Source organism: Urtica dioica, chromosome 7, assembly GCF_054948205.1.
Source record: "Urtica dioica subsp. dioica isolate 48M chromosome 7, U.dioica_male_clone48M_v1_H2, whole genome shotgun sequence".
NCBI classification, from domain to species: Eukaryota; Viridiplantae; Streptophyta; class Magnoliopsida; order Rosales; family Urticaceae; genus Urtica; species Urtica dioica.
Genome location: NC_142762.1, coordinates 18,474,472 through 18,545,684, shown reverse-complemented (window position 1 = coordinate 18,545,684; position 71,213 = coordinate 18,474,472). Strand labels below are relative to the sequence as shown.

Genomic DNA, 71,213 nt, shown 5'->3' with positions numbered 1-71,213 from the left:
GTCTCCTCGAGTTGAGCTTCGCTCCTCGAGTCAAGTCATTCTCCTCGAGTCGAGCTTCGCTCCTCAAGTCGAGTCATCCTCCTCGAGTCGAGCTTCGCTTCTCGAGTCGAGTCATTTTCCTCGAGTTGAGCTTCGCTCCTCAAATCGAGTCATCCTCCTCGAGTCGAGCTTCGCTTCCCGAGTCGAGTCATTTTCCTCGAGTTGAGCTTCGCTCCTCAAATCGAGTCAGTCTCCTCGAGTCGAGCTTCGCTCCTTGAGTCGAGTCATCCTCCTCGAGTCGAGCTTCGCTTCTCGAGTCGAGTTAGTCTCCTCGAGCTGAACTTCGCTCCTCGAGTCGAGTCTCCTCGAGTAGAGCTTTGCTCCTCGAGACGAGTCACTCTCCTCGAGTTGAGCTTCGCTTCTCGAGTCGAGTCATTTTCCTCGAGTTGAGCTTCGCTCCTCAAATCGAGTTATTCTCCTCGAAGTCGAGCTTCGCTCCTTGAGTCGAGTCATTCTCCTCGAGTCAAGCCTCGCTCCTCGAGTTGAGTCACGCTCCTTGAGTCGAGTCTCGCTCCTTGAGTCGAGTCATTCTCCTCGAGTCAAGCCTCGCTCCTCGAGTTGAGTCACGCTCCTTGAGTCGAGTCTTGCTCCTTGAGTCAAATCATTCTCCTTGAGTCGAGCACTGCTCCTCGAGTCAAGACATCCTCCTCAAGTCGAGTCACACCCTCCTCGAATCGAGCCATCCTCCTCGAGTCGAGTCGCTCTCCTCGAGTCATCCCTCTCGAGTCGAGCATCACTCATCAAGTCATTCTCCCCGAGTTGAGTCTTGCTCCTCAAATCGAGTTATACTCCTCGAGTCGAGCATCGCTCCTCGAGTGGAGTCATATTCCTTAATGACCAGCCAGTCTCCTTGAGTCGAGTCTAGCCCCTCGAGTTGAGACTTGAGTCGGCTCCCCGAGTCGAGCCTAGCCCCTCGAGTTGAGACTTGAGTCGGCTCCCCGAGTTGAGCTTCGCTCCTTGAGTTGAGACTTGATTCAGTCTCCTCAAGTCGAGCTTCGCTCCTCGAGTCGAGCCTTGAGTCAGTATCCTCGAATCGAGCTCCGCTCCTCGAATCGAGCCTTGAGTCAGTCTCCTCGAGTCGAGTCCCACTCCTCGAACAAACACCTGGAGCGACCTGAAGAACAGGTCAGCCAAAATAGAGACCCGCGCTCGCGCCTGGGGAATAAGGGCCGATCTTCCGAACGCAGACGAAGAAGCGTCACCAAGGCGAGAATGGCGGATGCCCCGTGAGGCCGACTTATGCTTGATGCGTGGTCGAACTTTTAGCGTTTATCCCCGAGCAGTCGAAGCCCTCCGGTGCGGCAGAGCCTTCCGCCAGGTGCCACTCCGTCTTCTCGAAGCATCAGCTCGCATCATCAACCTCCGTTTTCGAGACCTCGGAATGAGCACGCCTTTGCAAAATGCAAAAGTGCAGTTGCCTTCCAAGCTGGCCGAGACGGAAGCCATGATCTTCCCCTAATAGGTCACGATTACACAATCGTCACCCTGCTAGTCACCATCGAGTCCCATGGACTCCGGATTGATGATATTATCAAACAAAACGCCATCGAAGGTTAACTCGGGCGTAACATTGCCAAAAGATCAATAAGCCGCGATGCGCCGGCACACCTCTACACAAATGCACGCCCCACTTGTGCATGCATATCCCATTTGCTCCGGGGCTAGAGCGACGAACGCAAGCGCGTTCGCCTCGCCCACGTTGAGCTACGTCTCCTATCCGCTTGGATCCTCCTCCACGTGTCGATCACACACTCGTGTCGAGAGAGACGGAAAAGCGAGAGAGAGCACTAGCAATTGTGAGAGTATTCTTTATAATCACAAAGGCTTCGCAACAGTGAAGCTCTGGAAAGTCTATTTTCCTCAAACACCCGGCGGAAACAACTAAAAGTTCACCGCCCGGGGCCTCCCGAGCAATGAACTTGGGGGGCTAATGTTGTCGGTCGTTTTCGGAAAACCCGAGACGCCAAGAAGACACGCCATTCAAAGGGCCGATGGTCAGGCCGGAGGTCCTAAAGAGCGGCGAGCCTTCTCTCACGAGTCGACTGACAAGTCCTCGTGCCAAATCCTCATGCCCCTCGAGTCGAGCCCCGAGTCGTTCCTCGAGTCGAGCCTTGGGTTGTTCCTCGAGTCGAGCCTCGAGTCGGTCTCCTCGAGTCGAGCTTCACTCCTCGAGTCGAGCCTCGAGTCGCTCCTCGAATCGAGTCACTCTCGCCAAGTAGAAACCTTCATATTTCATGTGGCAAGAATGGTATTCGAAGGCCCGCAAGAGCCTGACGAGACGGGCCATGCGCCGCGCGCGCAGCCGCGCCGGCCAACCAAGCACAGCAGCCCGCGCGCCGCGCCAGGCAGACCGCGCGCCGCGCGATGACACGCCCGCACCGTGCATCCCGCGCCGCACATCCAGCGCCGCGCCTGGTGACCCGCGCGCCGCGCGTTGTGCGCCGCACTTTGTGCGCCGCGCGCGCCGTGCGCCTCCACTTGATGGCGCGCGCGTTCCTAGTCCCACATGGACGAAAAAGGAGCCTCCTAAGGCCCCCAAACACCTATAAATACCCTCTCTCATTGAGGGGAGATCCCATTCATTCTCATGGAACTTGAGACTTCTCTCTGCTTCTCTGGATGCCATCCTTGGCCTGAAGCAGATTCTCCACGATTTCTCGTTCTCAGAGATTCTGAAGCGCTTTCCGGGGACTCCCGAGTGCCGCCTCTCTTGATCGAACGATTAATCTTGAGCCCACGAGCGCTCTAACGGTTTTCGACTGAAAATCGCCTACGCGTCTAGCACCCTAGACACGTCCACCATTTCTGACAAGAAATCGCCTACGCGTCCGGCATTTCCAACTAGGAATCACCTACGCGTCCGGAATCTCCGCCACAACAAGACACTCTTGACTTAGAGTCTTCCACGTCTCCAAAAGAGAGAAAACACACATTCTCTCTCGCATACGCGATCTCCGAAGTTCTGAGACGTCGCCGAGGACTTCTCCGTGCCTCGTCTCCTTCGTTGAGCACGCCTCTCCACCAAGGCTCCGCGCCTCATACTGCGTCCTACACGCTTGAACTACGTTCTGACCTGATCCCACACACGGGTACGTAGGCAGCCGACAACCAAGGCACGGTCACTCCTCCTCCTCACCCCCTACCTCTCCCGAGAGGCGGGTTGATCGGAGAAAACCCTAGCTCGAGACTATCGGGTTCCCACTCTTGGCCCGGGTGCGATCACTTGGTCCGGCCTTGGATCGAACCGCCCGAAGTTTTAAATAGTTGTTCATTTTCGTGCGACAACAAAAGGTTAGTAAACTTCTAGCTCATATTGGTTTTTAATTACATGTACTTGCACTTGTCTAGGTTAGTAAAAACTGTTTTACTTGTAAAAGAAAATTTTTAAAATTCCGCCGCTTACCGAAGCGTTAATTATTTTCTCAAACCCTAGATCGATTCCAACAAATGGTATCAGAGCTATGGTCAAAGATTAGCATGTACATGTTTTTTAAAATTATGAGCTTGAAAATCGTTTTCGAAAGTTTACTAATTTTGTGACAAGTTAGAGTTGTAATCTTAGTTTTTTTTTAATTTATTGCTCATGCCTTTAAATTAAAAACCATGTTGTTTTTCTATGATTTTGGGATGTTTTTAAAACACATTAGAATCAGTTCTAAAAGTTTTTAATTTTTTATATTGAAAAACGTGTTTTAAAGGTTTGAGAAATTTCGAGTAAAATTTTGTGACTAGTTTTGATATCTTGCTAGTTTCTTATTTTTACTTGAATCGTTTTATGCATGTTGTTATTTCTTTTATTCTATGTTATTACCCTGCTAATAAAACACAAATAAAAGCTTTAAACAACATCTTAAAACGTTCCGTTACACTTGATTCTTTTTCGCACCTAAGTAGGACCAAGCTTTAATTTATTTCTTTTCCTTTGAGCTGGAGTAAACCCGCATTAAAAGTGGCATAACTCTCTTCTCAGAAATCTAAATTTAATGATTCTTGAATCAAATTAAAGCTATGTCTGTCCTCTGTCCAATGCCACCGGTTTCGGCTGAAAAGGACATCGGAGCCGCCAGATATGGCAATTTTACTCCGTGGTGCGCGGCTGTCTGAAACTCCAGTTTTTTAGAAATCCGGATTTTCAAACCCCACTACCATGAGTTATAGAACTCCAATGAGAAAATTTTCTTGAGCAAAAATGTTTTTCATATGATTATAAACATGATGTGTAAGATTAAAAGTTTTGATTTTTGAAAGATTAATTGAAATTGAATTTTTACAAAACTAGTTTGAATTTTGAAAAACCGTTTTCACTTTCAAACTTGAAAAATATTTTGTCATCCAAATCAAATAAATTTTCAAAATGTTTTCAAAACTATATCTATATCACATATGTTCAAAATCTATATGCTCTTGAAAATTTAAGTGGGAGGTCTCCTTGTAGACAAGCCGAAAAATAAAAAGATGTGTAATCTCAAACTTTCAAGTGTTCGAGTGAGTTGAAGTTCACACTTCCGTCACGCACTTTCCCGAAATAGAAAATAGGAAAAGATCGAGTATGTACCTTGTGCCTTTATGCACTAATACTGCTCTGAACATGTCGATCTAGGATTCTCTTCTAGTTGTCCGCTCTGTCGCTCTCTAACTAGGAAATTTGTTTCCGAACTTATAAGAGTCGATGAACCAACTCCAAAAACTAAGTGGGAGGGTTATACTTGTTGTTTGTAACCCACGATCCCCACCACTAATGAAAAGTGCAAGTGTCGCCGGACTAAGAGTCACCCTCGTGGCCCTCTCTTAAATGAGAGTACTCAAGGGCGCTTTGCTCTGATCATTGCTCATTGAGCTACGTCCGAGAGTGAGACGATGATGGCAAGGCCTCCCCTCGGTGGATTGTTTTTCAAAGTCGATCTCTTGGACTAAGTGGTTGGTTACACACTTAGACTCAATCCCTAGTAATCCTCCCTCGAGGCCCTGCGAAAGGATGTGAGTGATCAAACCAATTTACAAGGTGGCTAGTCAATGTTGATGTATTGACATCTTGGCTAAGCATTAATGATGTGTCATTTATTTATAAATGGAGATTTTTTGCGGCCTTCCCTCGAAGGAGTAAATTATCGTTTGGTTTATAACACCTTTGGATTTTATAAAGTCTTAAACAAACTTAAATCCTAAACCAAAGACTAATCATAAACTTGTTTCAACTTTTATAGGCAATATGTCTCCCAACTCTCTCTCTTTCATTCTTTCCTCGAACAAACTCGAAAACGAAAACTACATAGACTCGAAACGTAACCTCGACATAATACCTACCGTTAACAAGCACAAATGGGTACTCACCACCCCGTGTCCTCCTCTGACGAATGATGATTCAACTCAAGAGGACAATGACGCCTTAGCGGCCTGGCTTCGATCCGATGAGATTGTGAGGTGCTATATCTTGGCATCTATGAACAATATGCTGAAAGAGCAACATCGTGACTTCGAGACTGCCGCTGACATGCTCTACAATCTCCTTGAGATGTTTGGAGGGCAAAGGCGTCAAACAAGGCTACAAGCAGTCCGACAGTTTATGAACTGTCATATGCAGGCTAGGACTCCTGTTGGAGACTTCATGATACTGATCATTAGTTTTCTGAATAAAATGGAAATCCTAGGATCTGAGATTGATGGGAAGAATATCATAGATATGATCTTAGAAACTCTCCCCGCATCTCTTGATACCGCCAAGATGAACTACTCCATAAACAAGCTAGAGTACACTGTTACCAAGCTTATGAAGGAGTTTCACACTGCTGAAGGTCTCACTAAGAGAAAGAGGAATCAAGGAGAGGCACATGCTACTGAGCAAAGAGCCTCCGCCTCTGGAACTAAGAAGAGACCTCACAAGGCCGATAAAAAGAACTGTCCTGCCAATCTCAAAGCAAAGGAACATAGTATTGTACTAGTTACCGAAGCATGCTTAGTAGCTGATAATGTATCAACGTGGATTCTTGACTCCGCTGCTACTAACCATATTTGTTGTTCCTTGAATGGTTTCAAGAAAACCAAAAGCTTAGAGGAAGGCGAGTTCTGTTTCAAATGGGGTGATTGGAGCCTGGTGTCTGCAAAGGCTGTGGGATCCGTGACGCTGTCTTTTGAAGACCGCACTTTAAACTTGAATAATGTTTATTTTGTTCCTACCTTTGGGAATAACTTAATATCCGTTGCTCGTCTTCGTGAGCAAGATTATTGTTTAAAGTTCATTAAGAGTGGAATTCGTATTTCGTTTCCTGATAATTCTTTTGTCACTGATGCATGTATGAAGAATGCTCTTTTCTACATCTATCCCACTCAACCTTCTCTTTTAGACACCGAAATAGATAATGATCTAATTAGGGAGCCAAAGAGGATCAAACTTTCTGAATCCTGCGATCTAACAAAATCAACACACCTATGGCACTTAAGACTTGGTCATATCAGTCTAGAAAGGATTAAGAGACTTGTGAGGGATGGTCCACTCCAAGCCTCTGCAATAGGTTCACTACCTACTTGTGAATCCTGCATAGAAGGAAAAATGACTAAGCGACCTTTCTCTGATAAGGGTCGAAGAGCCACTGAGTTGCTGGAACTAGTACATTCTGATGTATGTGGTCCGCTCAACCAACAGGCACGTGGAGGATACGAATACTTCGTTACCTTCACCGATGATTACTCATGATATGGGTTTGTCTATTTGCTCAAACACAAATCCGAGACCTTTAACGTATTTAAGGTCTTTAGGGCTTTAGTGGAAAAGCAAACTGGCAAAGTGATCAAAACCCTTCGATCTGATCGAGGTGGTGAGTATATGTCTGGAGAGTTCGATGACTTTCTTAAAGAAGAAGGTATCGCTTCTCAGCTTACCGCACCTGGCACGCCTCAACAAAACAGAGTGTCAGAGAGAAGAAACCGAACTCTTATGGAGATGGTTAGATCAATGATGAGTTACTCATCACTCCCTATTTCCTTTTGGGGATATGCCCTTGAAACAACCGCCTAAATTCTGAACCAAGTTCCGTCCAAAACGGTTCCTGGTACTCCTTATGAAAGATGGACTGGCCGTAAAGTAAGTTTGGGCCACATCCGAATTTGGGGTTGCCCTGCACACGTGCTGAGGCAAAAGACTAGCAAGTTGGCTAGTAGGTCAAAATTGTGCCTGTTTGTGGGATATCCAAAGGAAACCAAAGGTTTTACTTTCTATAGTCCCGAGGACGATAAGACTTTCATTAGCACGAATGCTCGTTTCCTTGAGGAGGACTTTATGAAGGATGCGAAACCTAGAAGCAAAATTGTGCTTGAAGAAAAGTTGGGTGAGGAAGCTTCTACCTCATCTGTAAGAAATGTTCTTACCCCAATTGAAACACAACCTAACTCATCAGAATCTCGTCAAGTAGTACTTCGACGTAGTGGTAGGCTACTCAAAAGCCTGACAGGTACATGTCTTATGGAGACTCTCTTGTAGCCGTCTCTAACATGGATGATCCTGTTTCCTATAGCCAAGCGATGGCTTGTTCTGAATCAAACATTTGGCTTGACGCCATGAAAGTTGAAATGCACTCGATGTATGTCAACAAAGTCTGGAAACTTGTAGACCTTCCTGAAGGGATTAAACCCGTAGGGTGTAAGTGGATATACAAGAAGAAAAGGGGTCCTGATGGGAACGTCGAGACGTTCAAAGCACGACTTGTGGCGAAGGGTTATACCCAACAAGAAGGGATTGACTATGAAGAAACCTTCTCGCCAGTCGCGATGCTTAAATCCATCCGCATACTCCTATCCATAGCTGCAGCTCTCGACTATGAGATCTGGCAAATGGATGTCAAGACAGCCTTTCTGAATGGCAATCTTGAAGAGCGCATTTACATGGCTCAACCAGACGGTTTCGTGGATAAAGGTCAAGAGACCAAGGTTTGTGAGTTGCTTAAATCCATTTATGGACTAAAGCAAGCATCTAAGGCTCCCAAACACCTATAAATACCCTCTCTCATTGAGGGGAAAATCCATCCCAAAATATCCAATAATTCTCTTCATCTCCTATCGACGCGCTCGATTTCTCTGCTTCTCTGGATGCCATATTTGGCCTGAAGCAGACTCTCTTCTCCCTCCCTCGTTCTCAAAGGTTCCGAAGCAATCACGGGGACTTCCCGGACGTCGCTCCCTTTGACCGAACGTTCTCCGGTGCTCAAGCACGCCCCTAGGGTTCTCAACTAGAGCTACCCTTGCGCGTCTAAAACGCTAGACGCGTACGCGATCTCCGAAGTTCTGAGACGCTGCCGAGGACTCCTCGCGCCCCGTTTCCTTCGTCGAGCACGCCTCTTCGCCAAGGCTCCACGCCTCACACTGCGTCACACACGCTTGAACTACGTTCTGAACTGATCCCACGCACAGGTACGTAGGCAGCCGACAACCAAGGCACGGTCACTCATCCTCCTCACCCTCTACCTCTCCCGAGAGGCGGGTTGATCGGAGAGAACCCTAGCTCGAGACTATCGAGTTCCCACTCTTGGCCCGGGTGCGATCACTTGGTCCGGCCTTGGATCGAACCGCCCGAGGTTTTAAATAGTTGTTCATTTTCGTGCGACAACATTTTGGCGCTAGAAGGAGGGGACTTCCCGACCTATTCAGCCCGAAATCCCTTCTATTCATCTTCTTTTTTTCTTCTGCGAACTCAACCTTCTCGAACTTGAGAGACGATGAGTAGCCAACCACCCGTACGTTCTGAGGGCGCAAACAACCCCGAAAACGTCGCTAAGACCAAGAAATACTTCTTGCGCTCCCGAGCGCATGGTGACGAAGAGTCGCTCCACGAAGAGAGCTCGACCCGCTCACCATCTCCATCTCCTGATAGCAGGGACAACCGCATCGTGGAGTTAGAGGAGAGTATCCGCCGACTGAAGGCGAAGAACGCAAGGTACCACAGCCGACTGGCTGCCAAGCAACCTATGCGTGACACGACGATCCCCAACGGGGATCCTGAGAACCTCAACGAGGAAAGCCGCGACCCTGATTATGAGGATACTGGTGACTCGGAGGATGTCGAGACTTCTCTCAAGAAGGACGGGGGACTCCCCGCCGTGTTTGAAGCCGGTCCGTCGAATCCCTTACCCCGAACAGGCGATGCGCCGGTAGCTTCTCAAGAGGGGAATTCCCGACGTTCATGTTGTCAATGGTGCCCACAAGAAGAGTAGTAGTGTCTATTTATGTACATTTGATGTCATATAGTCTTACAAAGACTCTTGCTTGTAATTGCTTATTCATTAATAAAAAGATGAAACGTTCATTCATTCTTTCTTTGTTTGAAGCTTTATGATAAAACCTTAGTCTTTTAGTCCATAAACAAACTTAACAACTTACGAAGAGACAAATGTAGATTTGCATGAACAAACTCTTCGTAGTTTGCTTAAAACGATATATTCGCAATCTTAGGGTCAAAGGACTATTGACCTCAGTATGATTGTTAGAAGAATCTATGATGTCTGGTTATGAGGCATTGAGAGTTGGAGACTCTATAGTTCTTCTAGGTATCTTCCGAAGGTACTGAATTGACCAGTGCACTTCTAGAGACAATATAAGAACAAACCATTTAACCTCTTATGTCTCGAAGTCACTATGTATGAATTGCATCATGCTTACCTTAATCCTGAAATGAGACATGCCATTTCACACCTTAGTATTCTCATTTGAGAAAGTCAGAGTTCGGACTCACTATGTCATTCCGAACAGGGCCTATTGGTGAAATACTAAGTTGTGAGTATGTCATGAGTAACTTTGTGAAGTTCTCATAGATATGGAATTCATGTACAAGATTGCTGAAATGCAATGTATGTCACCTCATGCTTTGTTCCTTGGAGTGTGAATAAATGAACTGGCCAGTGTCCAAATTGAGTCCTGACTCTTTTGGATGAAACAATGTGACTTGTTAGCTCCTCGTCAATACATTGTTTCTAACTTATTCACAAGCGACAAAGGAGTTGAGGAAATAACAGCTAGAAGGGTAAAATGGTAATTTAGTAAATCCCGACTAGCTGATGACATTCATGAAGGGTAGCATAGATAATATTCAGTGGATCCGCTCATTATAATTAGGTGAATTCTTGAGTAGAAAATAAATTCATTTGAACCGAGAGACTTTCAGTGTCAACTCTTTAGTGGAGTCAGTTGGCATTAAGCTAAACTTGGAAAAGGTTTGTGAACTTTTGAGTCCAAGTGTTTAGCTCAAGCTTTGTTCATTTGGGTCCATGAGGTCACTGTCACGAATCACATCGAGTAGGAATAGTTAAACTGAAAGCTAAGTCAAAACAAGAACGAGACAGTTTTACTAAAATTGTCAAAAGGGTATTTTTGTCTTTTTGGACATAGGACGAAAAGAATGTCAATAATTTTTTTTTTTGACATTGTCATATGATGACAAATGAAATAAATATTACTCAGCCATATTAGTGTAATTGGGCCTTGAGGATTAATTTCATTTCATAGAATTTTACTTGAAAATTCTTAATGGGCTTTTCTTATGTTGTCATGAACAAATGAAGAAACATCTAGAAGCTCCTTCTAGAAGCTCAAATTTCGTCCAACCCAAGGAAAATAAGGCTGAATTTCGTTCATGCCATAGTGGGAATGAGAGTTTATTTTGTGCATTGATGTATGAAGATACTTGCCAAAAGAAAAAGGGGAAACAAATTTCCTTAAGAAGGAAAGTGCATTTTCGGCCAACTAAGAGGAAATCAAATGAGGAAACAAATCCTAAGCCTTCATGAGGCATGTTGGACGTGCAAGGCAATAGGAAAAGAGGAAACTAACTTTTGAAGGTAATCCTCCTCCTATAAATAGGAGCCTCATTCCTCACATTTCATTCATCCAAGTTTAAGAGATTTGAGAGACTCTCTCTCTAGAACTTTGGCCGAAATCCTCTCTCTCTCTCTCTAGTTTATTTTCGATTTTTTCTTGTCTTGGCACCTAGGTCCTCACTCGACCTAGTGTTTAGCTCTGCGACTTCGAGACTCATTCTTAAGTCGTAGTGTTTAAAAGTGCCCACTCACTGATTCCTTCTTTTCGAGTGATTTAGTGATAAAAACTTTCGTGGTTGCTCGAGGTGCCGAGGAAAGAAAGAGAGACGTGCTGCGAGGGGAGACAAGCGTTGCAAACTTTCCACAAGCTTCTTCAAAGTTCAAGCTTCAAGAAAGGTTAGTAAACTTCTAGCTCATATTGGTTTTTAATTACATGTACTTGCACTTGTCTAGGTTAGTAAAAACTGTTTTACTTGTAAAAGAAAATTTTTAAAATTCCGCCGCTTACCGAAGCGTTAATTATTTTCTCAAACCCTAGATCGATTCCAACAGTTCGGCCCTCGACCGACTAGGTCCGAGGGAGAATGTTGCGGAAAGTCAGGGCGCGCGGAGAGCGCACCGCCGCAAGCAGAGCCGGCGCCTCCGTACGGCCAGCCCTGATCTTAGGGACCACCTCACTGCTCAACGCATTGGGCGTGGCAATGATCTGAGAGAGCGACTAAGCTCTAGACCCAACATCCCACTGGCAGCCCCAAGTAACGGGAACCGCCGCGCAGGACAGGGGTCTAACGAGAGGCTGCAGGTGACTCCTCCCGATCAAGGGGTTACTCCAATGACCGGTCTCGATGTGGTCACTATGATCCACAACCTTCGAAATGAGGTACGAGATCTCCGAGAATACGGAATAGGTGGAAGTGCCTACGGAGTCGTTGAGGAGAACTCATCGCCTTTCACTACTCAGATATTGGCTGAGGTTTGTACGGGGAATTTCAAGCTCCCGAACCTCGCTCCCTATGATGGGAAAGCAGATCCTGCTTACCACATCCAGCACTATGAAACCTGGATGACGATGCAGGGTGTTTCTCCTGGTGCCATGTGCCAAGCCTTTAGTTTGACCCTCGCCGGACCCGGCTTTGAGTGGTTCAAAAACTTAAGGCCAGGAAGCATCCACTCGTTCAAAGACCTGAAGGACATGTTCCTAGCACGGTTTGCTACGTCTATGGTCCAAAAAAAGACCAAGATGTACCTGTGGTCAATCAGGCAAGAGAGTGGCGAGTCTCTTAGACGATACCTCGCCTGATTCACCGAAGAGTCAAACAAGGTCGACCGCTTTGACGACAGTGACGCAATTGCCGCCATCATAGAAGGCTTGCGCACAAGTGACTTTCTCAAGTCTGTCGTCGGCCGTGTCCCTTCCACCATGGCCGAGTTAATGACTCGAGCTAAGACCTTCATGGGAGTCGAAGACTACCTCGACGGCCGCAAGAGCACTAATCAAAGCTCTCGCCGCCGAGAAGAACCTAGCCGCGAGCAGAACGAACCTCGTAAAAGGCGAAACAAGGGGAACCAGGTTCCTAGCAACCAACCCCCTGTACCTCAGAAACCGCGACTTGCGGAAAACTTCAAAGGGTACTCGTCATTCACGCCGCTGAACACGGCGCCGGAAAGGATCTTGGCTCTGGCACGTGACAAGTTCACGCCCCCGGCTCCAATGAAGAAGGATCCCGCGACTCGCGATCGATCCAGGTATTGTGAGTTCCATCGGGAATACGGTCATTTAACCTCGGAATGCTACAACCTCAAAAGGCAAATCGAGGCTTTGATCCAACGGGGCGAGCTGAAGGAGTTCGTGTTGCGCATGATTGGCGCTGCGGGCCCCACCGCGAACAGACAGCAGTCTGGTCAAGGAGGAGGAGCAGCCGCTTCTGCCAACCAAACCACGGCTACTGCCAATGCCAACCCGCAACTGCACGTGGTAACCACCATACTGGGAGGTCCACAAGATGGGGATTCGGCCCGACAACGGAAGAAATTCCTTAGGGCCGTGTCTCAGGAAGACGCTGCTATGCACGTAAACTTCACATATGAAGAACCTCCGTCCGTGCCTCACGAGACGATGTATTTCACCAATAAAGAGGCCAAGCGAGTTGTGCATCCGCACAATGATGCGATCGTGCTCAAAGCCCAAGTGGCCAATAACTTGGTGAAAAGGGTTCTCATCGATAACGGCAGCGCTGCCGACATAATTTTCAAGTCCACCCTAGAGCGCATGAAGCTCGGGGGGCTGCGCCCGACTCCGACCCAAACGCCATTGTTTGGGTTCACTGGGGAAAAGGTTATGACCGAGGGCATCATCGACCTGCCGGTCACCTTTGGGACCCCTGGAGGAATCGAAGCCGTTCACATGGTCCCATTCCTAGTGGTCGATCAAGAGTCGCCCTACAACTTAATCATCGGGCGACCCACGTTGAACCGGCTAAGGGCGATTACTTCCACGTATCACCTACTGGTGAAATTCCCCACCGAAGGGGGAATTGGCATCATGGCTGGAGACCAATCCCAAGCCAGAATATGCTACGTGCAAGGAGTTGATGGCAAGTCCGCGGGAAAAGCGGTCAACACAATCTTCCAACTGGAAGACGATTACCCATGCAACCTAAGGGATGCAAGGAAGTTCGGAGAACTTGACCCCCGTGATGAAATCGAAAGACTTAAAGTGGAAACCTCCGATGATCTTGTGCCAATCGTCCTGGACGAGTCGAAGCCTGATCAAGTTGTAAAAATCGGCACCCGACTTCCACTCGCCATCAAAACCCAGCTTACCGCCTTCCTTAGGGAGTTCAAGGATGTTTTTGCATGGACTCATGCGGACATGCCCGGAATCGATCCCGAGGTAATAGTGCACCGACTGAACGACGACCCAAAGGTCGCCGAAAAAGTGCAGGCTAGACGAACGTTCAACCCAGAACGATACCTGGCCATAAATGAAGAGGTCGAGAAACTCCTCACCGCAAACTTCATTCGAGAGGCTAAGTACCCCAAGTGGGTCGCCAACGTGGTAATGGTAAAAAAGCCCAACGGGAAGTGGCGAATTTGTATCGACTACAAAGATCTTAACAAAGCCTGCCCTAAGGATTGCTTTCCACTCCCGCGCATCGAACAACTGGTGGACGCCACGGCCGGCCATGAACTCCTAAGCTTCATGGACGCCTATTCAGGCTACAACCAAATTTGAATGCACGAGCCCGATCAAATTAAGACGACCTTTGTCACTGATCGAGGTCTCTACTGTTACAAGGTCATGCCTTTCGGCCTTAAGAACGCGGGAGCAACATACCAACGCTTGGTAAATCGGATCTTCGCCGATCAAATCGGCAAGACGATGGAAGTGTACGTGGACGACATGCTCGTTAAAAGCCTGCTGGCAACTAATCACGTACGCGACCTTAGGGAGATGTTCACAATCCTCCGCCGATATAAAATGAAGCTCAACCCCAACAAATGCGTATTCGGGGTTGAATCCGGAAAGTTCCTCGGTTATATCGTCAGCCGACGAGGCATAGAAGCGAACCCGGAAAAAATCAAGGCACTCCTTGAAATGAAGTCGCCAAGACGAGTCAAAGAAGTGCAAAGCCTGACCGGTCGGATTGCCGCTCTAACACGCTTCGTGTCTAAAGCCACCGAAAAGTGTCAACCGTTCTTCAAAGCTCTGAAGAAGACGGACGGCTTTGAGTGGACGAACGAATGCGAAAGTGCCTTCCAAGAAATGAAGGCTTACTTTGGGTCCCCACCATTCCTCTCTAAACCGAAAGAGGGCGAGACGCTGTACGTGTATCTCGCCGTCTCTGAAAGAGCTGTAAGTGCCGTCTTTGTCCGCGAAGAAAACAAGGTCCAATGGCCAATCTACTACGTAAGCAAAGCCTTACTCGACGTGGAAACGCGCTACACCGAGATTGAGAAACTTTCTCTAGCTCTCGTAACGGCAGCTAAGAAGCTACGACCGTACTTCCAAGCTCACCCAATTGCGGTGCGAACTGAGCATCCAATCGGTAAAGCTCTTCAAAAGGGAATGTCGACTCGCATGGCGATCTGGTCCCAAGAATTGAGCGAGTACGGGATTGAGTTCCACCCAAGAACGGCTATAAAGGGGCAGGCCTTAGCCGACTTCGTGGCAGAATTCTCCTACGCTCCCGATATGGGAAGAGCGGAAGCTGACTTGAACGATAACGAGCTAACTCGGAAGAGGAAGGTAGACCCAACGGGTCCCATCTGGGAGTTATACGTAGACGGAGCATCTAATGCTCGGGGGGCTGGCGCCGGAATAATCCTGATTAACCCCGATGGGGAAAAGCTGCGATATGCCCTTCACTACGGCTTCCAAGCCTCCAACAATGAAGCTGAATACGAAGCGCTCATTGTAGGGATAGAGCTAGCACAGAAGCTCGGCTCCCATAACCTGCGAATACACTGCGACTCGCAGTTGATCGTAAACCAGGTTAAGGGAGATTACATCGCCAAGGAGCCCAACATGGTCGCATACCTGGCTAAGACGAACTCCAAACTCGAGGCCTTCTCTTGGTTCGAGATTCACCAAATCCCGAGAGAACAAAATTCGGAGGCTAACGCGCTTGCTCGCCTCGGATCTGGCATCGACGAAGACGGATTGGGGACCGTGCCCATTGAATCTCTCCCACGACCATCCGTCTCCCGAGACGAAGTCGGGACCATAGAAGTGGCATCTCAGCCCACTTGGATGGACTCAATTGTCGAGTTTTTGCGAAGAGGGGAACTCCCCGAAGACCGCAAGGAAGCCGATAAACTGAGGGCCTTAGCATCCAAATACACGCTCCGTGAGGGCACGCTCTATAAGCGCGGATACTCGACACCGCTGCTCCGATGCCTCGATAGCGTTGAGTCGACCAAGGTCCTCCGCGAAATCCATGAGGGCATCTACGGAAACCACGCCGCTGGAACTTCCCTTGCGCTTAAAGCACTTAAGCAAGGCTATTTCTGGCCTACCATGAAGCGAGATGCTTGCGAATGGGCAAGGCGTTGCGATAAATGCCAGCGCTTCGCGGAAATTCCGCGACAGCCCCCGACCCCGTTAAGCAGCATCGTTGTCCCACGTCCCTTTGCTAAGTGGGGCGTGGACATCATTGGCAAGCTCCCTAGAGCGCCAAGGCAATACGAGTACGCCATTATCGCCATCGACTACTTCACTAAGTGGGTAGAGGCCGAGCCGCTTGCCAGAATAACGGAAGCAAACACGACGAACTTCATCTGGAAGAACATCATATGCAGGCACGGTATCCCCGCCTCGATTGTGACCGACAACGGGGCACAATTTGACAACGCGCGAGTAAGAGATATCTGCGATCAACTGAAGATCAGCAAGACCTTCTCCTCGCCGCGACATCCTCAGGCCAACGGCCAAGTCGAGGAAGTCAACAAGACTATCAAGAGCAACCTGAAAAAGAAGCTCGAAGACAAGAAAGGCGCCTGGGCCGATGAATTACCATTCGTCCTATGGGCGTATAGGACAACCGTGCGAAACGCCACCGGCGAGACGCCATTCTCCCTTGCATATGGGGTCGAGGCCGTGGCTCCGATTGAAACCGAGATACCCACGTTCCGAGTCGACACGTTCGACGAAGCGGACAACAACGAGGCCATGCGCCTTGAGTTGGACCTGATCGACGAAAAGAGGGCGGAAGCATTCAGACGCCTCGCCGCACAGAAGCGCAAGGTCGAAAGATACTACAACTCCAAAATCAAAAGGCGAACCTTTGCCGTCGGAAGCCTCGTCCTCAGACGAGTATTCCAAAACACACAAGTCCAAGGCGCAGGCGTCCTAGGCCCGAACTGGGAAGGCCCTTACAGAGTCCGCAAAGTCATTCACGACGGGACATACTACATCGAGCACACGGACGGAACTCCGATTCGCCACCCGTGGAACGCGGAGCACTTGAGGCAGTACTATCAGTAGCTAGCGTCCCCCGCTTTTTTATCGCTTTTATTTCCCATTTTCAATAAGGCCTACGAGCCAATGTTTTAGGATTTAAATTTCCTCGCAAGTTTTTCGCAAAAGTAATAAAACTCAAGTTTTCCGTTTCAAATTTCGTATTATGCAAGTTTTCTGGTTATCAACAATTAACTTATAACCCAAAAAACTTGGGGGGGCTAGCTATGGTAAGGAAACTCTCAAAAGAACACGCTCCACCAAAAAAAATCGTAAGACGCGTAAAGGCGCAACCCGTAAGACGCCTACATGGCGCAACCTAAGACGCCTACATGGCGCACGTAAGACGCCTACATGGCGCAACCTACGACGCCTACATGGCGCACGTAAGACGCGTAAAGGCGCAGCCCGTAAGACGCCTACATGGCGCAACCTAAGACGCCTACATGGCGCACGTAAGACGCGTAAAAGCGCAGCCCGTAAGACGCCTACATGGCGCAACCTAAGACGCCTACATGGCGCACGTAAGACGCGTAAAGGCGCAGCTCGTAAGACGCCTACATGGCGCAACCTAAGACGCCTACATGGCGCACGTAAGTCGCGTAAAGGCGCAGCCCGTAAGACGCCTACATGGCGCAACCTAAGACACCTACATGGCGCACGTAAGACGCGTAAAGGCGCAGCCCGTAAGACGCCTACATGGCACAACCTAAGACGCCTACATGGCGCACGTAAGTCGCGTAAAGGCGCAGCCCGTAAGACGCCTACATGGTGCAACCTAAGACGCCTACATGGCGCACGTAAGACGCGTAAAGGCGCAGCCCGTAAGACGCCTACATGGCGCAACCTAAGACGCCTACATGGCGCACGTAAGTCGCGTAAAGGCGCAGCCCGTAAGACGCCTACATGGCGCAACCTAAGACGCCTACATCGCGCACGTAAGTCGCGTAAAGGCGCAGCCCGTAAGACGCCTACATGGCGCAACCTAAGACGCCTACATGGCGCACGTAAGTCGCGTAAAGGCGCAGCCCGTAAGACGCCTACATGGCGTAACCTAAGACGCCTACATGGCGCACGTAAGTCGCGTAAAGGCGCAGCCCGTAAGACGCCTACATGGCGCAACCTAAGACGCCTACATGGCGCACGTAAGTCGCGTAAAGGCGCAGCCCGTAAGACGCCTACATGGCGCAACCTAAGACGCCTACATGGCGCACGTAAGTCGCTTACATGGCGCAACCCAAGATGCCTACATGGCGCGATTTGAGACGCCCACGTGGCACAATCCGGCACACGTAAGACACTTACGTAGCATGGCTGACTCGCAGTTGAAAATACTTAAGAACGCAAACCATCCAAGTGACTGGCGTGTTTGAAAAAGTATCCTGCCGAGATAAAAGGATGGACAAAATCATTGACACAAACAAGTGACCATCCATGCATGCCATAGAAGATAAATGTGCGAAAACATTCATAAAAATAAATGAATAACTCCTCATAAAATAAAGGGGCAACTGCCTCAAAACCGAGAAAGCATGCGCTAAGACAAGTGCGCTAAAGGGAAATATCCTAGTAAGCAAGCGCTAAGACAAGTGCGCTGAACGGAAAAACCTAAAAAGCACGCGCTAAAACATTTGCGCAGGAAAAATAAAGAAAGAAAACGGTCACTCGGCGGGATCGTCGCCCACAGGGTCGGCCCCGTCGAGTGGTGGGAAAAGCGAGTCGAAGAAGTCGAAGGTGACCCCCCGAGAAACATTCTCGGCAGCTGTGGCGTCCCGACACTCCACCGCCGCTGTGTGCCTTGCCTCCTCGACTCCGACATCAAAGTCGTCCTGAAGGTCGGACGCAAGCTGCTCCGCCGCGGCTTTCTCCTCGGTGACCCGAACCACCTCCTCCGCCAAGGAGTCGCGCTTACGCTCCGCACGAACACGGGCAGCCTCACTCGATGTAAGCTGGCCCTGAAGAATGCCAACTTCTTCTGTGCGCGATTCCAACTGACGTCGAAGGTCCCGCGCTTCGCTCCGGAAGACCTCCGTCGACCGAGTCGCCACTTCAAGGGCTTGACGTTCCGTCGTTAGCTCCTCAGCCATCTTCGCCACCGCCGCCTGAGCACGGTCCCACTTGCCGCGGGTAACTCCCAATTCCACGCGAGCCTCCTGAAGCTGCTCGCGGAGACTCGCAAACTCCGCCTTTGAGTGAGAACCTCGCTCGGCGTGGGCCAGCTGAGACTTCGCTTGAGCAAGCTCCTCCTGGGCGCGACTCATCCGCCTAATGAGGTCGTGAAGGATCTTCTCGCCCCGGGTCGCTCGAGCAAGCACCTGAGAAGGCAAAAAGACAGTTTAGCAAAAGACAGACTCATCGCAAACGAGGCAAGGGAAACTCACTCTCTGTGCATCGGAAACGCCGTGATGAAAGAACTCTACGTCATTGCTGGCCACAACGCTCTTCCACATCTTCATCGAAGATTGAGCAAGGCCCAGGGAACATTCCCCCCTAACCTCCGCGGCCTCCACGTCGACCATCGAGTTCACGCGCTTAGAGTCCGAAGACGTGTCTGGCAAAGCCGAGGAGGAAGGTCGCTTCAACGAAGTGCGAGGACCGTTCTCCGCCCGATGATCGGTATCGAGCTTCTCCCGTCCATCCCGCGCAGCAATCCGACGACGAACCGCCGCCAACGACTTCGGGTCTCGAGAAGCCTTCGCTAGACGAGCCCGAGCCCTCGCCCTAGCCGAGGAGACTGCAAAAGCGACAAAGTCAAAACCCTGAGCTAAAAACAAAAGCAAGAAGTACGAAACGTCAACATACCTTGAGGATCGCCGCTCGAGAGAGATGATGCGGCACTCGGGGCACCCTCGGTCCGCTGAGGAAACGGCGGGAACCACCCAGTGGAAGCCATCAGCTAAGGAGAACGAAATCGTTCAACGGCTTTCCGAGCCTCCGACATTCCCCGGATCTCCTTCACAAAGTCGAGATCGTCGGCCCCCTCGTTAGCGGGAAACTCGGACAAGGGGCCGAACCGGAGCGGCGCGTCACCAAAAGCCTCCGCCGAGACCCACACCCACGGTCGTCGATTGTACTTCTCTGAATCGATGATCAGCTTAGTATTTCGTCGATCGCGGGCCACAAAGAAATTGGGTTGCCCGGGCGCAGGGAAGACCGCGATGAGATTGCGAAAATCACTCACGGTCATCACCCGCTCGGTCTGGCAATGCCACTCCATATGGCACATCGCCACTATGCGGTAGAATTCCGGGCTCATCTGACATGCGTGCACCCCCAGACGGGCGAGAAGCTGCTGAACGATGGGTTGAAACGGCAGCCGCAGCCCGCAGTTAAGACTCGCAACTGAAACTGCGGCAAAACCACGACGAGGCCGGAAAGAACGGTCGTCTTTTAAGGGACAGAGAAGCGCCACAGATGACGGAATGGCAAAAGCCTCCCGGAGACCGACGAATGTCCGGTAGGTGAGCGTGCTCGAAGCATCGACCCCCGAACAATCGAAGTCCTCGGGAGCAGCAAGGCCCTCCTCGGGATACCACTCCGTCCTAGCGAGCGACCTCGCCGATACCAACGCCTCTGCGTCAGGGGTCCCGGGCTAAGGACCCCCTGACTCCACGGAAGGGCTCCTGCCCTCCGACACAGCCACAGCAGCCACCGGCGGCACCTCGGGACACTCCGATGCGGGGCCTTCGGCCCCCGGACATGTCTCTGACTCACCTCCGGGATCTTCAGACTCGGGACCAAAGTCGTCCACGCAGTCTATCTCGTCGAGAACCGACTCTAGCGGAGTCACCGCATCCGCATCCGTAACATCTCCCGGCACGCCTTGAAAGCCCAAGTCAGGCTGCGGCACGTCGAGGCGGACTTTGCCGCGGACCCCCCCGCCAACTAAGTTGATCACGAGGCGAGGGGCAGGCTCCCCGGACGCGGGACGATCAAACTCCCCACCTGTACCGCGCCCAGTTGGCGCGCACTCTTCGAGAGGCTGAGCAGCGGACACAGTCGCACCCAGCTCGCCTTCCTCCAACCACTGCTCTACTCCGCTTGTATTTTCTTCCACGTGCAGAGGAACTTCCCTTAAACCCGCGAAGAGATCATCCTCTGCGTGTTCAAAACCCTGAAACAAGAGAGAGAAATCAATCTCAGGACTCTCAACTGAGAAAAGGGGAAGGACACTCATAATGCAAGCGTAAAAAAGAAAACAAGCGTAGAGAAAAGAGAAGAAATAAAGTGAGGAATAAAGGGAAGGGGGGGGTCTATTTATAGACTTCTAGGGGGGTAGGAGTCGAAATCCTACTCCCACAAGGGTCAAATTCGGAGTAGAAACTCCAAAAAGTCGGAGTTCTCCCGCGCGAAGCGAACCAGCCCCGCGCACGGGGCGCGCCGCGCGCTAAGCCCGCGCGCCGCGCCGTCCAGGGCGCGCGCCGCGCGGCCCCCTGAAAAAAAAAAAAAAAGAAGAAAAAGAAAAAAGAAGAGGAAAAAATTTTCCTCGGAGCCACAAGGCACGGGAAACATTCTCCTCAAACACCCAACTAGAAGAACAAAAAGTTCATCGCTGGGACGCCACCCGAACGACGAACTTGGGGGGCTAATGTTGTCGGTCGTTTTCGGAAAACCCGAGACGCCAAGAAGGCACGTCGCTCAAAGGGCCGATGGTCAGGCCGGAGGACCTGAAGAGCGGCAAATCTTCAAGCCCTCGCCCAAACTCTTGACTCCTCGAGTCGAGCCTTGAGTCAATCTCCTCGAGTCGAGCTTTGCCCCTAGAGTCGAGCCCTTAATTGTTCCTCGAGTCGAGCCTCAAGTCATTCTCGAGTCACTCCTCGAGTCAAGTCGCTAGTCGCTCTCGTCGAGCCGAGCCTTGCTCCTCGAATCGAGTCGCTCTCGTCAAGTGGAAAGCTTCATATTTCACGTGAGAAGAATGACATTCGAAAGCCCGCAAGAACCCGGCCAAGACGAGCCGTCCATCACGCACACAGCGCGCTACGCAGGCCGGCCGTGCAGCAGACGGCGCGCCGCGCCATACAGGCGCGCGCCGCGCGCTCCATGCGCCGCGCGACCTGCGCCGCGCCTGGTGACCCTCGCGCCGCGCCCGGTGACACGCGCGCCGCGCGTTGTGCGCCGCTCTTTGCGCGCCGCGCGCGCCGTGCGCCTCCACTTGATGGCATGCGCGATCCTAGTCCCACATGGACGAAAAAGGGACCTTCTAAGGCTCCCAAACACCTATAAATACCCTCTCTCATTGAGGGGAAAATCCATCCCAAAATATCCAATAATTCTCTTCATCTCCTATCGACGCGCTCAATTTCTCTGCTTCTCTGGATGCCATATTTGGCCTGAAGCAGACTCTCTTCTCCCTCCCTCGTTCTCAAAGGTTCCGAAGCACTCACGGGGACTTCCCGGATGTCGCTCCCTTTGACCGAACGTTCTCCGGTGCTCAAGCACGCCCCTAGGGTTCTCAACTAGAGCTACCCTTGCGTGTCTAAAACGCTAGACGCGTACGCGATCTCCGAAGTTCTGAGACGCTGCCGAGGACTCCTCGCGCCCCGTTTCCTTCGTCGAGCACGCCTCTTCGCCAAGGCTCCACGCCTCACACTGCGTCACACACGCTTGAACTACGTTCTGACCTGATCCCACGCACGGGTAAGTAGGCAGCCGACAACCAAGGCACGGTCACTCATCCTCCTCACCCCCTACCTCTCCCGAGAGGCGGGTTGATCGGAGAGAACCCTAGCTCGAGACTATCGAGTTCCCACTCTTGGCCCGGGTGCGATCACTTGGTCCGGCCTTGGATCGAACCGCCCGAGGTTTTAAATAGTTGTTCATTTTCGTGCGACAACAGTCAACGAAGAAGTAGACCGCCTCTTAAAATCCGGTTTAATACGCGAAGTAAAATATCCCGATTGGCTCGCCAATACCGTCGTCGTCAAGAAAAAGAACGGTAAATGGCGCGTATGCGTCGATTATACCGATCTTAATAAAGCTTGTCCTAAAGACAGCTTTCCTCTACCACACATAGAGCGCCTGATGGAAGCCACCGCCGGTCATAAAGTCCTGTCATTCATGGATGCATTTTCAGGATACAACCAAATCCTGATGCATCCCAACGACCAGGAAAAAACCTCTTTCACAACCGACAAAGGTATCTATTGTTGTCAATGGTGCCCACAAGAAGAGTAGTAGTGTCTATTTATGTACATTTGATGTCATATAGTCTTTTGAAGACTCTTGCTTGTAATTGCATTTTGATTCATATATAAAGTTGAAACGTTCATTCTTTCTTTCTTTGTTTGAAGCTTTATGATAAAACCTTAGTCTTTTAGTCCATAAACAAACTTAACAACTTACGAAGAGACAAATGTAGATTTGCATGAACAAACTCTTCGTAGTTTGCTTAAAAGGATATATTCGCAATCTTAGGGTCAAAGGACTATTGACCTCAGTATGATTATTAGAAGAATCTATGATGTCTGGTTATGAGGCATTGAGAGTTGGGGACTCTATAGTTCTTCTAGGTATCTTCCGAAGGTACTGAATTGACCAGTGCACTTCTAGAGACAATATAAGAACAAACCATTTAACCTCTTATGTCTCGAAGTCACTATGTATGAATTGCATCATGCTTACCTTAATCCTGAAATGAGACATGCCATTTCACACCTTAGTATTCTCATTTGAGAAAGTCAAAGTTCGGACTCACTATGTGATTCCGAACAAGGCCTATTGGTGAAGTACTAAGTTGTGAGTCTGTCATGAGTAACTTTGTGAAGTTCTCATAGATATGGAATTCATGTACAAGATTGCTGAAATGCAATGTATGTCACCTCATGCTTTGTTCCTTGGAGTGTGAATAAATGAACTGGCCAGTGTCCAAATTGAGTCCTGACTCTTTGGGATGAAACAATGTGACTTGTTAGCTCCTCGTCAATACATTGTTTCTAACTTATTCACAAGCGACAAAGGAGTTGAGGAAATAACAGCTAGAAGGGTAAAATGGTAATTTAGTAAATCCCGACTAGCTGATGACATTCATGAAGGGTAAACATAGATAATATTCAGTGGATCCGCTCATCATAATTAGGTCGAATTCTTGAGTAGAAAATAAATTCATTTGAACCGAGAGATTTTCAGTGTCAGCTCTTTAGTGGAGTCAGTTGGCATTAAGCTAAACTTGGAAAAGGTTTGTGAACTTTTGAGTCCAAGTGTTTAGCTCAAGCTTTGTTCATTTGGGTCCATGAGGTCACTGTCACGAATCACATCGATAGGAATAGTTAAACTGGAAGCTAAGTCAAAACAAGAACGAAAATAGTCAAAAGGGTATTTTTGTCATTTGAGACAAAGGATGAAATGAATGTCAATAAATTTTTTGACAATTTCATTTGATGACTTAATGTCACTCGGCCATAACTTGATTATTGGGCCTTGTGAATTAATTTCATTTCATAAGAATTTTATTGAAAATTCTTAATGGGCTTTTCTCATGTTGTCATGAACAAATGAAGAAGCTTCTAGAAGCTCCTTCTAGATGAGAGATGGGCGCCCAAAATACCCAAGAGAAAGAGAATATTTTGTGCATAAATGTATCAAGATACTTGCCAAAAGAAAAAGAGGAAACAAATTTCCTCTATGAGGAAACAAGGAGAATCGGCCAAGGCAACCAAGAAGGGAAACAAAAGAGGAAACTAATCCCTTGTGGATTATATGAGGTGGGCGCCTATATTGATAGGAATGGGTAATAAAAGATTGCTCATAAAGGCTTGGAAATAAAAGGAAACTACTTCTTTCCAAGGCCAACCCCTCTCCTATAAATAGGACCCTCATTCCCTTCATTTTATTAATTCAACATAAGTTAGAGATTGAGAGACTCTCTCTCTAGACATTGTTGGCCGAACTCCTCTCTCTCTCTCTCTTTCTAGTTTATTTTCGTTTTTTCTTGTTTTGGCACCTAGGTCCTCACTCGACCTAGTGTTTAGCTCTGCGACTTCGAGACTCGTTCTTAAGTCGTAGTATTTAAAAGTGCCCACTCACTGATTCCTTCTTTTCGAGTGATTTAGTGATAGAAACTTTCGTGGTTGCTCGAGGTGCCGAGGAAAGGAAGAGAGACGTGCTGCGAGGGGAGACGAGCGTTGCAAACTTTCCACAAGCTTCTTCAAAGTTCAAGCTTCAAGAAAGGTTAGTAAACTTCTAGCTCATATTGGTTTTTAATTACATGTACTTGCACTTGTCTAGGTTAGTAAAAACTGTTTTACTTGTAAAAGAAATTTTTTTTAAATTCCGCCGCTTATCGAAGCGTTAATTATTTTCTCAAACCCTAGATCGATTCCAACAAATGGTATCAGAGCTATGGTCAAAGATATGCATATACATGTATTTAAAAATATGAGCTTGAAAATCGTTTTCGAAAGTTTACTAATTTTGTGACAAGTTTGAATTGTTATCTTAGATTTTTTTTTTAATTTATTGCTCATGCCTTTAAATTAAAAATCATGTTGATTTTCTATGAGTTTGGGATGTTTTTAAAACACATTAGAATCAGTTCTAAAAGTTTTTAATTTTTTATATTGAAAAACGTGTTTTAAAGGTTTGAGAAATTTCGAGTAAAATTTTGTGACTAGTTTTCTTGTCTTACTAGTTTCTTATTTTTACTTGAATCGTTTTATACTTGTTGTTATTTATTTTATGCCTTGTTATTACCTTGCTAATAAAACACAAATAAAAGCTTTAACAACCTTCATAAAACGTTCCGTTACACTCGATTCTTTTTCGCACCTAAAAAGGACCAAGCTTTAATTATTTCTTTTTCTTCGACCTGGAGTAAACCCGCATTAAAAGTGGCATAACTCTCTGCTCAGAAATCTAAATTTAATTATTCTTGAATCAAATTAAAGCTCTGTCTGTCCTCTGTCCAATGCCACCGGTTTCGGCTCAAAAGGACATCGGAGCCGCCAGATATGGCGATTTTACTCCGAGGTGCGCGGCTGTGCTGAAATTCCAGTTTTTTAGAAATCCGGATTTTCAAAACCCACTACCATGAGTTATAGAACTCTAATGAGAAAATTTTCTTGAGCAAAAATGTTTTTCATATGATTATAAACATGATGTGTAAGATTAAAATGTTTTGATTTTTGAAAGTTTAATTGAAATTGAATTTTTACAAAACTAGTTTGAATTTTGAAAAACCGTTTTCACTTTCAAACTTGAAAATATTTTGTCATCCAAATCAAATAAGTTTTCAAAATGTTTTCAAAATTATATCTATATCACATATGTTCAAAATCTATATGCTCTTGAAAATTTGAGTGGGAGGCCTCTTTGTAGACAAGCCGAAAAATAAAAAGATGTGTAATCTCAAACTTTCAAGTGTTCGAGTGAGGTGAAGTTCACACTTCCCTCACGCACTTTTCCGAAATAGAAAATAAGAAAAGATCGAGTATGTACTTTGTGCCTTTATGCACTAATACTGCTCTGAACATGTCGATCTAGGATTCTCTTCTAGTTGTCCGCTCTGTCGCTCTCTAACTAGGAAATCTGTTTCCGAACTTATAAGAGTCGATGAACCAACTCCAAAAACTAAGTGGGAGGGTTATATTCGTTGTTTGTAACCCACGATCCCCAACACTAATGAAAGATGCAATAACGTGGGACTAAGAGCCGCTCTTGCGACCCTCACTTAAATGTGAGTACTCCAAGGCGTTATTGCTTCGATCATTGCTCAATGAGCTACGTCCGAGAGTGATGCAATGATGACAAGGCCTCCCCTTGGGGGATTGTTTTTCAAAGCTGATCTTTTGGACTAAGTGGTTGGTTACACACTTAGGCTCAATCCCTAGTAATCCTCCCTTGAGGCTCTGCGAAAGGATGTGAGTGATCAAACCAATTTACAAGGTGGCTAGTCAAAATAGATGTATTGACATCTTGGCTTAGCATTAATGATGTGTCATTTACTTATAAAAGGAGATTTTTTGCGGCCTTCTCTTGAGGGAGTAAATTATCGTTTGGTTTATAACACCTTTGGATTTTATAAAAGTCTTAACAAACTTAAATCCTAAACCAAAGACTAATCATAAACTTGTTTCAACTTAAATAAGCAACTTGTCTCGAAAACATCTCTCGTTCATTCTTTCCTCGATCAAACTCGAAAACGAAAACTACGTAGATTCGAAACGTAACCTCGACATAATACCTTCCGTTAACAAGCACAAATGGGTACTCACCACCCCGTGTCCTCCTCTGACGAATGCTGATTCAACTCTGGAATGTGAATGAATTGATATTAATGTGAAGAATCGAAGGATCACAGCTCTATTTAAACGTCAAATCGACGGTTGAGAATCCCGAGAAGATCGCCACGGTTATAAAAAAAATAAAAAAAAAATAAAAAGAAAAAAAAATCTTTCGAGTTATCAAGGCACGGACGTAGCGACACGTGTCTATGGCGCCTGCTCAAAAGTAACCGAGAGGTAGAAATACCCGAATATTTCGTCAAATATCAACCAGATTCTGAAAAAATCTCGGTTCGACAAAGTATATTCTATATTATTTTATAACATAGAAGATACTGGGAGACTGATTGTGGGAGTAAATATCTCCCCCCTCTATCTGACGAATCAGATCGACAAGGCCCACAGCGAGCTCGGCCCAAAAAGAGATAATCGTCAGATCGACCCAAAAGCCCAGTTCGGCCTAATAAACCCAGAATGGCCCAAGACATTATTTCGAATGGAAATCAGACCCGACCCGGGCCCATAGACGTTTCTAGACGGTCCCACCAAGGAATTTGAAGTTCTAAGTCATCAAAGAAACGGTCAAATCGCCTAGAAGAGTGGAGATGAGCGCAAGAATAAAGGATCGAAGACCATTTCAGCACGTACACGTGCGTCGATCTGAAGACGAAGGAAAATCAGCGAAGTGGCTATAAAAGCTCATTCCATCCTCGTTCCGAAGGGGGGGATTTTTTTGGAGAGAGATTGCGATTTTGTCTTCTGAAGCTTATTTTCCATTCATTTCCATTCGAATATTATTGTTCTAGTAGAATATTATTCAGTTATCAATAAAAAGGAACATCATTTCGCCCAATTTATATTCTTATTCATATCGTTTACTAATTTCTTTCGGATTCTAGTTCAGTCTTCATAAACGGATTCTGAGACCCTCTATTTATATAAATAAATATACGAGATAACTCGAGATAATCTGGTATAGATTGTTGGAACGAGAAATCGGCTCAACAAATACCACCAAGACCATGGGCACCTGACGTCCGAGTGTTACGAGCTCAAGCGCCAGATCGAAGCCCTCATTCAGGACGGGAAGTTGAAAGAGTACGTCCTTAGAACAATCGGGACGGCCGCGGCAAACGGAGGCCGCCCGTGGCAAGAGAGGAAAGGTCCAACGACGGTAACCATTACGGACGAAGCGGCGAACCAAGAACTAGAGAACTCACAACTGCACATCGTGGGCTCGATCGTGGGCGGCTCGGAGTTCGGGGACTCGAGCACGCAAAGGAAGAAGTACATGCGAGAAGTCTCCCAGGGGAAGATAGCGCACTACATCAACAACACATACGAGGCTCCTCCCCCGGCCCCTTTCGAATCCATGTTCTTCACCGGCCAAGAGGCGGCACGAGTTCTCCACCCACACAACGACGCGATAGTCGTCTCAGCCCCGGTCGCCAACAATCTCGTCCGAAGGATCTTGATCGATAACGGCAGCTCTGCCGACATCATCTTCAAATCAGCGTTGGACAGGATGAAGCTGACCGGGCTAAGACCGACCCCAATCTCGACCCCACTCTTCAGCTTCTCCGGGGAGAGGGTCATGACGGAGGGCACTATCGACCTCCCGGTTGCCTTCGGACACCGGGGGGATCGAGGTCACTCGCATCGTATCATTCCCTATCGTGGACCAGCCCTCGGCGTACAACATCATCATCGCCCGCCCGACTCTCGATCGGTTGAAGGCCATAACGTCCACCTACCACCTAATGATGAAATTCCCGACCGAGAAGGGGATTGCCATAATGCTGGGAGACCAGTCTATGGCAAGGATGTGCTACATCCAAGGGGTGGACGGGCAGGGGAAGGGAAAGATGGTGAGCACCATCCTCCAGCTCGAAGACAAGGTCAAGCTGCGGAAGATGGTACTACCGGTGGAAGCCCGCTCCCGTTTTCTTTATGCCTGATTGTTGTCGTTTTATTTCCGGTTTTAAGACAATTTCAAATAAGGCCAATGGCCTAGGAATGTAAATTTTGACTATTTTGACGTGGTAATCAGATTGCATTCTGCATCGAAACCTTTATCCTGTCGCATTATAATTTCTAGTCTTCTCTACGAGTACGCAAGAAACTCGGGGGGCTAATGGGGAACAATACTCAACAAAACTAAAACTCACTCTCGAAACAAAAAACAAAAAACAAGAGTGTAACGAAGTCTCAAGGGGCCGATGGTTAGGCCGGAGGTCCCAAAGAGAAACAATATCCGTCCGCGAGCCGACTAACTAGTCCTCGTGTCGACTTCGCACATAACTCCTTGAGTTGAGTTCACTCCTCGATTCAAGTTCCTGAGTCCACGAGTCGACTAGCCACTCCTTGTGTCGACTCTACATGACTCCTCGAGTTGAGTTTCGAGCCCACGAGTCGACTAACTAGTCCTCGTGTCGACTTCGCACATAACTCTTTGAGTTGAGTTCACTCCTCGAGTTGAGTTCCGAGCCCACGAGTCGACTAACTAGTCCTCGTGTCGACTTCGCGCATAACTCCTTGAGTTGAGTTCACTCCTCAAGTCGAGTTCGCTCCTCGAGTTGAGTTTACTCCTCGAGTTGAGTCACAGACCCACGATTCAACTTGAAGTCCTCGTGCAAAACATGCATAACCTCTTGAGTCACCGGACAACGGTAGACTCACAAGCCTCGATGACAAATCTGCGTGCTCTTATACAAGCAACACAAAAACCGTCCCTAATGACGTGCTCAAGTCGCCCCTAACGGAAAACCAAAATTCGCCCCACGACGCTCTCGTGAGAGAAAGAATGGGCCAATTGAGTCCCCAAACGTGACGCGCACGCCATGGCGTCGCGTTCACAAGGGCACAAGACTCGCCCCAAGAGACTCAACCCGAAAACGCGACCAGCGCACTAAGGTGCCACACTCGCCTGGGGATCAAGTCTACACCTAACCCCGCCTATCACATGACACGCACACCCAAGACTGCCACGCTCATGAGGTGGTATGGTCACACAAATGTGGCACCACGCTCGCCGCCCAGCTCGTGCGCCAATAGGCAGCGAGTCACAAATGGGTTTCAAAGGCTTGCGTCCGTCGGACGAAACTGGTCTAGCCAGCGTCCAAGGAAAACCTGGTCACACAAATGTGGCACCACGCTCGCCGCCCAACTCGTGCGCCAATGGGCAGCGAGTCACAAATGGGTTTCAAAGGCCTGCGCCCGCCGGACGAAACTGGTCTAGCCCGCGTCCACGGAAAACCTGGTCACACAAATGTGGCACCACGCTCGCCGCCCAACTCGTGCGCCAATGGGCAGCGAGTCACAAATGGTTTTCAAAGGCATGCGCCCGCCGGACGTAACTTGTCTAGCCAGCGTCCACGGAAAACCAGGTCACGCAAATGTGGCGTCACGCTCGCCGCCCAGCTCGTGCGCCAATAGGCAGCGAGTCGCAAATGGGTTTCAAAGGCATGCGCCCGGCGGACATAACTGGTCTAGCCAGCGTCCACGGAAAACCCGTTCACACCAACGTGACACCAAGGCCCCCGAGGCCCAAGCCGTGCTAATCGATCACGCCTTCATTGGTAGGTCGAGAAAATAAGCCACGCAACGCAAAGACGTGCAAATCAATTACGCCTTCACTGGTAAGTCGAGAAAATAAGACGTGCACCGACAAAACCGTGCGAATCGACTACGATAGTATGTCGGGAACATAAGACACGTAAAAATCCGTCCCTCGCGACGCACAAAAGCCGTCCCTCGCGATGCATTAAAAGCCCTTTTACGATGCGACCACAAACTCGAGAGCGTTTGTCTCGGGTCCGCACGTCAGCTCAAGTACTGAGTTTCCGCTCGACCCACGCTCGACCAGAAACTCGGGGGGCTAATGTTGTCGGTCCGTCTCGGACCGACGAGGACAAAGGCGTCAGTTCGACCCACGCGACCGGTGCGAGGCCTCGGACGGCGAAACCTTGCCTCGGCCATTGGCAGGCCCAAACCAATGGCCGGCCCAAGGTTGACTCAGCCATTGGCCAGCCCAAACCTACGGCCGACCCAAGGTTCAGCTGACCAAGGGCCGGCCAAATGCTCAGCCGGCCAATGACCGACCGAAGGTTCAGCCCCTTCACTCGGCCAATGGCCGAGTGAACCTTCAGCCAGCCATGCAGTTCACTCGGCCAATGGCCGAGTGAACCTTCAGCCGGCCAAGCACTTCACTCGGCTAATGGCCGACCCAAAGGCTCACTCGGCCAAGGGGTTGCCCAAAACACCCCTTGGTCGCCTATAAATAGAGAGGTCTGCCCTCTCCCAAAGGTAATCCAATTTTGAGTCCCGAAACGCTGTCGAACTCGTACTTCACTCGTTTCGCTCATCTTTGGCCTCTCACCCTCTAAAACCTCTATACTCCACCTCAATCCTACTAATGTTGAGCGTCGGAGAGGTAAACAGAGGCATCCCCTCTGTTTCCCCTTTGTAGTTCATCGTTTCCTTCTCTTGCAGGACCAACGACGGACGAGGCAAATACCATCCACAGCTAAGGGAAGACTCGGGATACCGAGTCCGACACGCTCGAGCCCGAACGCGACCACTTGGTCCGTCCTTGGGTCGAACCGTTTGGGGCTCCTAAATTGTTGTCCGAAAACGAGCGACAACATCCTCCTCAGCAGCCTCCCCAGGAGGCATCGTGAGAGATCGACATAAGTACTCTAGAGTTCTTCCTCTTCGAGTATTAGCACGTCACCCTTTTCATCCTCTCCAATGTCCAAATCGGACCATTTGTCACATAGGTCTTCCATCGCTGGGACGTCAAGGAAGAACCAGTGAAAAACTGAGAGTCAGACGAGAGCGGAGATTATAAGAAAGTGCTTATTATTAAGCTACGTATGTATGTGACTTAAAGCGTCCAAAGCTTTTGTAGACATCTATATCATTCAACTAAGCCATGTCATCCAATGTTACTATTGGAAAATATCATTTTAACAATGCGAAATATGATTGTATTTTGTGATTATATAATTTCTCCTTCAACTGTTACATTTATGACAAAGTGCCCCCTCAATTGTAATTTGTGTCAAACATTTACTCTAGTTCAAAATCCCCTCTTCCATCTAAATTTTAACTGAATTTGTGAGACTTTGAACAAATTTACTTAAATATCCTTTTATATTTATTTTATTTTATTTATATTTTGAACAAAATATCCTGATTGAATACATACAAAGATTGAATCAATCAAAATTCAGATTCACCACAAACACAATCCGACGATGTTACATACAAATGGAACCAAAAAGGGCCATCACAGCAACTGTGCGTCCTCAACTGCCGTAGGCGACGGCACGTGGGTCTCTTGCAAAGTTTCTCAGAGTCTAGATTCAAGCTGCTCAATATTTGTTGAGTTCGGGCTCAATTTGAAATTTCTTTTATTTTAGGGCTCAGTTTGAAATCTCGACCGATATTCGGATATCTTAAGATTTGATTTATCGACAAACAAATTCTACAGATATATTCCTCACTACCTATGTGCGACAAGCTCTCGAAATGCGATTTACCACGCACGACGTTCTAACCCCTATCCCCGATCTTCCTCTTCCTTGTGAGCATTTTTTTTCTTTTACATCGTCTTTTCAAAATCGACGCCGATTGAGAAGATCTTGAGAAGAGTTTGAGGACGACGCTGATATGAGGGAATTGACCGCCCTCATATGACTCCATTGATGTAGAAAAAAAAACGAGGTTCGGAGAACTTGGTAAGACTAGAGAGAGAGAGAGAGAGAGAGAGAGAGAGAGAGAGAGTATTGAAGATCCGTAAATAAATAAATAAATAAAAACGTCATGTGAGCGTCACATGACCATTATCTATTAAATTTTAGATGAAACTACCAGCTTTGATACATTTTCAAACTTGAAGGTGAATGTTTGTAAGATTTTATAATTGAGGGGGTGGTTTGTGAATCACTTGAGGGGGTGTCAATATAATTAATTCTAAAAAAAAATCGCTCAAGAGTACAAATGAATAAAGTCAAACAGAAGATAACTCAATCATCTTATGAGGAAGTAGTGGCTCTAAAGGTGAGTCCCACATATTGTTGCTTTATTTATTTTATCTGTCATAATAAACACAAGGCTTTTTGTGTGTATTGATTTTACACCGATTGAAACGAAATGAAGAAGCAGCGTGTGTGTGTGAGGAAGAAAATGAGGAGAAAACACAACTTTAAGCAACTTCAAGAGAAAATTAAAGATATGAAATAGAAAGCTAAAATGGTGGGAAAATGTAAGACATATAATGACATTTCTATAGAAGCAAATAAAAATCTATTAAGATAACATATCATATTTCTGCCAGTTAGCTTAGAATCAGTCTTATCTAAGTCCATAGAGAACCAACAATAATAGAAACCAAGTCACATATATTTAGCAAGAGTTATAGGAATTATTTTTCGTGTTAGTGGCGCGTCTAAAATACTGTCCACACGGGAGGGAAGAACACTAATTTTTCAGTTTTTTTCAGAAGCAAATCTGTTTATGCATATTCTGAAATAATTTTATTTTATTTTTTATAGAAAAAATTCATAAGAGGGTATCTCCTAAATAACCAAACATTACATTTATACAAACTCATTTGTCCAACCAAATATAACCAACAAAATTTGGGTGCCTTATAATTTGAGAAAATAAATGGAACGTCTTCGCTTTTAGCTTTACATATCATTACATATATAAAATAAACCAAAAAGCCTCCCATATGCCTATAGTACAACATATTTTTTACTATACAGGCAAAGCTGAACAGTTACTTTTTTACCTAAAAAACTTGTCTTCTTAACTAAGATGAATTATGTATAAAAGAATGAAGTTTCTGGTCTATGCTCTCCCTTTCCGTTTATCATCGAGTGCCTGCTTTAACAAGTTTTCAAGTCTAAACATTAAAATTTTTAAAATTATTTACTCCAGCAGAAACTTAGTATCAAATCTTGTTTATATACTCAAAGAGTAGGAAGTCCTTTAGTTAAATAGTCATGTATTTATTAGATTACCAAATGATTTATCATTATACAAATCTATTAAGAATTGTTCATCGAATTGCAGATTGTGAGCAACCGGATGGTGAAAAGCTCATATATTTTGGTCAGATTTTATTTCAGAAGCGTGATTTTTACTATTTACCTGAAGCTTATAATGCCTTTATTATTTCTAGCCGAGTCTTATAAATTTTGGATATTCAACTGACCAGAGAGCACCACTAAATTACGCGTTTTGGCACCATTTGACAGTCAGAAAATTAAAGTAAAAAAGAGAAATATCTGAACAAAACTTACTAAATCTAAACCAAAAAAATATATCAGAACCAAATTTACAGAGAAAAATACATACCTTGGCTTGAAACATTCTCATGGTCAAAACTAGAGTATCACGCATTCTACAAAAGTAACATGATATTTTGTTTAGGACATTAACAGAAACAACAGTTTACTTGTGCAAAAAAAAAAATGATGTAATTTTAGTGGAAAAAAATTGGTTAAAGAGTACTAGACAAAAATAAAAAATAATCAAATTGAGAAATAAGCACAGTATCCACCTGCAGAGCCAATATTAATTTAATAGAAGCAATTAGAAATTTTTATTAATAGTTGGCCATTATAAAAAAAGAAATGAACGTACCGAATGCTGTTTGTTCTGAAAGGATGTGACAATCCATTGCTAGACATCAAAACAAACTGTGTTGACAATCCACTTGGAACTTTGATCTGCAAATAACATGAAGATGCTTCGTGAAAAAAAATTCACAGAACTCCAAACTATCCATTTCAATATAATCTACTTAACTTTTACGTAGATTTTACCACACACAAGGCCAAAAACGTTGTTGCGTATCTTTTACCATTAAATTAACAGTGGGATCTTTTTACTTTGAAACGGAAACAAAAGATTTATAAAAGTAAAGAAGAATTAAGCAAACGGAATTCGTTGCAGAATGCGAATGGTTTGAGATGTGTTTGCTAATTTGAAGTCATGCTCATAAGTTACTAAGGATGGAATATAATGATTTCACAAGTAAATATTTGAAAAGTATAGAAGATTACTGATAATTCCTTGGAAAATTTATCGGCATCAATAATAGTTTCTGTACTATTTATCTTGATTTGGTATCCGGATCGCCTCAATATCAAAGTTGTCTGCTCCCAATTCTCAGAAGAATCCATCTGCAATGACATAAAATGCATATTAGTGAATAAGACTTATTCAACGTGAAAGCAGGAAATATCTCAAACTCGAGTTTCTCCCATGAAAAATTCGTAGAAACACTTTTCACATGTTTATAATTATCATTATCATCATTGTTTATATTTTATTATTCTTATTATTATCAAGAATTTCATCGGTACTGAATATAAAAAAGGTGAACAATCCTTGCCAGATGTTAGATTGTTAGTATCTTTTATTTTATTGTTTGTATCCAGATTTTATTTATGCCTATTCTAATTGTGGCAAGTAGTTATTTCTATATCCCGAGCTTTGTATTATAAATATCAGAGTATCAATAAGAAGAAAATCATTCCATTTCAATACTCTGATTTCCGCTTTCATGGTATCAGAACACCATAGATCTCTGACCTCAACGCTTCCGATCCCCGTCGTGACAATCGTAGATTAGAGGCGAACCACAACAGTTTGGCTTTCCTGGACCAGTTCACAAAGTCACTTCACTACTACTCAACCAGGTTCGACTCTCTGAAAGGTTCATTTCTGCCTTCTTTTGCGGCCATGGCTGTGAGCTAGCTCGGAAGGTAGATCGCCAACGCGGTGGCGTCTGAGGGTCTGGAGAGGGTCGTGCGACATGAGACGATGGATCAACGGAAAATCGGCTCGACTCCGCCAGGTACAGACCGGCTCACCTCATTGACCTCCAGACTAATCGACGAAGAGTTTTCCATCGCAGAAACCAAGTTCAGCTTCGCATTCCCGTTGAGACCGACGATTATGACAACACCGGCTTCGACAAGATCAAGGAGAATATAGAGAATTCTATGCGCCCACACGTTCTCCTCCTCCGACACAATCAGGGTATCAAGCTTCACCAACATTGTCGCCAACGGAGATACCCTTGCTCTTTGCCTTCCGAGAGGCGGCGGCGACTCGATAGCTAAGAGTCCCCGCGCGCCGGTGGACCGAGCAGTTCTCCGACATCATGACTATGACCAACATCCAAGGCAGCAACGTCCTCAAAGTCCTCGGATATTCATATCGCTCACCTCGTTGAGTTCATCACAGCGAGCTCCCATCAATACGCTCGCCGAGTATTGAGCTCCCATCATCAAGCTTACCTTACCGAGACTTTCTTACCGAGCTCTCCTCACCGAGTCTCCTCGTCACCAAATCAGCTCTTCACCGAGCCTTCGCTCAGGTGACATCTTCACTCGGTAATCTCTTCAAAGTTGGTTGTTAGTCCCCACCACGCCGAGCTCACAACTCGCCACTAAGAAGTCTTCACTTACAAGAGATCATCCTTCTTCTCTACTTCTGATAGTCAGGGGCAGAATCGAATGACTCTCAGAAGTCGACGGCACATTCAGGCTCTCACCAAATGAGCTCTTCGCTCCGCATCAGGCTCTCACCAAATGAGCGTATCCCTCTGCATCGGGCTCTCACCAAATGAGCTCTTCACTCCATACCGGGCTCTCATCCAACAAGCTGCTTACTCCATGTACGGCTAGTAAGGGGGAGAACCGAAGCGGAACCAATCCAAAGTGATATCACCTTAATGCTGAAGTCTCATGACAAGCCTCCTTGCCAAGTGAAGAAGTCGGAGTCTCATCATCACCAAGTATCATCTTCTCACCGAGTCCTCTCCTTTTTTTAGTCACATCCTCACCGAACATCTCAATCGGTGACCTCTCACTTAGCGAGCCCTCACTCGGCGACCTTTCACTTGGTGACCTCTCACTCGATGATCTTCACTTGGCGAGCTCCATCTCAATCATCACTTTCCCACTTCTACTCTCAAAAGTGGACATTTCGACGACAACTTCACCGAGTTCTTCACTCTACGATCTCTTATGTGTAGAGTCCTTTACTCGGATGTTCTCGCTCGGCAACCAGTCCGCGGAAACCACCACTCCAAACAGGGAAGGTACTCAACCTCACATCACAAGACTCGAGTCCGATTTTGGGTACCTACTCAAAAGAGACAGGCATGCTTGGATGAAATCACCTGTATTTCGTGGTTCCGAAACTTCATCTTCCAGCGGTAAACTATCAAGATCTCACTCCGACAAAACTTCAAGAGACTTCCATCCTCACCAAGCCACTTTGACGAACTGCAATCAAAGCTTGACTCGCTCAACCTCCGCCATCAAGCTTGAGGGGGAGTGTGGAAAAGCTTTCGTACATATTTCTAGATTGTAAGTATCTTTTATATTGCTAGTATCTTTTATTTTATTGTTAGTATCTAGATTTTATTTATGCCTATTCTAATTGTGCCAAGTAGTTATTTCTGTAGCCCTAGCTTTGTATTATAAATATCAGAGTATCAATAAGAAGACAATCATTCCATTTCAATACTCTGATTTCCGCTTTCAAAAATAACAAGCTTTCTTACAAGCTAACTAGCCTATTCATATTACGAAAGAACACACCGGAAAAAAAATAGAAAGCATACCAGCAATTGAACGTCAAATATGGCCTTTCCTTCGGATAGATAAGTATCAATCTCTATTTGCATCTCTGGGTCTATAAAATACCTCAATTTCAGCAATGCACAAAACCATCAGAATAGTAAACAATTAGAAAGAAAACTATGATTTCAGATCAATATAGGAGTTTCGTAGAAAGAACGAGGAATAGAAATCTTAAGACACTACTTACCGCATTTAATTTTGTTCTGATCATTGGCAAAGAGCCTGACAATATCTCCCTGATAATGGTTTAGCAGGCTTTGTCATTAAACAAGTTCTAGATTAAGAAACTAAAATAGTAATTATCAATACCTGACGGCCTTGGTCGTCCATTGGTATGCACTCAACAGCAATTATTTTATCCACATCATCCGCGGTGACAGTGTATTCAGGATTCGTAGCTCCTAAATATAAGAAAAACATATTCAAAATAAAAATATGTAAAAAAAAGAGTCGAAGTAAAAAAGAAACAATTTTTACCGTAGATACTCCCTGAACTATTTATTTTTCGAGTGGCTTGGCCCATAAACTAGTTTTCTGAGTAAACTAGTTCTCAAAACTAATGATATGTGTTTTGGAATTTTTTTTTTTTTTTTTTTTTGAAACACAATTTTGGATCGTTAAACCAGGATTGTGTTACTTGCAACTTTTTAAAATTGTAAGCAAGTTATTTAAGTTTGCAGATATGTATGAAGTTGGTTAGGTGTTGGATTCAATTAAAAAAAAAAGTTGCGTATTTATATGGAAAATACTAAAATGCTACAAGCCAATACTTTGGTGACCAAAATGGCTCACATAATAGTTCAGGGACTATCTGGGCTAAACAGAGAGAGAGAGAGAGAGAGAGAGAGAAAGAGCGACTTAAACAGTCTGAATTGCCAAACATCAATCCCCTTTAAAATTCCGATCAATTTCTATTTCTCTAACCTTCAATGTACTGCCTAGTGCCGTCCTTCAGATGACGAACCCACTGAAAAGAGAACAAAATATATTTAACATAGAAAAATAGAAATCTTAATCGCTCACGCATGTGTTCAGTAGATACAAAGTACTATTTCCAATATCTATTTAAATAATTCACCTGAAACATGCAAAGTGTAGTTGCTCGTACTGGAAAACCACATCCAAGAAGCTTGGCTCCTGGTACAGCTTCGCCTATAATCTGGAAATTCTCTATGCCGGGACCCTCTATAAATGAAAAATTTGAAAAGATAAAACAAAATATCATTAAAATATCAGCTGGAAATGAAGCAACAAAAAACTAAAACAAAGACAAGCTAATTACCTTCAGACATAGAAGCTATGTCATCCTTCATATGAGAGGTAAACAAGGTATCGCTTGGCATGTTTTGCGTTTCGATATCAATGACACTTTTCCCAACGAACTCATAAGGGAAATTCCCATCCATCTCCCTATGCTCATAAAATATCAGCCAAGTTAAATTTTCATAAATACACTATATTTAAAAGTCAGTGTTCATAATGGCATATAGCCACTAATTCACTACATAGAACGGAAAGTAGACACTTCCCACGAAACTTGTGTTTTGTGTGTGTGTGTGTGTGTTCAAAGTAGAAGAGCCAGCCTTTATTTAACTATCATTATTATTATTATTATTATTATTTATTATTTATTTTAATAACCATGGTGTCCGGGTTAAATCCGACTAATATCCACGAAGGACCTGGCATCCAGGTGGAATCGAACCAACCCCTTGGGGTTTATTATTACTATATTATTATTAAAAATAATGTTTTCATGGCTAGCTCAATTATGATAAGTGTGTTACAAAATGCTCATTTATCTTATTACAGAAAGAAAAAAAAGAAATAAAAGAAACCAAGAACTCGAGGGAAAGTTAAAAAAAAAATATACAGATCTTGTAGAAGCCAGTGGTCAGTCATTTATTTAAACAAGGGACAAGAATCAGTGGTAAGCACTTCCACCCACCAAAGATGGTGTGTTCAAGTCATATAAAAGTGCATTCAAAATAACAAGGATCGAGATCATACAAAACAAAACAGCTCATAGAGCTTAACAAAATCAAATTATAGCAAGCTGCCTACTATGATTCAAGAAATCTAAGATACCTTTGCACCACATACCTTGTGGGTGGAAGATCGTTCTCAAATCTTGGAAAATCATCACTTGGTTCATGATGTTGCTCATCAACTGACTGGTTATAGGGTGTAGAGCCATTCGGGGCCTTCACAAAAAAAAATGCTACTATATCAACAACGAAAAATAATATAAAAACATGTGTTGAAAAAGATCTTATCCAAATTTCTTGATTTCTTTCCTTGGTTCTTGGTACAGCTGTTAATTACTGGCCTGCTATAATTTCTGAGAATACATATCTTTTAACTGCTCTCCATTGTAATAAAGATTTCTCTCTTTTAAAAAATTACTTAGTTTCTTATTTAGATTGACATGGTACAGAAGATCAGATGATGCCAATATTACCATGGGTCTAAGCCGAACTTGTTCATTCAATGCTCCAGAAGACGTGGCACCTTGGCCATGAGGTTCAGGTATGGACCGAGTTTCAACGGATGTTGATATTTCTCTAATTCTGTCCTGAAAAATTAAATAAATAAAACCATGCGTGATTTTTTCATGATATAAAGAATACGTATCAAATTAAATTTCCGTAGAAAATCGCAAAAAAAAAAGGCTTAAAATCAGTATATTCAAACGGCTATAAGATAAGAGAGTCAAAAGTCATAGACAAATTTTTCGCTGCGACTATTCTAAGTTTCAAAGTTAAATATAAGCTTTTAATTAGAAGATGGTTTTTGAAGCTTGTCTAATTGGCTTCTCAAGAGACTACAAACAACAAGCTTCAAGATGGTAAATTTCAGATTATCATGAATTACAACTGAAAGTGTACCGATTTCATAAATCCAATTGTTCATCTGAGAATTTAACGCATTGACATCACAAAGTCTGTATAACGAAATTCCAAAAAGTTCTGATGTATGAATTCCGTATCGAATACATCACAAATCAACCATAACTAACATAAATTAAAGGGGAAAGTAAGCTTACGTGTGATGTTCTAATCTTCCACTGTAATTGATCGTGTAGGTACTGCAATTTCATGAAATGCAAAACGCTTGCTTTTAGATATTTTTTTAATTAAAATGATTTTAAATTATAAAATATGAAAAAGACGGATAAAGAAAGATACACTGCTTTTCTCGTAGGAAACACATACCTTTAAACTGTTTGCTATAGCAGAGGCATTTATGACACGAGGCCAAATGCTATATTCTGCCAATAACCCAACCATCGATGACATGAAAACATATCTCTCATCTTCAGCAGCCTAGTGTGTAGATAATACATCAAAAACACCAATACAACAAAAGAGTTTTTGATAGATTACTAAACCAGTATATACTGGAACAATATATACATACAGAATGGAAACAGCAAAAGAATCCAGAGAGAGAGAGAGAGAGAGAAGTATTTGGTCACCTTCAAGTCATGGGTGAGTTTTAAGTTCTCTTCAAGGTCGCCTTTCCGACGAGCCAACTCATTAAGAGCAGCATTTATAGCTTCATTCTGCTTGTCATCGATCGCCTTCAATAAATAGTTTTAGAAAAATGTTACTTCACAGTTAGATGGAACCTCGTAAAAAATTTGACTGCACTATCATGGACACTTCTGCTAAAGCTATGTTTGGAACCTGGAAAATGAAAATCCCTAGTATTTTGAGAGTAAGAAACCAAGGGAAATCTGGTAGAAAATACATGTTATTCATTTTCCTTTAAAAATAGTGGAAAATTAAAATCCAAGAATTCACACTCTGTGGGGCTTTCACTTTTTCTCTCTCATATACGTGCATTACTCTTAGACCCGAGAGAGTAACTTAGTAATTTATAATTCAAATATATTTTAGTACAAGTACATAGGGTGGTCATTAGGGATAGAAGAAGAGTTCTTCAGTTAGTTACTTGATTTTTGTCTCAAAATGGTTTGATCGTAGATATTCGTTCACATCTCGAATAGTGAACCGAGTATATTGATAAAGAATATTAGGGATAGAAGAAGAGTTCTTCAGTTAGTTACTTTATTTTTATCTGTGTTCTTAATTGTTTTTTCTAAGTTTTCCTTACTTTTCTCTTTTAAATTTCCCAACCGCATCCAATCAAGAATAGAAAAAATGCTAAAATATATGCTTTCTTCCATCAAACTCTCAACTTCCCAACACAAAAAGAAAATTGATCCACTCAACTTGTCTTCACCGATTCTGATTTCTTTAGGAGTATCGAGGTTCCGATGAAAAGATAAATGAAAACAAACATAAAAAAATGAACGTACCAAGCGTAAGTCCGCAAATTTCCTTTCCAACGCATACTTTTCATTTTGCAACCGCAATTCCTAGCACCATAAAAATCATTGTGTTCCTCTGGAAGTGAAAATCAGTTACTATGTTTGACAAGAAAAATGCTCACAGAAAATAGTATACCTTTAAAGAGGCGATAGCTATTTGTTCCCGAAGAAAATGAATCTCCTCTTCTTGTTTTTGGACTCGTGAATACAGTTCCTAATGGCATACTTCTGTTAATGTAAAAAGAAGAATCCCAATCTTTTATCCAATTGGATTTGAACAGCATACCATGGCCTCTGGGTCTTCAAGATGAATCAAATTTCCGTCTCCTTTCAATTTCTTTGGACCAAAATTTGCTTCCAAATCATGCCTTATAAAGAGGAAAATGAAAACAAAAACAATACCAAAAAACATAATAAATTAGATTAAATTAAATTAAAACCACACAGAAAGAGCAGTCTCCATAAACCTTGACAGGCACACTCGTATGATCAAAAGATTAAGCTAACATATGAAGCAATTACGTGGAATTTCATGATTTCAGCTTGAGCCGAACTATTATTGTACATTCCACAGTTCATCTTCAACGGTGAAACATCTCATGACAAAACCAGCTCAAACTTTAAGGCCTCTACAGCTGATTAATAATATTACTTATTAAATAAGTAACTGGAATGAGATTAGTGCGTATGTTTGCAGAAAGTGGAAGAAAATCATTACCTTTCTGAAAGATCAGAACTATGATTCTGAAAACCTTCATCCTTGTGCCAATTCAGTGCAGCCTTTCTCGAAGACATGTCTCATCACAAGTTCGAAGTGCTTTCTTTGATACAGCCTTGCTTCGCTTCGCATCAAAACTTGGTTCCAAGTGCAAAAGGATTTTCACTTCAGCGTGTTATGTTATTCCCTATGACTATAAACAGTAAGAATTATCAACGTCAGAAAAAAAAGAAAAAAAAAACACGCACACACACACACACACACACAACTCTCTTCTTCTGTAACTACAAATGATATCTGCTTAATTAGCTTACTGGTTCAAGCGATATTGCTGTATCAGTTTTAAACAATCTGATACATAGCAAGGGAAATTTAAAAAAAAATATGGGAATACATATAAAATCCCTATACAGAAGAAGGTATACACAAACCAAGAACAACCTGATTTATAGTTACACTACGCCTACGCGTACAACAAAACCAATTCAATGGCCATACTAAGGTATATGAGAAATTGTCAAAAACAATAAATAATTAAAATGATTTTGGTTCCGCGAGAGCTAATAATAAATAACCAAAGGAAAATAATAATTTGCAGAGAACCGAGCAGAACAAACCCAAACGATTCGCAGAATTGAAGTTACAAAGAGTTAGGATTTCGTTTAAGTTATGTAGCGTTGAGTACAGAGAAGAAGAAAGAAAAAAAAAACGACGTTTATAAATAATAACCCGAAAAAACACAGAATTGGGGATATAATGTTTACGCACTTGTGATTAAATTAAGGTGTCTGTTCTGTGCTAGGGAAGAACGTGATTTATGTGGTCAGATTGGAAGGTCATAGATCCGACTCGGAAGTTCCATCCATTTTCACAGTATTATACGATCATGAAGAGAAATTTCATTAAGTGGGCTTAAAAACCCATTAAATATCTCATTTAGACCCTAATATTGAAAAATATCCCAAAATGGACTTTTGTACCATAATCGGACAAAAATGCCCTTATAACCTATTTGAATCTCAACTCAGTCTCATTCCCCCCGAAAACAACTCATCTCTCTCTCGCTCACTAAAAAAAAAACTCTACGATTGTGTACGAGTCGGTACGACGGCAGACGATCTTGTACGAGTCGGTACGATAGATAACGATGGCGTACGATGGAAATTCTTCGAGATCCGGCGGCGGTGATGCTCAGAAATCCCGACATCTCAAAACGTCGAAAAAGGTGAGTTTTTCAACTAATTTCTTGTTAAATCTCATAAAAAATAGTCAGAATATGTATTAGGACTTAGGATTTATCTGATTTGTGGTTATTTGAGCTATTTATGATCGGATTTAGAAAGTTAGGGTTAAAAATTGGGGGCAGTGTACGATGATATTCATGCATCGTACGATGTCGTACGATGCTGTACGATGTCGTACGATGAAATGCATAGGTCTGTACGATGCGATACGATGGTGTACGATGGGTTTATGTTTTTTAAAAAAAAGTGTCGTACGATGCTGTACGATTCTGTACGATGGTTTTTAAAAAAATTTAATTATTTTGTTTTACGATGTTGTACGATGATATACGATGCTATACGATGGTTTTTTAAAAAAATAAATTTTTGTCTTACGATGTTGTACGATGCTATACGATGCTATACGATGATGTTTTTAAAAAAATTAATTTCTTGTTTTACGATGATATACGATACTGTACGATGCTGTACGATGTTTTTAATTTCTGACCTAATTTTGTTGTTTTTTTAGGACAATTTGAACTACATGTACAACGTCTCATTCCCGGGGCGTATCACGTACGGTGGGACGGGGATCTTGAAGCTTGTACGGAGTAGATTCGATGAGCTCGGGATAAAAGAAAGAATCCTCGGGACTCCGTTCGAGCAATTTTTTACGGAGAGCGAGCTTGGTTTCTCACCGGTGCTCGTACATACTCTCCTTCAGAAGAAGATCGAGGCGACGGTACGCGGCGAGATACATTTTGGTATCGGAGGCAAACGGGTACGATTTGGACGCCTCGAGTACGCACTCGTCTCAGGGATGACTTATGAAGACGGTCCGACCAAAGCCGAACAAGACGAGCGAAAGAACGATGGATTGATCACGGATCACTTGAACGGCGTTGCCGGAAGCAAGTTGAGCGCGTTGATCAACGCGTTCACCATATGTCGAAGCCCTGACGCTGCGTTCAAGCTCGGGCTGCTCGTATTCGTCTACGGGTATCTTCTGGGGCAGCCGGCCAACAAAGCCATCGAAGAAAGGTGGCAGAAATTTCTATACATCGTTCAAGACCTCCCCTTCTTCTTCAAGATGCCTTGGGGAAATTTGAGTTGGGCAGAGACGTATTCCAGCTTGTCGGTGAACCTACGGCGTTATCACGAAACGCTGCAAAAGAAGTTGAAGGACAAGCCAGATGTGGCACAGAAAGAGGCCAAGTACACATTGACGGGTAATCTCCATACCCTTCATTACTGGGCGTACGAGGCTATCCCAGAGATCGGGATGAGGTTCGGGTCGAACCAGGGGATTCGTGTGCCCCGGATGCACTCGTGGTCTAGTAATGTGCTCATAATGGGCAAAGACATCGAGGCGGTCTTGAATAAAAAAACGGTAACTTTTTATTATTTATCGTTTATTAATGTATTTTACATTATTTTGGAATATTGGTAACGTTTATTAATGTATTGTAGGTGGGTGTTCTTCAAATGCTGAGACCAAGGGCACCAGAGAAAGAAATGTTCACTCTCCTCGAGACACAGACGAGCAAATGTCTGTATCCCATAGACATCGAGGGCGAAGATGCGACAGAGCCGCGAGACATCGAAGAAGAAATAGATCGAGTCGCGACTGTTGCAGAAGATGCCATCGTCGGAGACTCCGACGACGAACACGTGTCAGACACTCCACGTGTTCGTCTTGCTAGTCCGACCACTCCCGCAATGGGATCGAGGCCTACAGCGACCTCTCGCGCCGACATTCCCGAGGCCTTTGTCATAACACGGGAAATGTGGGGAGAAATGCGAGGTTCCCAAGAACAACTGCGAGCATCTCAAGAACAACTGCTAGCATCCCAAAAACGAATGATTCAGTCACAAGGGATAGTCTTACGTTCTCTTGCCACGACCGGCCGTAGAGTTGAGCGCATGAGTGTTAGACAGGTTAGAGTTCAAATTTAATTTAACGTTTTAAAGTTGAGTTTAAATTTAATTTAACGTTTTAGAGTTAAGTTTAAATATAATTTAACGTTTTAAAGTAGAGTTTAAATTTAATTTAACGTTTTAAAGTTGAGTTTAAATTTAATTTAACGTTTTAGAGTTACGTTTAAATATAATTTAACGTTTTAGAGTTAAGTTTAAATATAATTTAACGTTTTAGAGTTAAGTTTAAAATTTAGAGTTGAGTTTAAATTTTAGAGTTGAGTTTAAATTTTAGAGTTGAGTTTAAATTTTAGAGTTGAGTTTAAATTTTTTTGACAAGTTTAAATTTTGTGACATATTTTATTACTTTGACTTTCAGCTTTCTATGTGGAGGAGGCTGAACATTTTGTTCGAGGACGCAACGGGCTTGCCTGGGGGTGAAATTCCCACGACCCAAGATGATGGTCGTAAACGCCGGACCCCTCCTCCTCCTCCTCCTCCTCCTCCTCCGGCGGCTAGTCAAAAGCCGGCGTCTCCATCGCATGAGGCAGAGCCGTCTTCTACGCATCGCGAGTCATCGAAGAAGTCAGAGCCGTCTTCTACGCATCGCGAGTCATCGAAGAAGTCGAAGAAGCCATCTTCAACGCATCGCGAGTCGTCGAAGCGATCGGAGATCAGGCCGGTGACTTCTCCCAGGTTGTCGACGTCTTCGTCGAGTCCTCGTAGAGAAGACATTTCGGATAAGCTACGCCCGCTCACAACTCCTCTAAGGAAAAGACAGAAGGCACAGCTTACTCCGGCACGTCCACATCGGCAAGTGCGACAGAAGACGTCGCATTGGTCCGAATTCACTGATCCGACGAGGCCCAAGTATTTGGAAAAGCCGATCCCCAAGTTCAAGCCGTTGAAGGACGCGAAGCAAAAAGAGTTTGATAATTTCGTTAAGTGGTTGCGGATAAAAAAGTGGGACGGCAAATTCATGGAGTCTGTTCGACTGAAGACGTGCGACGCAGACACGATTTTCTTCGACACGATATTGACAGAAACCAAATGGCTACATGATTCGGTACGTTATTATATAATTTCACTTTTTCCAATCAATTTAAAATAACGCTATATGTTTGTAATGTCTCAGCATATTGATGCTATGATTCACATGGTTCGGGCTCGCCAACGAGGTCTCGACGGTTATCGGCAAGACGTCCGAATCATGGATTGTCGGTGGGTCCAGCACGTGTACGGCCGATTCAGAACGGAAGAAGCGAACATCAACAAGGCCATCGAACTGGGAGCAGAGCCCGAACCCGTGGACTGGGACATGAGGGCAACTATTAGCCCGATGACTGGGTATAGGGACGCCGATATTTTGCCTTGGGATGGTGCTCGAGAGATCCTGTTCGTCGTGAACTTCCAGAACCTTCATTGGTTCACATTTCGGATCGACATCGAGGCCTGGACCATTACCGTCTTCGACTGCCAAAAGGATCTCATGCAGTCGTCGAGACATCAAAAGGACTTCACTGAGCTGATGGAGGTACGTAAAATGTTATGTTATTCACAATTATTACCTTAGAGCAACAATTAATTAAATTAAGAGTTACTTAACATTGTTAAAATGTTTATTATTCAGACTTGGAGTCGAGCATTTGCTAGGGTTGTGGCCATAGGTGGTTTCTTCAAGAACTATCCCCACTCTTACCGGGAAAGTGAACATGGTGAAATTAAGTTCACTGTGCCGACGTGGATCGTCGATGACAAGGTCCCACAATGTGCTTACAGGTAAACAATTATCTTTTTATTGACAAGTTATTTTACTAGTTATTTGAACTTTTTTTTGACAACTTTCTCTAAACAATCATGTTTTTATTGACAAGTTATTTTAGAAGTTTTTTTTTTTTTTTACAAGTTTTAATTGACAAGTTATTTTACTAGTTATTTGAACTTTTTTTTGACAACTTTCTCTAAACAATCATGTTTTTTCAAGACAAGTTATTTTAGAAGTTTTTTTTTTTTTTTACAAGTTTTAATTGACAAGTTATTTTACTAGTTATTTGAACTTTTTTTTGACAACTTTCTCTAAACAATCATGTTTTTATTGACAAGTTATTTTAGAAGTTTTTTTTTTTTTACAAGTTTTAATTGACAAGTTATTTTACTAGTTATTTGAACTTTTTTTTGACAACTTTCTCTAAACAATCATGTTTTTATTGACAAGTTATTTTAGAAGTTTTTTTTTTTTTTTTACAAGTTTTAATTGACAAGTTATTTTACTAGTTATTTGAACTTTTTTTTGACAACTTTCTCTAAACAATCATGTTTTTTCAAGACAAGTTATTTTAGAAGTTTTTTTTTTTTTTTACAAGTTTTAATTGACAAGTTATTTTACTAGTTATTTGAACTTTTTTTTGACAACTTTCTCTAAACAATCATGTTTTTTCAAGTTATGTTTCAACTATTTGTGACAACTTATTCTTGTGCTGTAGCGGTGATTGCGGGATGTTCGCATTGAAGTATGTCGAGCACGTAGTACTGAACGAATCATTTGACACTCTTCAAAGTGAGAATATGAGAATGTTCAGGAAGAAATGGTGCGTGGACTTATTCTACAACCACCTTATCCCGTGGTTTTGTATTTTCGGATGTTTATTTTTTATCTTTTTGGTTTTCTATGTAATAGTACCTTATAAACATATTATCGAGATGGTTTGTTGACTATTGTGTTTTTTATTGTACCTTATAAACATGTAATTCAATTAAAGAGATTCACAAAAAAAAAACATCAAAAATTCACACATTCACAAAGGGTTTAGAACTCGAGACATTTATAAACAACTAAAGTTGCATCTTGACGCCATTAAACAAGATAAAAAAGTGACTCAAATAAACGTTAAAGTTTTAAACTTAAAAATAAAAATAACACACAAAGTCTAAAGTTTTAATCCCTCCAAGTGCATGTTTTTCTGTTATGTCCCCTACCACCACATTTCCCGCATTTTCGCTGCACGACAATCTTTTCGCCTTGAGATGGGTATCGATTAATTCTTCTTCTTCCTTGTTTACTTTTCTTCGGTCGACCGGCTTGCTTCTTTTCAACGGGTTCCGAAACTTTCATGTTTTTTATCTCATCCGGGACATCCCATTGATCTTCATTGCCAACCGGATATATGGCTTCCTTGTACATCTCAATCCACGTCTCCTTCAAATAAAAGTCACTGCATAACGAGTACACGTCCACGCTTCGATGTTGGGCTGCTGCGATAGAATGCTCGCACGGGATATTCAATTGTTGTGGTAGTCCGCAAGTGCACGTCTTCGCCATAAGGTCTACATCGAAATCACCTCTTACGTCTTTGACATGACATTCATATAGACCAAGTCCGTACGCATTGACGAACTGTGCCTTATTATTTAGCTGTGCGAGATCATTTTGCCACGTTGGTGTCAATTTTGTGTTCAACTTGTTCGCTATCTCTTCTCGTTCAAAAAACCAAGTTTGGAGTGTGAATCGAATAAACTCGAGCAACGTCGTAATGGGAAACGTCCTCGCATTCCTTGTTTTGTTGTTGAAGCTTTCTGCGTTGTTGCTCGTCATTAGGTCGTACCTATATAAAACATACTTGATTTATATAATCAACGACATAAAAAATTCAGTACAAAAGAAGTTCTAGACTCTTACCGTTTTCCAGGAAAGAAAGCTCTGGCCCACCGATCGACACCAACTTCTTCAAGATACTTTGCCATCTCGACATCCTTACGTCTCAACTGTCTAAAATTAGCTTCGAATGCTGTTTTACTGAAGGCGTAAGCCGCATCGTAAAGTTCAAAGCGACAATGGTCTGTCTTGAACTTGTGTTGGACATTCAGTTGTAAATGATGGTAACATGCTCCGTGAGGGATACCAGGAAACACAACCTCGACACCATGTATGATGCTAACGTGGCGATCGGATATGAACGCCAAATTAGGTACGTCTTCACCGATAGCTTCTCGCAATCTTCTCAAAAACCAAATCCAAGAAGCATGACACTCGCTATCTACAACTCCGAATGCAAGTGGATATAATTGTGAATTCGCATCCATTGCAATTGCGCAAAGCAACTGTCCCCCGTATTTTGTCTTCAGAAATGCACCGTCCAATGCTATGACCGGCCGACATGCTTTGAAGCCTCTACGACACGCACCAATGGAAAAGAAAGCATACTTGAATTTATCACCATCTCGCACAAAGTCTGTTAACGTCCCAGGATTCTTTTGCTTCAACATGTACAGCCAAGTCGGTAACTTCTGGTACGATTGTTCCGGCGTACCCCGCACGTACCCAATAGCTTTCTCCCTGGATCTCCAAGCTTTCAAATACGATACGTTCACACCCCATCTTGTCTTCACTTCTTCCCTGACGTTATGCGCCGAATACTCCGCCATAGAGTTAATTGAGTACTTGTCTTTAAATACGTGACCGATGACCCATGGTGCCGCTCCTCGATGGCCCTCTGTTCGAACAACACGCCCACATGAGTGTTTACCCTCGTACGACGTAATCTCCCACATCTCAGACCACTGCACGACACCCCTCAACCTCCATGTGCATCTCTCGTTTTTGCATAGAACATACCATCTCTTTTTCGAAGAAGATTTCACTCTAAATTCGAAATTATGTTTCAACGCGTACAAGTGGATATGTTTCTTCAGTTCATGCTTGTTTTCAAATTGCTGCCCAATATATATTTCTTCTGAGCTACCTGTTACTTTCAAAGGTTAGTTAAACAATATGTGGTTTCATATTATACTTGAATCTCATTTGAATCCACTTAAATTACCTGTAGAAGAATGACTTGGATAATGACTCGGGTTTTCCTTCACAACATCATCGGCGCTGAACTCGGGTGCTTTCCATGAATAAGGAACGATAGGTGATCCGATCATCGGAGGCTCACGCTGACATTGACCCGATGGTTCACAATGACCCGTTGGTACCGTAAACGTTTCCACAAATTCTTCATATTCTTCGGGATTGGCAAATTCTTCAAATTCTTCACCTCTACCATTGTTATCTCCGTCATATCCATCACTATTCTCTTCATCACCATCGCAACCTTCGTTTTCATCACCTTCGCCACCTTCGTTTTCATCACCTTCGCCATCTTCGTATTCATCACCATTGTGTCCATCATATTCGTCACTGTTGTGATTACAATCTCTATCACGCCTGTATACTTCGTCACCGTTTCCGGCACCCTTGTACTCGTTATACAAGTCATCGTCACAGCCACCGTCTTTGTTTTCAATTATAGGATCTTTTTGTCGATCCTCGATAACAAGAGTATTCCGTCTCTTCTTCGGTTCATTGCGAGACACCATTCCAACTTCCACATCTTTCCCTTTACATAATCCTCGATACGCAATAGGTGCAATGACCTCGATCTGTTTCGGTACCAAACTTACACAGAGTGGAAATCTATTACGATATTTGTGCTTCATAAAATGCGAAACATCACCATTGTCCTTCAATACGGCAGGGCCTACTGGAATTGTACCGACTTCGTATGGGACTTCGAGTTTTAAGTCGAACGCGAATCTGTCTAACTCGAACTTCTCGTATAAGAAATCTACTAACTCCGTGTACGTTACCTCTTTCGGAATTACAAATGCACGAAATTCTGCATTGGTGAAAACCCATTGGTGTCCTTCCTTCTCCCAAGTGCCGTTAATCATGACAAAAACTGCAAAAAAACAGTCAAACTATGCAAAATAAGCTTCTATATCGCACACCATCGTACTGCATCGTACAACATCGTATACCATCGTACACTATCGTACATCATCGTACATCATCTTACTGATAGACATCGTACTGCATCGTACAGCATCGTATACCATCGTACAGAATCGTACATTGTAAAAGAGGCATCGTACGGAATCGTACAACATCGTATACCATCGTACACCATCGTACAGCATCGTACAGAATCCAATTTTTTTTCTAAATTTCATCGTACACAAATTTAAATTTCATCGTATACCATCGTACAAACAAGTTAAACCCAGATTTTGGACTTTGTTTTCAGATCTGATCGATTTTTTATGCTACATTCTATCATATACATTCATAAACTTTGTAAAAATGATTAAGTTAGTAATCTTACCCATGATTCTTTTGAAACCCGCTTAAGTAGAGAGGATTTGAGTGGATTTGAGTGGATTTGAAAGAGTTTGAGCGAGTGTGAGAGTGAGAGTGAGGCTGAGCTGATATAGTCTCAGGGGCATTTTTGTCCATTTTCGGTACAAAAGTCCATATTTAGATATTTTTAAACATTAGGGTCTAATCTTGATATTTAATGGGTTATTAAGCCCAATTAATGAAATTTCTCATCATGAAAGTATCTTAAAGAGGCTCTTCAACTCTATGCCTTTTGTAAGGGAAACTTGATAAACCAAGCTTAGTGTAGCATGTGATTTGAAAACCAAACCATATTTTGGTTCCTTTAAAGAAACCAAGCATCTGACCACATGAAATGTCCAAATTACCCTTAAATTAATTTTTTTTTTCAAAATCAATTCTTTATGTCTCTGCCTCCCTTTCCCTTCCCTCACGAGTGACTCCCTTCAAAAACATAAAAAAAAAAAACAAAAAAAAACCCTGCTCAGCCCCAATGGGCAAAGGCTCTGTGATCATCTACATAGCTATTGCTCTTCTCATCCTCTTCCTAGTCTCTCGTTCGCCGCAGAAATCCCCCTCCTCTCTCCGCCACCGCCACCGCCGCCTCCGCCTCCGCTCCAACTTCACCTCCTCCTCCGGCCACCACGCTCCCGCCACATTCGACCCCCTCGTCGCCGGCATCGAGCGCCGCCGCGAGGACCGCCAGTGGGAGCGCGAGTTCTTCGAGCACTCCCACCCGGAATCCGCCGCCAATTCCACCTCCGCCCCCGGCGACGAGGCCCAGCCGGAATGGGACAAGTACGTGGACGCCGAGGATTACCTCAACGACGAAGAGAGGTTCAACGTCACCGGAAGATTGGTTCAGCTTTTCCCGAAGATCGACATTGATCCGGCCGACGGGTTCGTCTCCGAGGACGAGCTCACGGAATGGAATCTCAGGCAGGCTCAGACCGAGGTGATCCACAGAACTAAGAGGGATATGGAGATTCATGATAAGAATCGCGACGAGCTTGTCTCTTTGGCTGAGTATGAGCCTCCAAGTTGGGCCAAACATGCTGGTTCGTCCTTTCTTCTCTCTCAGATTCCGAATTCAATTTTGTTTTCTCTTGGTTGGATCAAAGCTAGGTCATACGATTCATGTCTTTGCAACAATGCCTATGCAACAGTCTTGTATTGAATTATTTCTCGATTGAGTGAAGATTTTTAGGTGTCTAGTTGAGATTTAGTTAGCCGTGCCAATGGGGATTTCCTTAGAATAGAATCTTCTACGCCAGTTAACATTTGGGTTAATTGTTTCTTTTTTCCTTTATAACATAAGACTCAAAACAGACTTAATTATCAATTATTTGCTAAGGTGACTTTTGAGTAAACATCTAATAAATTGCACTTAAGGCTTGTGACAATTAGCTAGAGAAAACAATAGAAGAAGATGCAAGGGAATTTATGACGTACAAAACAGTGTGTTTGATATGTTGAAACAAAAAAATGAAACTTTCTTCTTTCAGATGCCCAATATTCCAATTTATATTTACTTATTATGTACACTTACTTTGGTTCTTATGTTTAGTTTCCTAATTATGACGCGATTAGTTGGAAAAATATATTCTTTTTGTATTTGTTTCTTCAGAGTTTTAATTATTCTATGTTGGATTGTGTAGTTTCGAAGAGAAGGAGCAAGCGGCCCATAAAGAAGGAGCAAGCGGTTCTTATGTTGGATTGTGTAGTTTAAGAGTTTTCAGTTCTTTTTGGTAATGGATTTCAGAGTTTTCAGTTATTTTTTGTAATGGATTTCAGAGTTTTCTGTTATTTTTTGTAATGGATTTCAGAGTTTTCTGTTATTTTTGGTAATGGATTTCAGAGTTTTCAGTTAGTTTATGTAATGGATTTCAGAGTTTTCACTTAGTTTGTGTTTGATTATGGATTTCAGAGTTTTCAGTTCTTTTTTGTAATAGATTTCAGAGTTTTCAGTTATTTTTTGTAATGGATTTCAAACGCTTCAGTTATTTTTTGTAATGGATTTCAGAGTTTTCAGTTATTTTTTGTAATGGATTTCAGAGTTTTCTGTTATTTTTTGTAATGGATTTCAGAGTTTTCTGTTATTTTTGGTAATGGATTTCAGAGTTTTCAGTTAGTTTATGTAATGGATTTCAGAGTTTTCACTTAGTTTGTGTTTGATTATGGATTTCAGAGTTTTCAGTTCTTTTTTGTAATGGATTTCAGAGTTTTCAGTTATTTTTTGTAATGGATTTCAAACGCTTCAGTTATTTTTTGTAATGGATTTCAGAGTTTTCAGTTATTTTTTGTAATGGATTTCAGAGTTTTCACTTAGTTTGTGTTTGATTATGGATTTCAGAGTTTTCTGTTTTTTTTTTTGTAATGGATTTCAGAGTTTTCAGTTCTTTTTTGTAATGGATTTCAGAGTTTTCAGTTAGTTTATGTAATGGATTTCAGAGTTTTCACTTAGTTTGTGTTTGATTATGGATTTCAGAGTTTTCAGTTCCTTTTGGTAATGGATTTTAGAGTTTTCAGTTAGTTTATGTAATGGATTTCAGAGTTTTCACTTAGTTTTGTGTTTGATTATGGATTTCAGAGTTTTCAGTTCCTTTTGGTAATGGATTTCAGAGTTTTCAGTTATTTTTTGTAATGGATTTCAGAGTTTTCTGTTATTTTTTGTAATGGATTTCAGAGTTTTCAGTTAGTTTATGTGTTTGAGTTCAGACGTTTCAATTTTTTTTGTGTAATGCATTTCAGAGTTTTCTGTTATTTTTGTAATGGATTTCAGAGTTTGCAGCTAGTTTATGTTTTTTATTTCAGACATTTCAGACATATCAGTAAACATTACAAACCCAAATTTCCTCCAAAAAACTAGTCTCCAACACTACCAAAGTAGTTCTCAGTAAACATTACAAACCCAAAATTCCTCCAAAAAACTAGTCTCCCACACTACCAAAGTAATTATCAGTAAACATTACAAACCCAAATTTCCTCCAAAATACTAGTCTCCAACCCTACACAATCCAAATTCAACGGAGTGTAATCATCATGCTTTATGGGCCGCTTGCTCCTTCTCTTCGAAACTACACAATCCAACATAGAATAATTAAAGCTCTGAAGAAACAAATACAAAAAGAATATATTTTTCCAACTAATCGCGTCATAATTAGGAAACTAAACATAAGAACCAAAGTAAGTGTACATAATAAGTAAATATAAATTGGAATATTGGGCATCTGAAAGAAGAAAGTTTCATTTTTTTGTTTCAACATATCAAACACACTGTTTTGTACGTCATAAATTCCCTTGCATCTTCTTCTATTGTTTTCTCTAGCTAATTGTCACAAGCCTTAAGTGCAATTTATTAGATGTTTACTCAAAAGTCACCTTAGCAAATAATTGATAATTAAGTCTGTTTTGAGTCTTATGTTATAAAGGAAAAAAAAAACAATTAACCCAAATGTTAACTGGCGCAGAAGATTTTATTCTAAGGAAATCCCCATTGGCACGGCTAACTAAATCTCAACTAGACACCTAAAAATCTTCACTCAATCGAGAAATAATTCAATACAAGACTGTTGCATAGGCATTGTTGCAAAGACATGAATCGTATGACCTAGCTTTGACCCAATCAAGAGAAAACAAAATCGAATTCGGAATCTGAGAGAGAAGAAAGGACGAACCAGTATGTTTGGCCCAACTTGGAGGCTCATACTCAGCCAAAGAGACAAGCTCGTCGCGATTCTTATCATGAATCTCCATATCCCTCTTAGTTCTGTGGATCACCTCGGTCTGAGCCTGCCTGAGATTCCATTCCGTGAGCTCATCCTCGGAGACGAACCCGTCGGCCGGATCAATGTCGATCTTCGGGAAAAGCTGAACCAATCTTCCGGTGACGTTGAACCTCTCTTCGTCGTTGAGGTAATCCTCGGCGTCCACGTACTTGTCCCATTCCGGCTGGGCCTCGTCGCCGGGGCGGAGGTGGAATTGGCGGCGGATTCCGGGTGGGAGTGCTCGAAGAACTCGCGCTCCCACTGGCGGTCCTCGCGGCGGCGCTCGATGCCGGCGACGAGGGGGTCGAATGTGGCGGGAGCGTGGTGGCCGGAGGAGGAGGTGAAGTTGGAGCGGAGGCGGAGGCGGCGGTGGCGGTGGCGGAGAGAGGAGGGGGATTTCTGCGGCGAACGAGAGACTAGGAAGAGGATGAGAAGAGCAATAGCTATGTAGATGATCACAGAGCCTTTGCCCATTGGGGCTGAGCAGGGTTTTTTTTTTTTTTTTTTATGTTTTTGAAGGGAGTCACTCGTGAGGGAAGGGAAAGGGAAAGGGAGGCAGAGACATAAAGAATTGATTTTGAAAAAAAAATTAATTTAAGGGTAATTTGGACATATCATGTGGTCAGATGCTTGGTTTCTTTAAAGGAACCAAAATATGGTTTGGTTTTCAAATCACATGCTACACTAAGCTTGGTTTATCAAGTTTCCCTTTTGTAATTAAAAGCCCATCATTTAACTTCAAATATTTGTAATTAAAAGCCCTTGGTTTTGGTGGGATGATTTAAGAGACATGAAAAAAAAAATGGAATACCTACTTTTTTTTTTTTTTTTTTACACCAAGCGGCTGTACGAAATTTTAATTTCTTTTACCAGATTAAATTATTTAGTTTTCATGTGAAAACTAAACACCCGTTATTTGGTTTAGAAATATATTGCATAAGAAAAACGGTAAGTAATAATGCTGGCTGATGAGAGTTCACACTCGGTGAGAAAGATACGGTCAATATCAGAAGTTTTTTTTTTTGCCCAAATGTCAATAACAGAAGTTCGTTTTTTTTTTTTGCCCAAATATCAGATTTTTTTTTTTTAGTAAAAAAAAAAAAAAAAAAGTGCGGCTGAAAAATTGTTATTTTGGCAATCAGGTAAATGCCCTCTAATCTACAATGGCGGGTGGGTTATTAAATAGCGTTGAAGCTTAACGAGTGTTACGCATATTTCTCTCCACGTCTTTCGCATTGACCTCGATCAATAACGACTTTTTATGTACGTTTCTTCCGACTTTTTTTTTATGTATGATAGTATGTTTTTATGTATGATAGTGTATGATAGTATGATCTTTATAACGAATTATCAGGCACTGGTGGAGCAGAGAACTCAATCCCTCACTGTTTATTTTGCACATTTCTATATTCACGTGTAGAAATGGGTGTGGACTAAAACCCACAATACCCATGATATCATTTATATCTCTGTCCAGAGTCCAGACCATCTGCTCAAAAACATGAGATAATCAAGATATGGACAACACTACCACATTACAAAGATCACCATCGTCTACAAATCTAACCAAATTCAACAGTAGTTCCATCACATTTCCCTTGCAACCACTTCAACCGTACCTCCTTGCGAATCTTATGGTCCTCGGAAGAACCATAACATATACGGTCTTCACATCGCACCCGGACGGAGCTTCCAATCGGTGATCGCCTCAAACATCGGGTTTTCCATTGCATCGCACGTCTGTAGTGACTGGACTGAGTGTATTTTCCAGCGAAAGACACATAAATGAATATTGCGCATAGCTGATTCGCCTTTGTAGTTTCGGCTGCAGGTTGTACCTATCAAGAAATTATCAGCGAAACGAGGACAAAAGAGGAATAACGTATAATAAATTAGTATGTCGTCCCAAAGATGCAATGCACCATGGGTCTTTTGAAGGGAAGTCGTTACCGGTTTGATGATCGTGGATCGGCTTCAGATTGTAGAAGCGGTTCCAATGAACATCCAGTGTTTTCTCAACTGATTGGTGTTCAAGTTGAACTCGTCTCCGATGTCATTACCTTGCTAAATATGCTTCACATCGGCGAATATCTTATACCTTGTCCTCGACCGTTCACTCTTACCTTGATCACTCACCATCCATTTGAAACTACATGGATACATACATTTTAAAATTGGGAGAGCGCATCTTTTTCCCTGGAAAATAATCAAGTATAACACAATACACAAATAAGAAGGAAAAAAACATATATAATTAATAAATCAGGAAATTATTTTTCTTTGAATTCACTCTTAAACTCAATAGTTTCCACATCAAAATTTAGCGCCAACAAAATGATGAACTCGTACCTTCACTGTACAAATATATTAAAAACCACTGGCAGTTACCAGTAATCTCTGCAGGAACACTGGCCATCATCAAAATGATGAAACCGGTTCGTATCTCTCAATATTATTTTCCGACCAGCGATCTTGGAAATGTATTTGAAGGCCGTGTGGCAGTCACCACAAACACGGAGATTTTTCATAATCCGAATAGGCAACTCCGAGTGGCGGGTCAGGACAAAGGCAAGCGCGAGCTTCTCGCTGTGGTAGCTCAGAACTTCCTCTCTATTCTCCGGGTCGAGATCAAACATTGCGAACTCTGTTTCGGGGACGTAGCCAACGGACCTCATCTTCTCGTTCAGCTCCTTCAACTTCCCGTATATCAATTCTTTTTCGGGGTGTGACTTGTCACCGGCCACAAAAACATGAACCCCGTCCTTCATCGCCACCCAGCTACACCCGGCTTCCTTCTTCACCGCTGCCTTCCTCATCGCCCTTCTGGCCCTCGCCACGTCATCCCACCTCTCTCCGCGTGCGTACATATTCGCCAGAAGCACGTAATTCGCCGCATTTTGGGGCTCCATCTCGAAAAGCATTTCGGCGGCCCTTTGGCCAAGCTCCGTTTTTCGCCCATTGGTTCGGCAACAAGCGCCCAAAGCCGTCCTCCAAATAAGAGCGTTAGGCTCAATGGGCATTTCGTTGATGAAACCCTCTATCTGATCGAGTTTGCCCGCCCGCCCGAGAAGGTCAACCACGCACGAGTACTGCTCGATCTTGGGAGCCAATCCGTAGACTTCGCTCATGGATTTGAAATGCTCAAGCCCTTCGTCCACCAGGCCTACGTGGCTGCAGGCCGATAGCACCCCGACAAACGTGACATGGTCGGGAAGCTGATTATGCTGCCTCATCCGTGTGAAAAGCTTCAACGCTTTGTCTCCATGTCCGTGGCGGGCGTACCCCGATATCATCGAATTCCACGAGTACCGGTTTCTGACAGGCATCAACTCGAAGAATCTCGAAGCGTATTCGATTCTTCCGCATTTTGCATACATGTCGACGAGTGCGCTTCCCACGACGATGTCAGACTCTAAACAAGCCCTGACGCTACTGGCGTGAACTTCCATGCCGTGCTGTAGCGTCGAAACCGAGGCACAAGCACTAAGCACAGTGGCGAAAGTGAACGAGTCTATTCTCTGGCCACGCTGCATCATGACCCGCACTAGCTCGATAGCCTTGGGTAAGTCTCCATTGTGTGTGTATCCAGATATCATGGAGTTCCAGCTCACTTCGTCCTTCCTATCCGCCAGTCCAAGGAAAATCTTTTCGCAGTTATCCATGTCTCCGGATTTTCCGTAGCAAGCTATGAGCGCGTTCTCAATTACACCATCGTTTTCGAAAGGGCGCTTCGACGCTAGAGCGTGAATCTGGTGAGCAAGCATGCTACGTGAAAGATGCGATGCCGCTCCTAGAACATGTACAAGAGTTACTCGATTTGGTTTCCAACCAGATCGCATCATGTCCATGAAACACTCAACAGCTTCTAGAACCGTGTCCTCGCAACCCGCCAAAGCTCCAATGATGGAGTTCCACGATACACGGTCATACTCTGGCATTACCAAGAAAATTTTACGGCATTCACTTATCCTCCCAGTCTCACCATACATGAACAGAAGAGCATTTGAAACCGAAACATCCATATCAAGTCCTAGTTTAAGTGCTTCGCAGTGAATTTGCCGGCCAAGGAAACTCCATCTCAAACTTGTGCAAGAGCTTAAAGCACTAATTAATGTGAAATTCGCAGGAGTTAATCCGGATCTCCTCATCTCGCTGAAATTCTTCGCTGCATCTTCAAAGCAGCCACTGTGATCAAGGCCAGATATCATAGCGTTCCACGACACCACGTCTTTGTTCTTCATGTGCTTGAAGACTGAGACAGCATCAACAATAGCACAAGATTCGGCATACATATTGATCAGCCCATTTCCAATCGCGACCTTCATGGCTATCCAACCAGTCCGGAGAACATGTGCGTGAACCTCTTGACCCCTTCTTTTTGCTTTTTCCAAGTCCGAAAATTCAGCAAAAGAACTCAGGAGAACCACATACGAATCAAGATTTGTTCCAACCAAGTGCTTTGCGCTTGTGAAAATTCTAGTTGCTTCCTCCCCCTTCTTTTGTCTCACCAATCCAACCATCAGTCCGTTCACGGAAACAGAATTTACTACACCCATATGCTTAAACAAGTCGAGTGCATAATCAACTAACCCGAACTTTGAAAACCCGCTAACCAAAGCACTACCCACATACAAATTCTGTAAGAATCCAGATTTCTTCACCCCGGCTAAGATTTGCTCTAATAACATACGAGAAGAATTGGCCGAGTAAGTGGCAGCAGTTATTATGCTTCCAAAAGTATACTCATTGGGCCTCAAACTATACCCGAAATCGATCCTTTGCATGCTCGAGAAGAGCTCAAAGGCCGAATGCACAAGCCCTCTGTTGGAATAAACAGAAATGAGAGAGTTCCATGAGATCGAGTTTCTTTCGTGCATCCCATCGAAAACATGGCGAGCGTCAGATGCAGAACTCGAACAGCTTCCATACATGGAGACCAGCGAATTTCCAACCACAGTGTCGGAATCATACCATTTTTTGGAGATTATTCCGTGAATTTGCATACCCAGTTTAAGTTTGGGCGGCCCAGAGTCATGACAAGCTCGGAGAGCACCGCCAAAAGCATAATGGTTGGGAAAGATGCCCGAACACAGCATTCTTTTGAACTGAAGACACGACTCGGTTGGCATGCCATTCTTGGTGAACCCACATATCATACTAGCCCACGTTACCGAGTTCCTCTCGCGCATCTCTTCGAACAACTTACTCGCCAGACCCATGTTCCCAATCCTGGCATGGATGTTAATGAGCATATTGTACAAGACCACTTCGTTAGTGAACCCGTTCTTGAGAATTTGCAAATGAAGCGTGTTCGCATCAGCTGGGCTACATGAGCTCAGGTAATGGGCCGCGAGAAACTCATATAAATCAGGTGGTGGAAACTGCAACTCCGATGGTATGTTCTTCTCAGCTGAGCTCTGTGAGGAGATTAGGTAACGAGAATCACAGGAGGGGATAACAGCCGAGACAGAACATGATCTGGAAGCTGATTTGAATCTGTTAGGGAATGGTTTCCGGCGAGTTGCTGTGAAAAACCTTACAAACATTCTTCTCTCTCTTTTCGATTCCAAAATAACTTTGCGGACGTTTTATCAAAACCTCCTTGTCATCTTCGCCCACTTAGCCTTTTCTTTTACTCTCGACCTGGCCTCTTATTCAATCCACACGCTGTCCATGGACTTGAGTTGAATTCATGGGAGTTCAAGACGAAACATACACACCATTCATTCAGAGATTATTAAATTGGAAATGTATTTCCCGCCCAAATTCATTCAATTCGGAATCAGCTCAAAAACTCACCGTTGATCACTTCGGTCGCGCGCCTGTTTGCGGACCCAAGAAGGAAGTGACGCCGGACAGTGTGGCGGAAAAAACGAGCGAGACAGAGAGAGAGAGGGAGTCAATTGAGGGCGAGCCAGAAGAAGACGCCCTATTAATCCCAACGTCATTATTGGTATGTACAAATCCAAACCAAAATAGGTCATTGATCATTAATCTAACCGATCCAAAACCGAAAATTGGTGTCGCATCATAACATTGAAATTTGGATTTGGATAACGATTTAAAAAAGGTCAATTAGATAAGTAGTTTAATATCTCTTTTTAAAAAATCACCAAAATTTCATTTTATTCAAAAAATATTCCACCAAGTGGAAGTAAATTAAGTAACTGGATAAGTTAATGTAATTTACTTAGAAAAATAGTTCACCATACCGAAGTAAATTAATTAACCTAAATAGTTAATTAATTTACTTCGGCCTAGTAAGTTATTTTGTTAATAAAATGAAATTTTGGCTAAAAATTTAAATGAATTTAAAAAATTGACTAGTTGTAACAAATTTTTCTTTAAAAAATTAGACCGAATATCTAATATTTAACTGATTATTTTATTAAAAAAATTAAGTAAATAATATATAACTACGTTAAGATTGTATGATTCATTTTCACTCAGATATTGATAGTTTTAATAATTTTATAACCGAATATGGACTTAAAAACTAGTTTCAAAGTAATATATTTTAAGAATTGAATAACCGATTTCTTTAAATCGGTTTTTAAAACTGGCTCCGGATTTTAAAGAATTGGATAACTGAATTTTGAAAATTAGATGTTAAAGCTGGATATTAGTTTCAAGAAAATAGATAATCGAATTTTGGTTTTGGACTAAAATGGACCGATTATTGACTAATTTTTTAAAACCAAAAATTCAGATTTCAATATAAAAAATGGCTAAAATCAAACAGAACCGATTCAGTTTCCGCCCTAATTGTTATATGAAAAAGACAAAATTACATGTTTTTTTCCTTGTTATAATTGCACTGCCCATATATACATGAGAATATCATCTTAGAATAATTAAATCGTTTTGAGCAAAAAAAATAAATAAATAATAAATCACGAACCTAGATGTTAATTTAGTATCGCTCGTCTAGTATATACTTCCGACATAAAGAAAAATATAGAACACAATAAATATTCAAACACTACTTAGGCTCTTCCAAAATTAAAAAATATATATAATTGGTAAAGAAATCCAACAATCATTGGCCGGTGATCATAAAGAAAATGATTATTCATCATGTATAAGTAAAGACCTAACAAGAACCCATAGAGATGGTCGAAGTGCAGCTAATTCACTTTCAATTCAAACAAAAGGCAAAAATTAATTAATTAATTAAACAAAAAAACAATATTTAAGATTCTATCAAAGTTTCATTTTATTAAAAAAAATAGTCCATTAGACCCGCAATAAATTAATTAATTAAAGAGTAAATTTAATTTATTATTTAATTAATTAATTTCTGCGAATTTAATGACCTATTTTTATTAATAAAATGAAACTTTGCCTAAAGATAGACTATCGAATTACGGACTTATTACCCCTATTCCACATACTCATCTAACTTTCCAAATTTAAAATTATGGATCTTGATTAAATTTTGAAAATTCTTATCTTAGGAATTTGACCTATAAACGATTGACAACCACCGTACATGCGAAAGAAAGCTTGAAACTTAGGCTCCGATCCGATTTAGATACACTGAAACTTTCAATTCTAAACATGAATAGAATAATATTTAAGTAATATAAAAACAATTACTAAATTTGTTAAGAGTTAAGACAGCATTTTTAAAAATAAATTTCAAAAGTGGATACTAAGAATAATTTATTCAGGATTTTTTTTAAAAACGAAAATTTTATTTTCTAAACTTCATAATTAGCTAAAATACTTAACTAGACTTAGTAATTATATAGTAAAGTAGAATTTCGACAGGGTTTTTTTTTTTTTGACAAATACCCCTTCCTTAAAAACAAGTCGGTTTAATTTTTTTTTCATTTTCAAACTTCTTACTCTTTCTTTTTTTTTTTTCTTTTCTATCTCATATCAATCTTACTATCCTTCTTCTCCCTCTAACATATAATAACTATAAAAATTGTCTAATCTACCACCATTTCATAATATTTTTCTCATTTATTACTAAAAATTATATTTTTGACAAATGTACTAGTAGACCTAATGTATAAATACATTTTTGCCATCAACTAAAAATTGTTAGCAACTAAGTCATTTAATTCATTTCCTTCTCAAACATAAAAACATTACCGCCATTTTTCCCACTTCTAATTCATATCCATTTTTATTCAATTATTTTAGTTCAATGTTCTCTCCATCTCTAAAAAAACACCTGAAACCTCTCTCTCTCTCTCTCTCTCTCTCTCTCTCTCTCAAACCGTTTGAAACCACCACGATCTCACTCTCGCGAAACCCATTTAATCGCGAAACCGTCTGTAACCACCCCTTTAATCGCGAAACCATCGTCACTCTTCGTTATTTATCTCTCTCTCTCTCTCTCTCTCTCACTGAGACCTCTTTCTCTATCACGAACCCTAACTTCAGAAATGGTTTACCCAAATCCACCACCTGGATTCCTAGGATGCAAATAAGAATCCGGAGGAGTCGGGAAGCCCAGCGTTACCCAAGTCTTCGCCCAATCCGTCGCGAAAAGGAAGACCACTACGTCGCCCAAGCCGCAGACGAAGAGGAGGAAGAAATCTTAAAACACGAAGTGAAAAGACCATCCCATATAGAACGCAAAAGAAAAATGAGGTTAGTTTCTTAATGTTAGAGATTTTTGGTTAATTTTGAGTAGATTTCTTGATTTATTGGTGGATTTGTCAATTGTGATTATGATTTAGGGTTAGTTTTGGCTAATTTATTGATTTATTGGTGGATTTGTACGGTTGTGATTCTAATTTAGGTACTAGTACAAAAAACAACATTGGGTGCGACTTTTTTCGCACCTAAAAGTCAAAAGTCGTACCCAATGATACATTTATGTGCGACTTTAGGTGCGATTTTTTCGCACCCATAGGCCTACCCGCCAAACCTTTGGGTGCGACTAGTCGCACCTTTGAGAAATCTGATTTCTTGATGGATTTTTAAAAATCATATTGTTGGATGAAATGGTCAACAAATACCATCAGTTGTGGACATAGATGTCTAAAACTACCATCAATTGTGGACATCTACGTTTACAACTACTCAAATTGTACATTTTGTTGACAATAGATGTCAGCAGTTGTTAGTATTTGTTGACTAACTATGATAGTTCCTGACATCTATGTCAACAATAAAGAGTGTTTGTTGACATCTAAGTCTACGAATACCCAGAATTGTTGACATAGATGTCAACAAATACTAGTGTCTGAATGTTTTCATTATATTCTTTTTTTATTTACCTGATTTAAGTTTTTTATGTTTTTTTTTTCTGATTATGCAGGGATGGATAAGGTGTGTTCCAAAACAGAACATTATTGACCATAATTTCATTTTTTTGGGTCGCTCGATAAGTTTGAAGAAGCTGCGGGAATGACCGAATAGGAGAAAGCTCTGTTTAGCAATTCATGGTTTGGCCAATTTCTTCAACTGCCTAAAATCAACCGATCCTCAAAGATTTGTTAGGAACTCTTGCCCGTGAAAAGTAATGAATAAATCATAAATGATTACTAAATAGAATAATGGTTTACTTTATTAGCATCATATGATTAGTAGGTTGAGCTCTGAATATCAGAATCAATAGCAACTATCATCCGTAGCCTCCGTATTAAACTGAATCACGTGTTGGGCACCTGAGTTCGGGCGGTGAGCTAAAACGTGGTCGATGACTGATACACGCCTGGATAGCTGTATCTAAAGTCATATATGTGGAACACTAGTGAAGTTTAATCACGACGTGCGAACATTTGGCACTTGTGGTAAGTGTACTACCCGGACATGCTTTGGTTGTAGATGTGTCGTTTAAGTACCGTTACGACACACTAACCGAGGTCGCTATGATGGTCACAGTGAGACTTGATCTAAATCCTGAAGTGATCATGGACACGGGATCATGTTACCGCGATCTTTGACTCATTCACTAAAAGGATCATGCTAATCACAACTTATGTCTTGAGAGTTTCGGAGCATGATTCGAGTGGGAAGTGGTTGACAGATACGGAATCCAGCCTTCCTGAAAGAAGGTCAATATTCACTCACCTAAGGATTGATTTCATAATCGATAGATTGCCGGCACTTCCGAAGTATGTACGTTCGGAAGAATCTTTTGTTGGGGAAGCAACGGTGCTTAGGGTATATATGTATCAAGAAAGGTATAATAGATTAATTGACATTTTCTCGATACGGGTTAAACCTGGAGAATCTTGATCACGTACTGACTAGATCAGTGGAACTCGTCACGTTGAGTAAATATATTTCTAGTATAAAGGAGAGTTCAGTCTTGGCGTGCCTAGATGGAGTCTGATCAAGAAAAAGAGAAATGATTTTTTCGTCTTTTTATCGGATTTGTTAAGCTTCTATTACTAGATCCATAGTCCCCGATTCAGCTTCGATAAGACGAATAAAGAACCTCTAATAACGAGTTTCATTATTATAGATCTCACAAGCTGTAATGGTGATTGACAGCATTGAATGCAAAAAGTGGGTATTTGCTGAATTAATAAAGTATTTATAGTAGAATTGTTTATTTATTTATTTATTGTTGGACCAAGTAAATAAATAATCAATTGAGTTTTAAGCAATTGGACCTTGCAACATGTGAAAGTTGAATTTTTTGAATTGGCAACTAGGAAATCGCGCAAATCCACTTGGCCGTGTGCCATAAAATTCGTTTTCTATTTATTGGTATTTACCAATATTTTCTCTTTAGTTGTTTAAATTACGGAGAAATAATAATATTTAAAAGGAAATAAGATATTATCATTTATTCTCTCTCATGAATATTTAGAAAGAATATATTTAAAAGGAAATAAAATATTTCATTTATTCTCTAATTAATAAATATTCTCTATTTAAACATAAAATAAAATCTTATAGATATTGATATGATGACTAAGAGAGAAAGTATAATTCATGAGATGAGATCAATGGTACTGAATTAAATCCATAGTGTGAACACATTAATGTGAACACAATAAAAGGAAATAATATATTCTGTTAGTTACCATGAATATCTCTTTGCACTACTATAAATAGGGGTTCATGAGAAGAGAAAAATAAGGTTTTTGAAAGAGCAAAAATTCGCCCATTCCTCTGTGTTGGTCGTGCTCTCTCTCTCTCTCTCTCTCTCTCTCTCTCTCTCTCTCTCTCTCTCTCTCTCTTTTCCCTTGGAATTACTCAATGTCGTACTTAGAAAAATAAAAGTGAGATCTTGAAACAACATTGTTTCTAGATCGAGTGAGATTATAGAGTGTGGTCCCACGCCGACTTTCTTTATTCGTCTGGAGATTACGTCTCGGAAGACTACAGTGTCATCAAGAGGAGTACGAGGATCTGAAAGCTTGAAGAATGAGCTCTATGCATTTTGAAGACGGATTGTGAAAGCTTGAAGTTTCAGTTCGTGAGCCCAACCCGTAAGTTTTCTATGAATTTTATTCTGTGTTCTTGTCGGTTGCTTGAAATGTTTAAATGCTTTCATAAATAAATTAATAAGTAAATCTAGAACTTGCTAGATAACCATAAAATTAATTAGCTCTTGTTAGTGTAACTAATTAATCCCGCAACTTATATGGTTATTAAGGTGAGCAAATCACCAATAAGATTATCAATCATTTGTTGATGAGGGTTGGTAACTTTGATGGGAAGGAGTCTGAAGATGCTCTTTATATGGAGCTTGGTGGTGAACCACGATCTTTCACAAGAAAGCACTTTACGGAGATCACAAGTCTTCGCTTCGTTGATAACTATGAAGCTCTCAACTATACTTATGATGTCGTCGGTGGTTTGTATGAAGACATCTTCAACAATGGGACGTTGAAGAATCGATATGTGATGACCTCGCAGGTGAAAGATAGCATAAATTGGAAAAAAGCTTCGAAGTGGGAAAAGTTCTTACTCCAGATTTTCATGTGAATGCACTTGGTGCTCTTGGCCATACAACGATTCCAGATTGGTCATTCGTTAAGTTGGTTGATGACCTAGACCAATTAAACCCGCATCTGTGGAGTAATGTGGTAATGAGGACATAGATCAAATTGGTCTACAAAGAAGAAAAACAATAAGCTCAAAGCAGATGTATTTATTTGTTAGTTAATGATTTTGTTGACATAGATGTCAAATATTGATATCATTTGTTGATATCTATGTAAATAATTGATATCATTTGTTGCCATCTATGTTAACAATTGACGTCTTTTGTTGACATCTGGTAATTTTTGCTTACATCAAACATTAATGGTTGACATTTATTACATATCTTTGTTGACATGTTGTTACAAGCACGGTTTGAATCTACTGGAGACACATCTCTTCGATCCATATGTGAAACCCCAATTTTTTTTAACCAAACACAAACCTTAAAAAGAATTGTGCATTAATATATAATTTCTAAATATATATGAATATGTACTTATCGTTCTTTTTAATGTATGTATATATACATATGAATAGCTAATGACTTTTAAGAAAGAAATTATCAAATCTTTTATATTACCCATGCTAGTACGTATAAGATATTTATATTTATATAGATATATATATATATATATAAGAAACAAAAAAAAAATTATTTTGGAACATGGGATTTTCTTCCTCTGTGCAAAACTAACGTGATCTTCTAAAGAGCAAGACATTCGTCAACAAAATTGCCTTTCTAGAAGCATCAGAGCTTTTTTTTTTAAATTTCTCTCCTTATGCAGTGTTAGTTTGGATAGGTAGGATTAGTTAGGGTTTGTTTCAAATACCTTATATAGAGCACTAAACAACATTAAACTTTTTTCTATTTTGCACGCTGCTTTCTTCTCAACTCTCTCTCCCTCGCGATCTCTCCTCTCACTCTCTCATTCCCTATTTCCTTTCTTTTCCAAAATAAAAATAAAACCCCAATCACCAAATAGGCACCTTAATCTCTAAGTTTTGGTTCAAGAAGTATGAGTGAGTTTTTCCAACCTCTTTTAAGGTACTTTTTCGTAGTCAGTTCATACTCTTCCTTAATTATTATTTTTTTGCTTTTATTTCATTTTTCATAAGAAAAATTAGGTTTAATATTCCATGTTCATAAATCAGTTTTAAGCAGTGTCAAAATCGTACGTTTTAAAATAGCTACAAACGTTTTTTTAATCTAATTTTTTTTATAGAGTATAAGTTTAAATGTTATGCTTGTGGTTCAAATTTTAGAATTTTTAGAGATATAATTATTATTTTATGAATTTGTTACGATCAGTGCGCAGACTTGTTTTCACACTGATTCTTTTTACAATAAAACGTCTTGTTTATATATCTACAAACAAATTTTGACCTATATTTTTACACGAATTAATTCTACATGTTTTGGGAATCTAGATCAAAGTTTAGAATTTTCGGAAGCACACAGAATATATTTGGAATAAATTCCAAACAGTGCGCAGAATCGTTCCAAAACAGCTTTTTTTTTTAAGATTCAATATTGTTTATTTATACTTTTGATTTTTATTATATTTTGTATGTGCCTATGAAGTAAGGAGTGTTCCAAATATTATTTGGCTTTTAATATAATTTTTATAGATTTATTTTTTTTAAGTTTAATTTTTTTTTAAGTTTATTTTCTCGACCCAAAAGGTATTTTCGTAATTTTGTACCTTCAGCCGAAAATCTGATTATTCCAGAACCCGAGTCCTCTTTAAAACTTCTTTGACATAAGCTTAATATTCGTTTCCATCGATTAGGTTCCGAGCCGCTTAGCTTTTCTGAGCCGTCTAGTTTTCCCGAGCCGTCCACGATCAACGGTCGTAATTTTCGAAACAGAGGTGAGAATAATCCCAATACCACACGGATTAGTTCAAAAATAAACTTAATGCATGTTATTGGATTTTTTTTGTGTGATTGTTTGGAAGGTGTTCGATATGATATGATATGACGATATGTGAGTTTACACTACTACAAATTCACATTTCTGGTGCGGAAGGGTATTAGGTGCGACATGTCGCACCTAAGCCCATATTAGGTGCGACATGTCGCACCGGATACTCCGTCAGATGACTAAAAATTTCGCTAATGTTTAGTGGTATCCGGTACGACATTGTCGCACCAGATATGTTTTTGTCGCACCTATTACTTTTAGGTGCGACAAAGTCGCACCAAATACCTTTCGGTGCGACTAATGTCGCACCTAATAGTTTTAAAATTTAAAGTTGCCAGGCATATTCCCCCGAAATTTTTTGGGTTTGGGATTTCATATTTGGTGCGACATTTGTCGCACCAGATATGATTATTAGGTGCGACATCGTCGCACCTAATAGTTTTAGGGGTTTTTCTTCTTCCTCGCCCGAAATTTTCTTCAACCTTTGCCGACCCTCCCTACCTTGAAGCTGCGTCCTCCGACACCTCACTGTCCAACCTCGCCGCGTCCTTCCTCTGCCCGCCGCATCCAACCTCGCCGTCCTCCTCCAAGGTACGTCTCTCTCTCTCTCTCTCTCTCTCTCTCTCTCTCTCTCTCTCCCTATCTCTCTTTCAATCTCACTCGGCCTTTCTCCGACCTGCAGATCCGTCCCCCTTCTTCGTCGCCTGAACTGCATCTCTCTCAATCTCAGTCTCTCCCTTCGCCCATCTCCGACGACCACCTTTTTCCTCGCCCCTCGGTCCATCTCCAGCTACCACCGTCTCTTTCTCTCTTTCTCTGTCTCAGCTCTCTCTCCATCTCACCCTTTTCCTCTCCGACCAGCTTGTCCCGCCCCGCCGCCCGCGACCCCCACTCCGGCGCCGTGACCAGCCCGCCACCAGCGCCGCTGCCCTGCCCGCCCCTCGTCAATCCCTACCGCCTCGCCGCCCCACTGCCCCACCGCCCGCCACCCCGCTGCCCCACCGCCCCTGCTGCCCTGCCCCGCGTCCAGCCCCGCTGCCCCGGTACGTCTCTCTCCCTCTCTCTCTCTCACCTTTATCCCCATCTCACTTTGTCTCTCCGACCAGGTTCGTCCCACTCCCAACGACTAGCCCTGCTCGCCCCCCGTGAACAGCCCGCTCGTTGACACCGACTTGCCGCAGCCCGTGCCCGACCTCGCCGCAACTTGGCAGGAAAATAGCTTGGGCAGTTGGTGCGACATGTCGCACCTAAAGGTATGATTATTAGGTGCGACGCGACATGTCGCACCTAATGCGTTTAGCAACGGGCTTTTAGGTGCGACTTAGTCGCACCTAATAAACTTTTAGGTGCGACATTATACGTATTTGGTGCGACATACGTCGCACCGGATGACGATTTTTGTCCTAGTGTTAGGTTATGATATGAATATCCATAACATGTCATATTCTTCTACGTATGTTATCATGTATATTTATATCTTATGTCATTCATGCTTTCAACGTAAAGAACATGAATAACTGTTGGAATTGATTTAGGGTTTAAGAAAAAGTTTAACGCTTCGGTAAGCGGCGGAA

At 42.7% G+C, this 71,213-nt stretch overlaps 4 protein-coding genes and 1 pseudogene across 8 annotated transcripts; 1 reads left to right on the top strand and 4 right to left on the bottom strand.

Moving 5' to 3' along the window:
- Positions 1 to 33,551: 33,551 nt before the first annotated feature.
- LOC149390303 (uncharacterized) lies at positions 33,552 to 43,629 on the bottom strand. Of its 3 annotated transcripts, none has more exons than XM_089621002.1 (20): positions 43,510 to 43,629; positions 42,742 to 42,934; positions 42,310 to 42,391; positions 42,160 to 42,237; positions 42,012 to 42,071; positions 41,166 to 41,270; positions 40,903 to 41,013; positions 40,734 to 40,775; positions 40,149 to 40,262; positions 39,791 to 39,891; positions 38,970 to 39,097; positions 38,766 to 38,872; positions 38,612 to 38,654; positions 37,997 to 38,088; positions 37,875 to 37,923; positions 37,669 to 37,739; positions 35,093 to 35,212; positions 34,671 to 34,756; positions 34,383 to 34,428; positions 33,552 to 33,927 (listed from the first exon to the last, which is right to left on the bottom strand). In XM_089621002.1, the coding sequence occupies exons 2-20, from the start codon at positions 42,816 to 42,818 to the stop codon at positions 33,922 to 33,924; spliced, it is 1,518 nt and encodes a 505-aa protein (XP_089477128.1). In that variant the 5' UTR covers positions 42,819 to 42,934; positions 43,510 to 43,629; the 3' UTR covers positions 33,552 to 33,921. The 3 variants fall into 3 exon arrangements, with proteins under 3 accessions (XP_089477128.1, XP_089477126.1, XP_089477127.1); XM_089621000.1 differs by having other exon boundaries at positions 33,552 to 33,905; XM_089621001.1 differs by lacking the exon at positions 43,510 to 43,629 and adding an exon at positions 43,359 to 43,411 and having other exon boundaries at positions 33,552 to 33,905.
- Positions 43,630 to 48,765: 5,136 nt separating this feature from the next.
- On the bottom strand, positions 48,766 to 50,053 carry LOC149390302 (uncharacterized). Its single transcript, XM_089621033.1, has 2 exons — positions 49,561 to 50,053; positions 48,766 to 49,486 (listed from the first exon to the last, which is right to left on the bottom strand). Exons 1-2 carry the CDS (start codon positions 49,962 to 49,964, stop codon positions 48,820 to 48,822), a joined length of 1,071 nt encoding a protein of 356 aa, XP_089477159.1. The 5' UTR covers positions 49,965 to 50,053; the 3' UTR covers positions 48,766 to 48,819.
- Positions 50,054 to 52,534: 2,481 nt separating this feature from the next.
- Positions 52,535 to 53,218, top strand: LOC149390301 (uncharacterized). Its single transcript, XM_089619740.1, has one exon. It carries the CDS (start codon positions 52,535 to 52,537, stop codon positions 53,216 to 53,218), a length of 684 nt encoding a protein of 227 aa, XP_089475866.1.
- A 2,381-nt stretch (positions 53,219 to 55,599) lies between these two features.
- Positions 55,600 to 56,282, bottom strand: LOC149390300 (uncharacterized; annotated as a pseudogene).
- Positions 56,283 to 57,213: 931 nt separating this feature from the next.
- MEF7 (Tetratricopeptide repeat (TPR)-like superfamily protein) lies at positions 57,214 to 61,746 on the bottom strand. Of its 3 annotated transcripts, XM_089621221.1 has the most exons (4): positions 61,608 to 61,746; positions 58,158 to 61,486; positions 57,759 to 58,004; positions 57,214 to 57,646 (listed from the first exon to the last, which is right to left on the bottom strand). In XM_089621221.1, exon 2 carries the CDS (start codon positions 61,352 to 61,354, stop codon positions 58,193 to 58,195), a length of 3,162 nt encoding a protein of 1,053 aa, XP_089477347.1. In that variant the 5' UTR covers positions 61,355 to 61,486; positions 61,608 to 61,746; the 3' UTR covers positions 57,214 to 57,646; positions 57,759 to 58,004; positions 58,158 to 58,192. The 3 variants fall into 3 exon arrangements, with proteins under 3 accessions (XP_089477347.1, XP_089477346.1, XP_089477348.1); XM_089621220.1 differs by having other exon boundaries at positions 58,158 to 61,740; XM_089621222.1 differs by having other exon boundaries at positions 57,214 to 57,633; positions 58,158 to 61,740.
- Between the last annotated feature and the right edge of the window lie 9,467 nt (positions 61,747 to 71,213).

Bases quoted from the DNA above. Each gene is read 5' to 3' on its own strand.
- LOC149390303 (XM_089621000.1), bottom strand. From the start codon at position 42,818: ATGTCTTCGAGAAAGGCTGCACTGAATTGGCACAAGGATGAAGGTTTT. The intron at 42,072-42,159 runs GTATACTATTTT...TTATGGTGCTAG, and splicing joins TAGCTATCGCCTCTTTAAAG to GAATTGCGGTTGCAAAATGA. The intron at 40,776-40,902 runs GTATGTGTTTCC...ATGAAATTGCAG, and splicing joins CTATAGCAAACAGTTTAAAG to TACCTACACGATCAATTACA.
- LOC149390302 (XM_089621033.1), bottom strand. From the start codon at position 49,964: ATGGATGCGAATTCACAATTATATCCACTTGCATTCGGAGTTGTAGAT. The intron at 49,487-49,560 runs GTAAGAGTCTAG...TGTTTTATATAG, and splicing joins GCTTTCTTTCCTGGAAAACG to GTACGACCTAATGACGAGCA.
- LOC149390301 (XM_089619740.1), top strand. From the start codon at position 52,535: ATGGGCAAAGGCTCTGTGATCATCTACATAGCTATTGCTCTTCTCATC.
- MEF7 (XM_089621221.1), bottom strand. From the start codon at position 61,354: ATGTTTGTAAGGTTTTTCACAGCAACTCGCCGGAAACCATTCCCTAAC.